The following is a 72,089-nucleotide window of genomic DNA, read 5'->3' as shown; positions in this document are numbered from 1 at the left end:
GAGATGGAATTTTGCATTCAACTGGAAAGATATATTCCAGCCCGTAAACTAACTGAAAATGTGTAAAACCTGTGGCAGTCTTTACCGAGGTTTGGTGTGCCCAAAGAGCCGATTACAACATAAGATACCAATTTGACCGATTTTTTCGATCCTCCTTTGCAGGATCATCTTAAGGGTTTTGTTCACAGCCTCGACCTATCCATTGGCCTGAGGATAATATGGAGATGAATGCTCTTGCAGGAAACCCAATTTAAGAGCAAATTCAAACATTAGTTGGTTCTGGAAATGACTGCCATGGTCAGTGACAATCTCCCTTGGGATACTGAATCTTGAGATAATCTGATTGAAAAGGAACAATGCCACTATTTCACTATCATTTTTATAAGTGGGCATGGCCTCAACCCACTTCGTGAAGTAATCTACAGCCATGATAATGTACTTGTGATTAGCTGCTGAAGGCGGATTACAAGTTGTAAAATCAATACCCCACTTAGTAAAAGAACCAACAATGACAAAGAGGAAAAGAGGAGCTGGATGTGCGTGCATCTTCCGAGTATAAACTTGACAAGGGTGATAGTGTTTGACTTCTTCAACACAATCTTTGAAGAGCGAAGGCTAAAAGTAGCCAGCACACAAGATACGTTGGGCTATAGCAAGCCCTAAAATATGATGACCACAAGCTCCACTATGGCAATCATTAAGCACAGAGTCCGCTTCCTCTAAGGTTAAACAACGCCTAAGGATCAAATCAACCCCTCTGCGATATAGCGTGTCACCAATGATGACATAGTTCTTAGCTAGGTGACGTAATTTTCAACATTCATCTTTAGAGAAACTAGAGGGAAACTTCAAAGTCTGGAGATAGACAATGATATCTCCATACGAGGGGTCGAGTGAAGAGATGAGGAATAGATGTTCGTCAGGAAAAATTTCCTCATAAACAGTATCCTCTGCACAAGGAAGCTCAAAAATTAACTCCGCAAAAACCATAGATTTCTTAGACTTCGCGAACAAGAACTCAATATCGAATTCTCGTAAATGACGATCCATCGATTATATTTGCCCCCAATAACTTGCCTACTGAGGACAAATTGGAACGGATTGACTGCCTTTAAGACGAAAGCTTTTCATAGCAAGATATAATGGTGGAGCTACTAGACAACATGGACAGCTACCAAAGCCAACTTCTCAATAGGAGAATAGCAAAGTTCAAGACCTACCAAGCCTCAGCTCAAGTAATAAATCACATGCTCCATGAGAGCATCGTCTTCCTGAACGAGAACCATGCCTATGGTTGATTTTGCAACGACGATATATAAAAGGAAATCCCTACCATAATCCGGTGGACTCAAAAGAGTGGAAGAGACTAATTCATTTTTCAAGGCATCAAACAACTGCTGCGCAAAGTCGTCCCATACGAATGGAACTCCTTTCCGTAGCAAACGCATAAACCCTTTAGTGATCTCGGCATAATTCACTATAAACCTTCTTAAGAAATTAGCCTTCCCCTAAAGACTTTGAAGTTTTCGAATAGAGGACGTGGGAGGCAACTGAATTGTTGCCCCTACCTTGAAGGGATCGACTCGAATCCCTTCAGTTGACACAATGAACCCTAATAACCGACCAGATGTAACCATGAAAACACACTTATTAGGATTCAACCGGATCTTGTAAAATCGACATCGCTCAAAAACCAATTAAAGGTGACTAGGATGATCAATTCCCTTTCGAGAACGAGCAGCGAAATTGTCCAAGTATGCTTCGATGATATGTTTGGTGTCATGGAAAGCGTATGACATGGCCTGCTTGAAGGTAGCTCCAGCATTTTTAAGACCAAAAGGCATATTTCTGTATGCAAAGGTACCCCAAGGACATATAAAAGCTATCTTATGCTAATCTTCAGGACGGATAGAGATCTGATTATAACCAGAAAAACTGTCCATGAAGGAGAAAATCTCATTACCCGCACACTCATTAATAATCTGATCAATAAATGGCATGAGGTAATTATCTTTGGAACAAGATTTGTTTAGGTATCTAAATTCGATGCATACTCGGATTGTTCCTTGCTTTTTATCTACAAGGACTGGATTAGAAACCCAATTCGTAAGAGGAACAAGGTATATAAAACCAGCCTTGAGCAGCATCTCTACTTCAGCTTTAATAACCACTACATTCCTAGGATTAATCGGCTGAAGCTTCTGACGAATTATCTTAGTGTTTTCATACATCTTGATCTCATTTTGAACTATGGATGGATCAATGTTAGGAATTTCTTCATAAGACCAAGAGAATACATCTCAAAACTCCTTAAAAAGGTCGGTGTAAATTTGAATTTCTTTAAGGGAACATTTGGCTCCGATGAAGAGATTCTCGATCACATTAGGGTTCCTAGAGATGTTTATAGATATCGTTTTGGAAATCACCGACATATTACCTTCGGCATAAAATTGTGCTGGAGCCAAAGGATTTGATACCGTACAAACATCACTAGTAAACAACTCAGAGAACCTAGATTCTACTTGTTGCAATGGAGGAAGAAAATATGAACAATGGTGTAAGTCTTCCTAGGGTTGATCTACACCCATCATTACTTCTAGGATTGCTTCCTCGGATGGTAAAACCATATCTAAGTAGTCCATAACAAAGGTAGGATCAAGGGTCCAAGCTGGGGCCACATCACCATCTAACTCCTCCTCATAGAAAGGAGTAGAATGGTTGTCTACAGAGTTGACGATAGACTGATATCTAAGCTTTGATGTAGACATAGGAAATGCCATTCCACCAACTTGTCCTTCATCTAATGTGGTCATAGGTGAAGGCAACGTCCAGGGGTCTGAAAAATAATGAGTTTGGAAGAACTCTTCCCATGAAGACTCCTTGGATGATGAAACGACATTGATTCTAGCAATATGAGAGGGAAAATCAAATGTACCCATCAATGAAGAATACATCCCAACTCCAAGATTCTTTGTAGGCGGATGAGGGTTATCCACTAAGGGAGAATTAGAATCCAAATTTGCTCGAGGATCAGCTATAGAATAATCCAATTGATCAACCTTAACAATTTTCCCTTCATGAGGAAAGCAAATGACACGAAACAGAGTCGAAACAGTAACATCCATTTCGTATACCCAGTTCCTTCTTAAGAGGAGATTGTAATCTAGGTTAGCATCAATGACTTCTACTTTGATATTAATGACCTTTCCCCCAACACATATGGGAAAGTCCAGGATAATCCCATGCAGATTATGAGAATGCCCGTCAAATGCTGTCAGGAGGGTATGTGAAGGAACAGCTGAAAGCGATCCAATGGCCTTCCAACATGACATCGAAATGATGCACATGGAAGCTCCTTCATTAATAATGGTTTGAAAAATGTTAATTTTCTGGTAGGTAGACTTTATTTGAAAAGCCATATGATGAGGGAGTTTATTTTTGACATTAAGCATGTCAAAAGTGAGCACTAAAGAATTATTTGGATCAACTGCCCCTATTGCCAAAAGCAAAGCACTTTGTTGAGCTGGACACAAATGGAGAACCTCTAAAGTAGACATAACGCATGGACTCTAAGCCAGATCCTCAACAATGGAGTAATTCTGGGTGGCCTTAGCATTAGGATTGATAGTCGCATGTTTACCGGAACCTTTCGGTATCCGCAGTATAGTCTCAACATAGGGTTGCTCAATATGAAGGTCAGTAATTTTGAGAGTAGATTTGTCCTCGGATGTTTCTGTTTCACTATAATCACATGACCGAGTGGCCACATGGACATTAGAACCCATCATGAAAACATTTGATGATTTATCCCCTTCCTGGTTGCCCCCTGTAGAGGTACCAGGATTTGAATTCGCACCAGCAAGCATCTGCTGACCTTGGGGAAAAGGGTTGGTTAACATAGCTTGAGAGCTAGAAGTCCCTTGCTGCCCTAACAAGCATTGAGCATCTTGAATTTTTGGGCAGAGATGAGTTAAATGGTCTCCACTGCATAGCTTGCATGGAAACTTGGCTTTCTTTCTAGACTCATTTCCACCCCAACAACATTATTGCTAGGTTTATTTGCGTCAGCTTTCCCATCTTGACTCTTTTTCTTACCTCGTCCTTTCTTCTTCCCATTGGAATTTTGATTTCCCTTGGGGTTGGAAGATTAAACAACATTAACAGAAGAGGGTTGAGAAGGCAAAGGGTTAGATGATGTGACCTGATTGGTAGGAGCAGTTTGTAAAGACAACTGCTGCAATTGGCTCAATAGGTTCACCACATTGGTGTCTATGGATCCAACAATACCATCTACATGGGGACTTGGCTTCAACTTGGCTATATCAACCTTAGTCCTAGGAGCATTAGTCAAGATTTTTTGAAGAATCCCAGACTGAGAGTAAATCAATTCCAATTGTTGGGCCTAAAAAATAGCTTGCTCTACAGAATAGACTCTGGATAGAGAGACATCCTTAGAGATATCAGTTTTTAAGGATTTCAAAAACCATTTGAGATAGTATTTAGGAGGAATTTTAGCTTTAATGAGCCTCTTTCTTCATCTCTATTCCTGAATATGATCAGAAATGTGAGTTGCCATATCTTGATGGAAATTGGCCAGAAGTTTTGTTCCGACATCATAACGGACAAGCAACTAGAAATGATTTAGGAAAATGTTAGCCAAATCAGTAAACAATGTAAAGCTGCCCCCTGGTAGCTCTATATACCACTTAGCCGCATTGCTAGTTAAGGTGCGTTGAAAATGTCTCAACCTGACCAAGTCATTCATGAGGGATTTTGATTTGCACCACAGATGGAATATGGTTATATGGTCGCCTGGGTCTTCACCGCCATTCCCCTCAAACTTTGGAATGTTCGATGGAAGTTTGGCTGGGACCAGAGGTCAAGCTAGATTGTATCTGATTGGATCATTTGTCAATTTCGTGAGATCTGGCAAATTCAACATTGCCAGAAAAGGAAGCCTAGGAGGACCTTGGAGATTCCACCCAGACTGGGCGGAGTTCCCAAAGTTCTGAAAATATTGGCCTGGATTTTGGAAGGCGCCAGACTGCTCGAAGTAACTAGTAGAACCAACTGAACCAAAAGGAAAACCTTGTGATCTGGTAAAACTCGGAGTTTGACCAACTCCGGCTGAAAAACCTCCATAACCAGCGAAGCTCCCTCCTAAAGCATTATAAGTAGTTGATAACCCTTGATAAGGATTCCAAGCAGAAGCTAAGGGAGGAATAATTCGAAATGAACTAACTATGGAGTATTGTTGTTGGGAAAAGTGTCTACTCAGAAGGCCCCTATCCCACTAAGGTGTGACAGTGCCTTAGCAACAAACAAGGAAAACTACTTTCGTATTCTTCTTTATGAACTGTAAACGAAGAGGAATAGGATGAACCAACCTGTATCTTGCGCTAGTCCTTTGATCCAATCTCTCTCCTCTTTGACAGCTTCCAGCTACCTTCTCCCTTACTTGCCCAACTTCACCAAGTTCCTGCAAGATCACAGAAGAGGAAAACTACACAAAGACATAGATTTACATTCATAAATAGCTTAGGATCAGATTTAAGCTAAACATGCTAATATAACAAAACATCATTGATGCACAAGCATGTAGGAGAAACTCAAATAGTTTTATTGATATAACAAGAAGGTCTAGGAGGAGTTACAACCGATGATTCCTGATCCAGCATCAACCCCCCAGCAAAGGAATCCCCTCTTCACCTCTAACAAAGCATAAATTACCCAATGCACTGATCTCTATCTCAAAACCAACAGCAATTCTCTACAAAGTACAAAATTCCAGCCTCTCGATCTCTAGGATGAGGGATCCATATATAGATGTATGCAAAGAAGATGAGTCAGCTTATGATTTGACTTGTGGCTTCTCTCTGTCGGTTCTTGCTTCCACTTGGAGACTGAGAGCCTCTTACTCATCCTTGGTCGAACTCAGTGAGGCAAGTGTCATTGAGGAAGATTTTGGAAGCTTCCCTTGTCTGTCCACCTCGCGGAATGACACTGCCATTTTTCATTTCCCGCTCAGCAAACCCTGGTAGTGCATTTAGGTGCGTTGCAACGCACCTAGCTAGTGTACTGGGGTGCTATGCCATGCAGCTAGCTAGTGGAGCAACTGAAATGATCCTGATTTGACTGGTCCAGAGTAGTTTCTGGTGGAGAACTTCTGGGAGAAGCTGTAATTGGTTGACCTTGTTCCTCTAGGGGTAGGAACAACACTTTTACGGACTTAGGATCCCTTGGATTATGGACATTTCATGCTTAGAGCTGTAAGTCACAAAAATGTCTATAACAATTTCCCCCTAAAGTATGAGGCCGTTTATCGAGTGAAATGCTTTATTAGGAGGATCCGAAGTTCTTTTAATGCTGGGAGGAGACCTGTAATAAGATACAATACAATACAATATCTTCATACTGTTTTCATGATCTAGCTGAGGCGGGCATTCCCATGCTCAGCTTTATAAATTCATTTTTATGTACACAGGACAGACAATCGTCTGATGGTAGACTGATGATTCTGATGAAGTCATCATCCTTTTGGTAGGATGATTATCTGTGCTGTAATGCTGTACATGTCAATGTTTTTATTTTTCCTGAATATATATCGCAGCCCGGATGGATGAAACTAGATCCGGGGTCTTCAATCTCGTTGGATCTTCACTCGAAGTACAAGTCGATCCATGTGAGAAATGTTTTGAAGTCCAACATGGAAAGACATCGCTTGATTACCAGTCAATGATGTAAACTGTTAACAAGCGTGAGAGGAATCACCGATAAGGATGATGACCCTCAAGGTACTGCAGTACAATTCACGTGGTGTGAATAAAGGACTTGGCGTCGAACACCACGCAAAATCTTTCGGTCGAAGTTCATTGATGTATACCTGTCGCCGGAAGTGAGAAACTTGCCATTGAGGCATGCAAGCTTCAAAGTACTGAATGGGGTGTTCCTTTATCAACTTCTTGGATAATGAGCTGATGTCGACAAGAAGCAATCCGTCAAAGGAGGGCCTTGATGAATCCCACATCAATGACACGGAACGGAGTAAATGATTTTGATGGAGGTGAAAACGATCTGATGATATATGGTTCAGGATGGCGGTCATGAAGGAATGAAGTATAATGTATGGTAGTGGATGGGACACGGGTGACTTCTCTGGATGACTTCTCTTGAACATGTCGGCGACACTTATGTGATGGATTGGTAGCATTTACCCCAAATGTGGATGGTATGGCGTGACCATGGTGATGTGACCGGTGAATGAAACAACCCAACCCGACTCAGGCACGGAGTGGAAGTGTCATGTTCAAGAGCGACTTGCTACCAATAAAGATTCTTTGAGTTTCTTCCCAATTTTTCCCCAGTCATTGCTGACCAGTACCTCTTTATTTTTGTCAAGCTTGAGGAGGATAACATATTCTTGTTCTATAATTTTCCCTTTAGGCAAACCCATCGCTATGTTTTAACGAGCCTAGCGATAGTGAAACTCGTTCTCATCTAAAGACAAGTTTGTCGCTATTAATCTTTTTAACGAGTTTAACGACAAAGATAACTCGGTCCTTTTCATTTTTAGAGAGTCTGAAAAGGTACGTAAAGGTAACTCCGAAATTCCTTTTTCGTCATCTAATCCATTAAGTCCGAAAAAGTATAAAACAATATAGAAAGGATGAATTTTCGATAGTTTTAACGAGCCGAACAAAACAAGCGCTCGATCTTTTTGTGCAATAATCCCTCAGGTCGAAAAAGATTAAAATCTAGAGGAGGGATAGCACTTCCGGTTGCTTTAATGAGCTGGAAGGCCAAAACTCGGCAATCTTTTCATATTTTACGAGTCAGTTGAAAAGAGCTTAAAGAAGACTCGTCTTTTGAGGAACGAGTGATAAAATGGGTAGCAGCTAATTCCAGGCAAGGGTTGGAATTTTCCAATCACGACAGTGTCACAAGGATGGCTAGTGAAATCACTCTTCACAGCTGTTCCTCAAAATGGGTAAACAATCAAATGGAGGTGAATGATCGGCCAATGAAAAGTGGAGGTGACGGTGCAAACACGACCAAGGCTTTAATGGCTGAAATGCTTCATTCACGATAGTTATTTACCGGGGAGTAGTTCATTTTTTAACGAGCTTAAACGTGGGTGGAAACACTTGCTCATGTCTTATGTTTATTTTTTAACGAGCTTGAACTATGTGCTAAAACTGCTCGATTAATCCAGTCATATGATAAGAATGTCTCATATAAAACGGAAACTTTTAGATTTTTGCCCCACATCCTTTCTCTATGCAAGTTAGGTGACGACTAATCCTATGAGTTTAAAGGGTTAGAGGTCCTAAAAATTTAAAAAATAAATAGCCGCCCCTCGCTTACACTCCAAAAGGTTTGCATGCCCCCAGGTATAAAACAGAGTTTCAAGGTCTCCCTCTATTCGAGTTGACAAAACATTCGTTTTATCAGGAAGGGTCACCCTTTATTCGAGCTGACAAAACATTCGTTTTATCAGGAAGGGTACTACCTCTTACAGGTTACCCAAAGATTGTTCTATTCTCACGGCAAACAAAACATTTCTTCGGTGATGTTTACCGAGATAAACAAAGGTGAGCGACGATGCCCGCCAACTCACATAACTTTGACAAAAGAATCTTATTCTAGAATAACCCCTCTTCCAATCACGGACGGGGTACAGACTAGTCATATTCTCCCACGGAAACCTACTCTATACCCAAAGTTTTCCTGCCGAGGCAGACCAGGATGCATGCCCCCTCGGTTTCAGTCATATCCCTCTGAATTAGTCGCGCTCATCGGGAGGACGGACTGGGGATTGAGACATTTCTTGCGTGAAGAGACCATTTAGGGATGGTATATGACTATTTGCCATGCGTGATCCGGGAAATGAAAGCTGGTCCACGACCTTGACCACTCTTCCTTCGTGCGAAAAACACATTACTCTAAAGAGTGAGGAGACAATGGCTCCCATGCAATAAATATAGTCTCGTCCAAGGAGTAGGTTATAATCCAAGGGTCCTTGAACAACCATTACGTTCATTTGAACTGTCTTCCTTCTCAATGTTATGGGCACATTGGGAAGGATCCCTAAAGATCGACTGGTTCCTTTATCAAAGCCTGTCAGATTTCTCATCTCAGGCAAAAGTGGTGGCGAACCAAGCGCTTTCCAAGCAATAGAGGAAAGGATACTCACAGAAGCCCCCTCATCTATGATGGTACCAGCCATGACCATTCTATATATTTGAACAATAATTCGGAATGGTATGCTTGCTGGTAAACGGGGTCTGCCTAGTTGATTCCAGTCGAAGGAGACAACTAGGTTGCTTGGAGGTGGGACCGATTAGACGGCCGGGTATGGCTCTGATGAACTTCCCTCCTGCAGTAAGGGAATGGGTAGATTGCCCCCATGTTCGTCGGAGTCTGTGTTGATGAAGAGAATTTGGACGGTGTCATCCTTGTTCTCTTCAGTGACTGTATCATCCGAAGATAAAACCTATGAAGGCAAGACCGGGTCAACTGCCGCCTCGACCCTTTGACTTTCGTCTGGTATGGATTCAGATGGTTTATCTTCGATGATAGGCGCTTCAGCCGACCACTTCAGCGGGCCAGCTAGATTCTCAACTAGCGACGGACTCGGCAAGAGTCTTTTATATCCAGGAGGAAGTCATAACGGTGAAACCAGACGATCATCCAAAACTCTTTTCGCTTCGTCTAAGAAGGGACAACAGTGGATGGCATGATTGCCTTCGCACAGTTTACAGGGAAATCTAGCTTTCCCTTTTTGTCCTGGGGCTTCACTTTCGCTAGTTGACGGTGTGCTTTCAACATGATCATCAGAGGTTGATGACACCAGATTGTGCAAACGAGGAGACCAGTCCCTTAGTATCCGAGGGATGCAAGGACAATCTCTGTGAAAGTGGTCTCCTCTGCAAATGACACATGGCGATTTAGGCCTGGTCGGTGCAGTGTGTGGATTTTCGTTAGACGACACTCGTTTTCCCCCATTCGCCTTTGCCTCCTTCTTCTTCTTCTCTTTCTTCTTCTTCTCCTTCTTCTCCTTAGGAACTTGGCTTTTGGCTTTGCCAGCCCCATCAAGCGAAGAGGAAGGGGGAGAGGAAGAATTAGAGGAAGTAGAAGGTTTGTGGGCAACTCTGGACTCGTCTGGTTGCTGATTCGATTGTTCAGGAATAGTGGTTTTCTGAACGACACTGGTTGAGAAAAGCCAGACCGACAAGCCAATTGTCAGTCCTGGAAGCGACAATGTGGCCATATGGGGTGCACCAACATCTCCCCAAGAGGAGAAGGGACTAGGATTTCCACCAAGGGGAATTCCTTGGTTGGTAGGCTCCATTTTCTCAACCTAAAGATCAACGCAGGAAAAGGGTATGAATATTCCGTTTAAAATAAATTTTAAGATGCTTTGATACAACTTGTTTTTTCAGTTTTAAAGAGTCGAGAAAAAACAAAAGATGACTCTAGTCTCCTTCGATTTTTAATGAGCCTGAAGTGACAAGTGCTCAGATGGACCTTTTCTGTTAAGGAGTCTGAAAAGGAATGAAAGGGACTGCTTTGGAGGTCTAGGTAGAGGGAGTACCAAACCAATCGCAAAACTGCAGAATACTTTTTAGGGTACGGCAGTCAATCTTCCCGAATGTTGTGTTCAGTGCATTGCGATCAGTAGGGCGGCCGACACGGCTTCCTATGGATAAAGGTTTTATGCCTACAGGGGTCTCCCAATATATACTCGACGGTGCGTGGGAGCACAAGTCCGTACTGGCACTTATCGTCTCAAAGTGGAGGAATCACCCAACCATCAGTGAGGACAACAGTTACCAGGCTTTACGACGTCGGAATACGTCTCTAGCCTAGACCTCTAAATGTTGTGCGTTAAGTTCCAAAGCGTTGTTAGATTCATTCAATTTATTTTAAGTTGATCTTTCTTAGAAGTTTTCCTTTTGGGATCACCACGAGATGTAGATGTAATTCCTAAAATGCAATCTAAAGATGATAAGCAAGCTTTTATCTCTTTTCAGCAATGAAAATCGTAGCTACAAGGGGAAAAGAAAGACGCAATCTTTTCTCAAAGAGCAAAGAGCACACTGTAAATGCACTTTTTCCTAAATCAAGCCAAACAGACTATCAATATGCAAATGCACATATGCATGTATTTGTTTTCACTTTCTTAATATTGATGCCTAAAAAAAAAGTTGATGTACAAATCTGAATTCGCTTTCAAGTGAAAAACACAAACAAGCTTCTTTTCGAAATCAAAAGTTAGAGAAGATTACGACACTTTATGATTTTGAAATAAACACTCGTTTCAACACTAGAAAGAGACAAATTCAAACCAAAAGCAAAAGTAAAAGCATAATCGACTGTCAACAGCAAATAAACTTTCTCCTAAGATCAAAATCGACACTTACGACAGATCTAAAACCAAGGATGACAGTATGACTATTCTACTCTTTCAATGGAAAACTGTAAATGATGTAACAAACACACAAAGAACATCTATAGTCTTTTTGTACAAAGGAGGTGGAATTAAGGCAAAGAAAAGGGGTTTTTAAACAGACACACACTGATCATAGGCTGCAAAATCAGAGACAAAACTGAAAAAATGAAGCAAAGAACCTCAGCTGCACAGGGCTAGGCTGATCAGCGCACCTGTTACACAGAGAAACTAAATTGCAGCGCAGGTAGCCCTCTCGGGAACTGCGTTGAAATGCAGAGTCTCTTCACAGTGCCTGCGCTGGGGCAGAAACGAGACTTCTATCCGGGTTCTGGGTCACGGTTTGCAGTTTAATCTATGGATTTTGGCCGAGTAAAAGCAATTAGTAATGCACAATCAGAGGGTGGATTTAAAAGAGGTCTAAGAGCTATCACAAAGGGTAATCAGATCATTTGTGAATCAGCTGTTCAAATCATAGACAGATCCAGTGAATGGACTAGAGTAGCAGATGTCTACTTTGCATTTGTAAATGGCAAATGTAGTTCGATTCGCTACTCCTAAGTTTATGAGATGAACAACAATAGAAACACAAACAAACTAACTAGACACGGTCCCCAGTGGAGTCGCCATTTTGTTGTTGGGAAAAGTGTCTACTCAGAATGCCCCTATCCCACTAAGGTGTGACAGTGCCTTAGCAACAAAAAAGGAAAACTACTTTCGTATTCTTCTTTATGAACTGTAAATGAAGAGGAATAGGATGAACCAACCTGTATCTTGCGCTAGTCCTTTGATCCAATCTCTCTCCTCTTTGACAGCTTCCAGCTACCTGCTCCCTTACTTGCCCAGCTTCACCAAGTTCCTGCAAGATCACAGAAGAGGAAAACTACACAAAGACATAGATTTACATTCATAAATAGCTTAGGATCAGATTTAAGCTAAACATGCCAATATAACAAAACATCATTGATACACAAGCATGTAGGAGAAACTCAAATAGTTTTATTGATATAACAAGAAGGTCCAGGAGGAGTTACAACCGATGATTCCTAATCCAGCATCAACCCCCCAGCAAAGGAATCCCCTCTTCGCCTCTAACAAAGCATAAATCACCCAATGCACTGATATCTATCTCAAAACCAACAACAATTCTCTGCAAAGTACAAAATTCCAGCCTCTGGATCTCTGGGATGAGGGATCCATATATAGATGTATGCAAAGAAGATGAGTCAGCTTATGATTTGACTTGTGGCTTCTCTCTATCAGTTCTTGCTTCCACTTGGAGACTGAGAGCCTCTTACTCATCCTTGGTCGAACTCAGTGAGGCAAGTGTCATTGAGGAAGATTTTGGAAGCTTCCCTTGTCTTTCCACCTCGCGGAATGACACTGCCATTTGTCATTTCCCACTCAGCGCACCCGGGTAGTGCATTTAGGTGCGTTGCAACGCACCTATCTAGTGTACTGGGGTGCTATGCAACGCAACTAGCTAGTGGAGCAGCTGAAATGATCCTGATTTGACTGGTTCTGAGCAGTTTCTGGTGGAGAACTTCTGGGAGAAGCTGTAATTGGTTGACCTTGTTCCTCTAGGGGTAGGAACAACACTTTTAGGGACTTAGGATCCCTTGGATTATGGACATTTCATTCTTAGAGTTGTAAGGCACAAAAATGTCTATAACAAGTATGGCCTATTCCCTTGTTGGCCACAAAATGGATTGCAAGTTCCTATGCCACTAACCATAGGATTAGTCCAACCTTGAAAGGGATTACTACCTTGACCTGTAGAGGAGAAAGGCATAGATCCTATTGTCGGGTTGGAATGTGGTATGTGACCACATCTAAAAGGAAAACCATGAAATGAAGCCGATCCACCCATCATGGATGTTGAGGCACTAAATGGAACTGATGGAATACCCTGTGAATGGGTGCCAAATGGGAAAAATCCAAAACCAAATGCATTGCCTTGAAAATTTCCACTCATAGAAGGAATGGAGGTAGACCCAACTAAGGATGTGCTAGAAAAAGACCCAAATAAAGATGCAGAGGAGATGGAAATAGTTCCTCCCCCTTGTACTGATGTTGGAGTCTGCATGGTTGTATCACTTGTGGTAGAAGCCATGCTTCTAGTGGTGCTCATCGAAGGTAAGTGCGTAATATGACATGGACTTGATGGTCTATGCGTTGGAGTCCCAACATATTGTAATACGTCTGGATGATTAGAAGGTAGAGGAAAATTCGAAGCCGTTAACGACTCTGGGAGTTCTTCTACCTCAATGTTATCTTCCGATTGAAAGAGAACTCGAGAAAGAGTTGGGGTGTTCCTCTCTAGTTCTACAGAAGAACCAGGCCTATCCTAAACACTAGTGCCCCCAGGAGGAGCATCAATCCCTGATGCGTCAGCTACCATGGGATGAAACCCACTTGGATTATTACCTCTGCGCCTTCTAGGAGAAGGCTCTAAACTTGGTGGTGAAAGACCACGAAGTCTACGAGACCATCTAGGTGATCGGTCAGCCACTTTGAATATTTTATTAAGATCTAATTAAAGACTCAAGAAAAAATGAAATCTAGGCCAACTTAAGAGCATAGAGCACACACTAAAAAGTCCCTAAAGATGTCAGCCAGTCAAGCAGCTTTCAAGTATTTCCACTCCGGCTGATGAGGACCGGACACCAAAATACAAGAAAGTGAAGTAAGGGGCATTTTGAAGATAGTCTGGAATAATGATGGCCCAATCCTACTAGCAAAGGTAATAGAGGAAGTTATGCTGACATCCTAATAACAGCCTATGTCGGTGTAAGCCCCTAAGCTTGACAAGGGTGCCCTCCAAAAGTACTATTGAGAGTGATATAACGTCGACCTCAGGTGCCACAGGATTCCCCTCTGCAGCCACCTGTGTAGATCCCTAGGAGAAGCAACTATGGTTACCAACTCGTGTCAGAAGCCAGGTGGAACAGTCTTGAGGTAAGATTCGACAAGTAGGAGAGGGGGTATATCTCTTCCTTATCTTCAAAAGCCCTCGTGCTTAACTCCCAGATCCAGAGCTTTCCTGGTTTCTCTAATGTTATTGGATTTGCAATCGTTATTCAGACTTCTATGTTTGACAATTTAAAGTGGCCTTGGAGAGTTTTCTCTCCACACACCTAATCCAAGGCCCTGAAATATCCTAAGACTTGTTGGTGTGTCTAAATTGACAATATAAAAAAGTTCTAGTCTATTTTAATTAACGCTTGTTTTTAAATGGGTTGTTCTTAAGTCAAGGGATAAGCAGAAATGAAACTTGTGGTGTTTTTCGATGCAAAAGAAATTAATAAAAACCAAACTATATGCAAATGCACTCATTTCGTTCTTCGATGAAAGAAATTTATACCAAGTTCTAAGGAACTTCTAAGAAAGTAAAAATTTAACTTTTCTTTTATTTTCTTTTAACAAGCTTCACACTCACAAAAAATAACAAAAAACTATGGATGCCCTAAAGATGCACAAACTATCCTAATGCAATGAGTATATGCTAATGCAAAAACTTAAGACTACTCTAAAGCAAAGAATGAAAGTAACTTTTTTATCGCTTCTAATTAGCCACTTAAGATGTTTAGATAGAGTATAAGTTGCTAATGCTCATTTTCGTCCAAACACTAAAATAAAATCTCAAGATAAACAAAAATGCACTTTCACTCGCAAAAAGAAACCAGATCAAAACAAGGCAAAAGAAAGCAAAGACCAAGTTTTCAAGAAGTTTTCTTCAAAAGCAAAGACAAAAACAACTTTTCAAAAGTGCTCCAAATACTATTGAAAACTTTGAGACCGAAAGATAGGCAACAAAAACACTTTGCAAGTTATCAACTCAGAAATGGGCGAAAACTCAACAAAATAGGTGTTTCAAGATTCTCTTAACAACCAAAAAGCAGCAAAAAGAGCTTGATGACAATGATCAAAAGATCAAGAAATACAACTTTCAAAATCGTCACTCAACAACTTTCAAAAAGCAAGAAAAGCAAATGGCCACAAGATGCAGTTTTGACACAAAGCAAGAAGATCACAAAGATAAAGTTTATCACAAATATTGAAACCAATCTTTCTGCCCTTGAAGACCAAAACAACCAATATTCTCAGAGAGAAACCTTGTGTGCTCAAAAAAAATGATGACACTTGCAACAAAACAAATCAAGACCAATTCTTTCCACAACCGAAGAGAATTTGAAACCAAAAACTTGCTATAAAAACACAGATTGACAACCAAACTTGATTGCTCAGGAAGCACTCAGACCAGCAAACAAATTTTCAGAAACAAAAAGATTTGACAAAATATTGGAAAATTAGGGTATACGTGGCTGTTTCAATGCACAGCTACATGTATACGTGATTCAGCTGAAAGAAACCTACGTATACGCGGGTTCATATGGGGAAACTTGCGTACATACACTTTTGTAACCTGACAAAATTGCGTATATAACAATTCACAAGAAAAATAAAAAAAGGGGTCTGAAGAAACTGCTTAGACTTAAAGTCTGAGTTCTTATAAGAACAGAAAACTCAGTTACAGCAAGAAAATCAAAGGCTGAGCCCTGATTGGCTTAAATTAACCCAAACTAGGAAAAACAATACTATTGTCCCCAGCGGAGTCACCAATTCTATTGAGGGAAAAAGTCCCCTAGGGTTTTGGGTCAACACCCTAGCAGAGCGGGGGTTATCTACAGTAAAAAACAAGCATTCCACACAGTCGTGATACTTAAATAAGCAAACTACGCAAAAAGAGGTGCACCTAGGGGTCCTTCGTTTAGGTAGATTTAGCCAGGGTCAAACCATCTTGGAGTTTCTTTCAATCCTTAAACCTACAAAACAATCAATTCAAAGAAGCATAGCAGTATATGGACCAAGTATCATATAGAAATCAACTTCATAACATATTGAAAGGTAGTTAGTTATACAATTGAAACAATTATTCATATGTAAACCATAACATTAACATCATATGCATGAATAAGATTGATTTCAGGAACACGACAAATGTTTATTTATTGCAGATAACTAAAACAAAGCAAGGAATGATATCACCTAAATCTTGATCTCGCTAGCTCCAAGCAGAACTGTCCTCTGGATTCGTCTAATCCCAAATGATCCTTCGATGACTCATACAAAGATATCTCAACTAGTGAAATAACATCAAAGCTCAAGGAAACAAGGGCTTCTAGTAATGGGGGGGTGTGTTGGAAGCACAAGGATCTTCAGACCTGATCAAGGATAATCTCAGTAGAGTAATTTTCTCTTTGTTCTCTCCTCCTTTAGGCCTTTTTATACTTCTCCCAAAGTAGTTTTTTAGTTGGGAATTCATTGGGAATAGTTGGGCCATAGGCACTAATAGGTAATCAACAGGTAAAAATCGTGATCTCTGCCCGAAATTAAGGAGATTTAATTTTTGAAGTGTTTTAAAACATATACGTGGGTTGGGTATACATAGACCCACATACACACACATTTAGCTCAGGGAAATGTCGCATATAGGGAGTAAAACACTGTTTTTTGAGTATTTGGATTAGGTTTGGAAGGAGGGTTTGCCCTGGGCCATAAGTGCAACATCACAAATATCAAGAGTGAGATTTGGAGCTATAACATTTACTAATCAAAACATGATGAGATCCACCACCAAAGTCTGTCATAAACCATGCTTATAACCATCATATAACTAACAAAATAAAAATGATAGAACAACCTTTAAAGCAATATAATAACAACTACATTTACACATAAAACACAAAAGGGAAAAAGCTCTTATCACTAGTACACAATGGCTAATTAGTTACTAAAAAAAGACCAAAATTTTCATATTAACAACTATTTTTCAGTCCGTGACAAATAGTAGCTAATTTACAGTATCTTATAACGTGACCAACTTTTAGTCATTTTTAGCTTAGTCATTAATTGGTTGTAGAAATTGTATCATCCAGTAGTATACTTAGTCATAAATTTAGTCATTGATTTAGTCATTAATTCTTGTAATTAATGACAAAATATATAACAAAATATATTACTATATTGTTATAGACATATTTGGGCATTGCAAACCCAATCTTATATGTTGATAAACCAAGGGCTCTTTAACCCCTAAAAGTGTTGTTCCATACCTGTTATAGACATTTTTGTGCCTTACAGATTTAAGCATGAAATGTCCATAATCCAAGGGATCCAAAGTCCCTAAAAGTGTTGTTCCTGCCCCTAAAGGAACAAGGTCAACCAATGACAGCTTCTCCCAGAATTTCTCCACCAAAAACCACTCAGAATCAGTCAATTCAGGATCAATTCAGATGCTCTACTAGCTGCCTGCGTTGCAATGCACCCCAGTACACTAGCTAGGTGCATTGCAACGCACCTAAATGCACTACCAGGGTGCACTGAGCAAGAAATGCCAAATGGCAGTGTCATTCCCCGAGGTGTACAGACACTAGAAGCTTCCAGAATCTTCTCCAATGACACTTGCCTCAATGAATTCGACCAGTGATGAGTAAGAGGTTCTCAGCCTCCAAGTGGAAGCAAGAACTGAAAAAGAGAAGCCACAAGTCAAAACATAAGCTGACTCATCCTCTCTGCTCACATCTATATATGGATCCCTCATCCCAGAGATCCAGGGGCTGGAATTTTTTACTTTGCAGAGAATTGTTGTTGGTTTGAGATTGAGATTAGTGCATTGGGTGATTTATGCTTTGTTGGAGGAGAGGAAGGGATTCCTTTGTTGGGAGGTAGATGCTGGATCGGGGCTCACTTGGTTGTATCTCCTCTTGGACTTTCTTATCATATCAATAAAATTATTTGAGCCTCTCCTACATGCTGTGTATCAATGATGTTTTGTTATATTTGCATGTTTAGCTTAATCTGATCCTGAGCTTTTTATGAATGTATATCTATATCTTTGTGTAGTTTCTCTCTCTTGTGATCTTGCAAGAATTCAGTGAAGCTGGGCCGGTAAGGGAGCAAGGAGCTGGGAGCTATTGAAGAGAGGAGCGATTGGATCAACAAACTAGCGAAAGACACAGGTTAGTTACATCCTTTCTCCTCATTTACATTTCATAAAGAAGAATACTCAAGTAGTTTTCCTTGTTTGTTGCTAAGGCACTATCACACCTTAGAGTGGGATAGGGGCGTTCTGAATAGATACTTTTCCCAACAAAAAATTGGCGACTACACTGGGGAGCATATCTAGTTAGTTTATTTGTGTTTCTATTGTTGTTCTTCTCATAAACTTAGGAGTGGCGAATCGAACTGCATTTGCCATTTACAAATGCAAAGTAGAGATCTGCTACTATAGTCCACTCACTGGGCCTGTTTATGATCTTAACAAGCTGATCCACAAATGCTCTAACAGCCCTTTGTGATAGCTCTTAGTCCTCCTTTAAATCATCCTTCTAATTGTACCTTATTGTTAGCTTTTATCCGGCCAAAAACCTTAGATCAAAACTGCAAACCGTGACCCAGAACCCGGAGACAATTCTCGTTTCTGCTTCAGCGCAGGCTTGTGAAGAGACTCTGCATTTCAACGCAGGTCCCGAGAGGGCTACCTGCGCTGCAATTCAGTTTCTCTGTGCAACAGGTGCGCTGATCAGCCTTTGCCCTGTGCAGCTGTGGTTCTTTGCTTCTTTTTGCTCAGTTTTATCTCTATTTTTTGCAGCCTGTTATCAGTGTGTGTACCTATCTGAAAACCCCTTTTCTCTGCCTTAGTTCTGCCTCAGTTGTATCAAAGAAACTGTATTTGTTTTTGTGTATTTGTTACATCATTTGCAGTTTCCCATTACAAAAGTAAACTAGTCATATTGTCGCCCTTAGATCTGGACCTGTCGTAAGTGTCGTTTTGATCTTAGGAGTAAGTTTGTTTGTTGTTGACAGTTGATTGCGCTTTTAATTTTGTCTTTTGGTTTGAATTTATGAATTTCTAGTGTCGAAACAAGTGTTTACTTCAAAAGTGTCATAATCGTCTTTTTGTTTTCAAAAAGAAACTTGTTTGTGTTTTCACTTGAAATCGAATTCAAATTTGTACAACTTTCTTTTTAGGCATCAATATTAAGAAAGTGAAAACAAATACATGCATTTGTGCATTTGCATATTGATAGTTTGTATGGCTTGATTTAGGAAAAGTGCATTTACAGTGTGCTCTTTGCTCTTTGAGAAAAGATTGTGTCTTTCTTTTCCCCTTGTAGCTAGGTTTTTCATTGTTGAAAAGAGATAAAAGCTTGCTTATCATCTTTAGACTGCATTTAGGAATTGTATCTACATCTTGTGGTGGTCCAAAAAGGCAAAATTCTAAGAAAGATCAACCTAAAATAAATTGAATGAACTTAACAATGCATTGGAACTTAACGCACAACATAGAGGTCGAGGCTAGAGACGTGTTCCGGTGTTGTAAAACCTGGTAACTGTTGCCTCACTGATGGTTGGGTGATTCCTCCTGAGAGACAACAAGTGCCAGTACGGATTGTGCTCCCACGTACCGTCGAGTATATATTGGGAGACCCCTATAGGCATAAAACCTTTATCCATAGGAAGCCGTGTCGGCCGCCCTACTGATCGCAATGCACTGAACACAGCATTCGGGAAGATTGACCGCCCGTACCTTAAAAAGTATTCTGCAGTTTTGCGAAAAGTTTGGCACACCCTCTACCTAGAACTCCAGAGCAGTCCCTTTTGTTCCTTTTCAGACTCCTTAATGGAAAAGGTCCATCTGAGCACTTGTCACTTCAGGCTCATTAAAAATCGAAGGAGACTAGAGTCATCTTTTGCTTTTTCTCGACTTTTTAAAATTGAAAAAGCAAGTTGTGTCCAAGCGTCGTTAAAATTTATTTTAAACGGAATATTCATACCCTTTTTCCTGCGTTGATCTTTAGGTTGAGAAAATGGAGCCTACCAACCAAGGAATTCCCCTTGGTGGAAATCTTAGTCCCTTCTCCTCTTGGGGAGATGTTGGTGCGCCCCATATGGCCACATTGCCGCTTCCAGGACTGACAATTGGCTTGCTGGTCTGGCTCTTCTCAACCAATGTCGTTCAGAACACCACTATTCCTGAACAGTCGAATCAGCAGTTAGACTAGTCCAGAGTTACCCACCAGCCTTCTACTTCCTCTAATTCTTCCTCTCCTCCTTCCTCTTCGCTTGATGGGGCTGGCAAAGCCAAAAGTCAAGTTCCTAAGGAGAAGAAGGAAAAGAAGAAGAAAGAGAAGAAGAAGAAGGAGCCAAAAGCAACTGGGGGCAGACGAGTGTCGTCTAACGAGAATCCACACACTACACTGACCAGGCCTAAATCGCCATGTGTCATTTGCAAGGGAGACCACCTTCACAGAGATTGTCCCTGCATCCCTCGGATACTAAGGGACTGGTCTCCCCGTTTGCACAATCCGGTGGCGTCAACCTCTGATATCCATGTTGAAAGCACACCGTCAACTAACGAAAGTGAAGTCCCAGGACAAAAAGGGAGAGCTAGATCTCCCTGTAGACTATGCAAAGGCAACCATGCCCTCCACCGTTGTCCCTTCTTAGACGAGGCTAAAAGAGTCTTGGAAGATCGTCCGGTTTCACCGTTATGGCTTCCTCCTGGATATAAAAAACTCTTGCCAAGTCCTTCGTTAGTTGAGAATCCAGCTGGCCCGCTCAAGTGGTCAGCTGAAGCGTCTATCATTGAAGATAAACCAACTGAATCCATACCAGACGAAAGTCAAAAGGTCGAGGCGGCAGTTGACCCGGTCTTGCCTTCAGAGGTTTTATCTTCGAATGATACAGTCACTGAAGAGGATAAAGATGACACCATCCAAATTCTCTTCATCAACACAGACTCCGACGAACACGGGGGCAATCCACCCATTCCTTTATCGCAGGAAGGAAGTTCGTCAGAGCGATACCCGACCGTCTACTCGGTCCCACCACCAAGCAACCTAGTTGTATCCTTCGACTGGAACCAACTAGGCAGACCCCGTTTGCCAGCAAGCATACCATTCAGAATTATCGTCCAAATATACATAATGGTCATGGCTGGCACCATCATTAATGAGGGGGCATCTGTGAGTATCCTTTCCTCTATTTCTTGGAAAGCACTTGGTTCGCCATCGCTTTTGCCTGAGATGAGAAATCTGACAGGCTTTGATAAAGGAACCAGTCGACCTTTAGGGATCCTCCCCAATGTGCCCATAACATTGAAAGGGAAGACCGTTCAAATGAATGTGATGGTCATTCAAGGACCCTTGGATTATAACCTACTCCTTGGACGAGACTATATTTATTGCATGGGAGCCATCATCTCCTCACTCTTTAGAGTAATGTGTTTTCCGTACGAAGGAAGAGTGGTCAAGCTCGTGGACCAGCTTTCATTTCCCGGATCACGCATCGCAAATAGTCATATACCATCCCTAAATGGTCTCTTCACGCAAAAAATGTCTCAACCCACGGTCCGTCCTCCCGATGAGCGCGAGTAATTCAGAGGGATATGACTGGAACCCAGGGCGCATGCATCCTGGTCTGCTTCGACAGGAAAACTTTGGGTATAGGGTAGGTTTCCGCGGGAGAATATGACTAGTCCGTACCCCATCCATGATTGGAAGAGGGGTTGTTCTAGAATAAGATTCTTTTGTCAAAGTTATGTGTTTGGCGCTTGTTGTCACTCACCTTTGTCTATCTCAGTAGAAATCGCCGAAGAAGTGTTTTGTTTGCTGCGCAAATGAGACAATCTTTGGTAGCCTGAAAGAGGTAGAACAAATGTTTTATCTGCAAATTGAGGGGTAACCTTGAAATCGTACTTTATACCTGGGGGCATGCAAACCTTTTGGAGTGCAAGTAAGGCGCGGCTATTTATTTTTTAAATTTTTAGGTCCTCCCTTTAAACCCGTAGGTCTAACCCTTTAAACTCGTAGGATTAGTCGTGTCCGAACTTGCATAACGAAAGGATGCGGGGCATAGCTTTGTAAGGCGCAAGCTCCATAAAAAATGGCATCTTACATGAGACATTCTTATCACATGACTAGATTATCGAGCAATTTTAGCACATAGTTCATGCTCGTTAAAAAATAAACATAAGATCGAGCAAGTGTTTCAACCCACGTTTAATCTCGTTAAAAAATGAACTATCCTCCGGTAAATAACCACCGTGAATGTAATATTATCAGCCATTAAAGCCTTGGTAGTGTTTGCACCATCACCTCCACTTTTCCATTGGCCGATCATTCACCTCCATTTGATTGTTTACCCATTTTGAGGAACAACTGCGAAGAGTGATTTCACTAGCCATCCTTGTGACACTGCCGTGATTTGAAAATTCCAACCCTTACCTGGAATCAGCTGCTACCCATTTTATCACTCGTTCCTCAAAAGACGAGTCTTCTTTAAGCTCTTTTCATCTGACTCGTAAAATATGAAAAGATTGTCGAGTTTTGGCCTTCCAGCTCGTTAAAGAGACCGAAAGTGCTATCTCTCCTCTAGATTTTAATCTTTTTGGACCTGAGGGATTATTTCACAGAAAGATTGAGCGCTTGCTTTGTTCAGCTCCTTAAAAATATCGAAAATTCATCCCTTCTGTATTGTTTTATACTTTTTCGGACTTAAGGGATTAGATGACGAAAAAGGACTTTTGGAGTTATCTTTACGTATCTTTTCAGACTCTCTAAAAATGAAAAGGACCGAGTTATCTTTGTCATTAGACTCGTTAAAAAGATTTGTTACACTAAAATTTGTCACCATGACTATTTGCAGTTAGTATGGCTCCATCAACTGTCATACTATCCTCCTTGGCAAGTCTCATACCTCTGCTCCTCATGTCAAACTCCAAGAAAGAGAGAAAGTCTTTAAAAATCTATATATCTCTGGGTACGCAGTTTCTCTTAGCCTTACCTGCGTGTACGCACCCCAAGTTCACAATACCTGCGTAATTGTACGCTCTGTCTGTAAAGGGGTGGGTGCGTACTCTTGTAAAGGTCAAAAGGCGCAAGTTTCACTCCAAAAAAGTTACTTGTGGTCATTTCTAGAGCATTCTAGAAGCTTGTTTGACATGTATGGAGCGCCTCCAGATGGTTCATGTATCCCAATCAAAGAGGAACTTATCCCATCAAGAGGGGAGCTATCCCATCCAAAGAGGGGCTTATCCCATTGATGGTGGACCTGAATAACTTCCTCTAGAGCACTATAAATACAGGCATTGGGCCAGAGGGAGGGGAGGTTGAAAGCTGAACATTCCTAAGGGTAGATGCTGTTGGAATTAGGACTCCCTTGTAAAGCTTGAGAGGAGAGATTCCCATCCTTTCCTAGCCTTATTTGAGAGTGGGTGAGCTGATCAAAGTAAAGGAAAACTCTTTCTGGACCCTAGGAGGGACTTGCACAACACCAAGGCTCAGGTTGTAATGGTTCCTTTTGTTTCCTCTTAATACAAATGAACTCATTTTTCTCAACAGATTGTTATTCATGATTTGTTTCATATACTCCTTGGTTTGTATGATGAATATGTATTGTTTTATGAGTTTATCAGGTGCTATTTAATCTTTTGGCTTGTTAGTGAATGCAGGTTTCGAAGAGAAGGAGGAGCTCATCCGGATCGGCGAGGCTGGACTACTACAAAGCGTTGGACTAAAGGTATGTTAAGATCCCCTGATTACTTGTATTCTCAATGCATGTTTAGAGAAAGGTAGTGTTTATTTGTCTTGTTTGTCACTAGAAAGATTTTGCTTCTAGGGAGGTCGGTTGTGTCCGCACCGTCGACTCTTTCCGCATGACAAAATGGCGACTCCACTGGGGAATCCATTGATGTGAATGTTTTTTCCTTTGTATGAAATTTTGATCTGAGAAAAATCATTTGTTTTCTGGTTTTTGGCTGTCTGACTATGTTTTTGGGTGGGCTAGCTTAGGGTTAAATTAGATTTTAGTTTTTCTTGGTTTTGCTAGAAGTACGCAGCCTCTGCGTTGAGCACAGTGCGTACCTGTACGCACTACAGCTTTGTGCACAGAGCGTACACGCACCTGTGCAAACAGGCTGCCTGCGTACCCCTGTCAAAAGCTGAGAAAATTTCAATTTTTCCTTTTTTGCCTCTTAGATTTTGTTTTTAATTTGTTTTTGCTGCCCAGATCCACTGTTCACCTGTCAGAAGCTTTCATCTTGGCTAATTTCATTGGCATTTCTACTTTAAGCTTTCATCAATTGGGTGTTTTGAGTCTCTTTTTGAGAAAATCTTGATTTGTTTTCCTTTGGTCATTACTTAGAGGTTTCTCTCAGTCCTTTCACAATTTTGCATCTTTTTGCTTTTGTTTTTGCAAAAAAATTTCCCCCTCATTCGCCGGGGGGGGGCTTAATTGTGTATGAGTGTTAATCGCCTTTGAGTGCTTTTATTCTTTGATCTTTGGAACTCTCACCCAATTTTCTCGACTTACACTTGATTGGTTCTTAGATTACATTAGAATCATCTTGTGTTTGAGAATTCTCTTGCATAGATCACATTTGCATAATTAGAATTCTCATTTTCAGAATATGAATGAAAAATGTGCATAGATTACATTTGCATACTTTTCAAGTGAATTGTGCATAGATGACAATTGCATAGTTTACATTCTGAAAAATCAATCGTAGATTTAGATAAGTTTTCTTTGATTTGAATTTGCACAAAAAAAAAAAAAAAAAAAAAAAAAAACTATTTTGGAATTGATTTGCATTAGTTTTTCTTGATGAAATTAGTGCATTAGAGAATTTGTTGTATTTTCTCTTAATGGTCGATTTTTTGCATTGTTGGAAGTGAATGGAAACTCTCTCCTTACTTTAGTTAGGATTCATCGAATTGAAAGGATTGCATTATCATTGCATTCAGTTGAGTCGGGTCATAACACCATTGGTTTCGTATCCATTTACCTATTTGAGTAATAACAGCCTTAATAACACAGTGCTTAATTAAAATTCATCTAGTAATTTTTACATTTCTAGGGCTCTGATACACCAACATAGCTTAGGCTAGTGTCTTGGAGTAGGAGAGTAATTAACTCTCCAAGACAGCAAAACCAAACAAGTAGCTCATCTTGTGGTAGGATAAATCCAACTGTTATATTTATGCTCTGGGAAAGCTCCTCTTAAAGGAGAAGCACGAGACCGTGTCCGAACCAGTGAGGGGATCAATCCTCCTTCATTGGTAAAGACGCCAGATACGCACGTACTACAAATGGTAAACCTCGGATTATTGTCGAGGAGCCTGGGGTCACTTGTCGGTAAACCTTGGATTATTGTCAAGGAGCCGGCAAGGGGATTGAGCTTGTTACTCTGCCCTTGCGTGCTATCAGGTCGTAAACTGTTACCCCAGGTGTATTTGTTGTTGTTGGTGGCCTTAGTGACCATTATCTTTAGGGTTCTACCCAAGGTGACAGTGGAGGGAAAATCCCACTGTACCTGGAACAGACGTCGGCTAGACTCACTTGGATTTTCTAGGGGGTTCACTTCACTCGAGACGGTTAAAGTGGAGGAACTTGGTCCAGTCTATTCATTAAGCAGGTTGCCAGGGTAACTGTTCCATCCGCCACTTCTGCACTGAATTCTGCGATGTTGGATTTCATCACCAACTAGTGTTTTCGGTCCGGAAGGCTACTGTTTGTGTGTGGTTTGACTCCTAGATTTGATAGCGCGTGTTAATTTGTTTGTTTTTACTTTTAGAGACCATAGGTGTGAATTGTGAATTTTAATTGTTAGGTGTGAATTGTGAATTGTTAATTTTAGTTTTAAAAATTGTTAATAAAATTCACTGAAGTTGAATATAATGGCAAATGTTCCGGAATTTACCAACCTAGGAACCCCTCCTAACGAGAATCCTAGTACTTTTCCTTACTTTGGAAATGTTGGTCCTCCTTATATGGCTACTTTGTCATTACCTGGATTTACAATAGGTTTACCGATATGGTTATTTTCAACTTCGTTGGCCCAAAATACTCCAATTGTTCCATCTCAACCGGATGCTTCACCTCAACAGAGTTCACCATCTCAACATCACCAACCTTCTGTTGAGCCTTTACCTTCTTCGCCTAATTTTTCTTCCTCCATTTCTTCCTCTTCGCCTGGTAAAAGCCTTGATGCTAGTAACCAGGAGGCTAAGAAGAAGAAGAAAGGGAAGAAGAAGAAGAAGAAGAAGAAGCAAGATAAGAAAGAAGTCAACCAACCAACCACAACTGTAAGTGTTAGTTGTGTTGAGGAAAACTCCGACATGCATCGTAAACCCAAATACCCTTGCAGGCTTTGTAAGGGTGACCACTTCCTTGTCAATTGTCCTGGTATTCCAAAGGTCTTGGAAGTATGGTCAGAAAAATCTCATCAACTTTCCATTGATCCATCAACTAATGATAGTCAGGTTCCTGGGAAAAAGGGTAAAGTTAGGTTTCCTTGTAAGTTATGCAAAGGGAGTCATCAAACTCACATTTGCCCTCACATGGATGAAGCCTCAACATTGTTGGAAAACCTTACTATTCCACAGCAAGAATTTCCAACTGGTTACCGTAAACTTTCTCCCAACCTACCGTCAACTGATGGAGTGATTGATCTAATTTCAAGTACAGTCGATCACACTCTTCCGTTGGAGAGTGAAACTCATGTCACTCAGGTTGATGATCCATTAGTTGATCAAGTGGTCGATTCAGTTTCACATTCAGTTGATCCCACTTTCCCTTTAGAGAGTGAACTTCATACCGCTCAGGTTCTTCTTGTTACATCAGATTCTTCTATGTCGGGGGGCATTCCACCTGTTTCTACAGAACCCCCTCCAAGCACTGAGGTCTTTTCCTTTGATTGGAATAGACTGACAGAACCTCGTCTTCCTTCCTCAATCCCTTTCCAAATCATTGTCAAGGCTGGTGGTAGGGGCATACATCGTACTCAGGTAGATGAAGGTGCTTCTGTTAGTATTTTATCCTCAACTGTTTGGAAAGCTTTGGGTTCCCCTCAGCTTGCGCCTATTACGCAGAATCTGAAAGCTTTTAATAGAACCATTAGTGAACCTTTAGGGATCCTTCCTAAGTTTTCTCTTACCTTGGAAGGTAAAACTGTCTGTATTGATCTTATGGTAGTTCGAGGTCCCTTGGATTTCAATTTACTCCTTGGGCGAGACTATGTTTATGCAATGAAAGCTGTTGTATCGACACTCTTTCGCATGATGTCTTTCCCTCACAATGGCAGTATTGTGACTGTAGACTAGCTTTCGTTCCCTAGTCTTGTCTCAACTACCAATAATATGAAATCCCTAAATGTTCCTGATTCTAAAGTGGTATCTACCCTGCCACGGGTTAATTATGTGGCAACTGGTCCCATGTTTTCAGTTACCGATGTAAGTGAGCCTCTCACTGTTTGCTCATCTTCCTTTGATTTAGATCCGGTAATTGACATGGAAAACTCTATGGGATTACTTGAACACGATGTTCTTATCCCTTTTGAGTCCCTTGACATTGTTCCGTCCAGAGAACTATTCTCCCTTCTGATGAAGACCTCTGGGAAGCCATGATCAAGGTGTGTCCATTGACATGTCTTTCTTCCAGTTGGAAGCCATGATCAGTGAGCACGAGGATAGTTTTTTCCTTGTATCAACCTCGTTAAAAAATGAAACAGGCTAGCATGAGGATAGTTCTTTTACTGAGTCAACCTCATTAAAAAATGAATCAGGTAGATTTTAGGATATGTAGGTAGATTGTAGAAAGTAGGGTTTTTGAGGATAGTTCTTTTCTTGTGTCAACCTCCTTAAAAATGAAACAACTCCCTTTTCAAGTTAAACATTGAAAGTAAACCTTCATTCCATCCATCTGGTTGAATGCAATGAGGCCTGGGGGGCATGTACCTCATTTTGCATCATTATACTGGGGCATGCGAACTTTTTAGAGAATAGTTCCTTGTCTTGTGTCAAGCTCGTTAAAAAATGAATCAAGGTTTTTAGAGCATAGTTCCTTGTCTTGTGTCAAGCTCGTTAAAAAATGAATCAAGGTTTTTAGAGTAGAGTTTTTTTGTTAGGTAGATTGTAGAGAGTAGTCATGAGCATAGTTCCTTATCTTGTGTCAAGCTCGTTTAAAAAATGAAACAAGGGTTTTTGAGGATAGTTCTTTTCCTGTGTCAACCTCACTAAAAAATGAAACAACTCCCATGAGTCTTTCCAAGATTTCGAAAGTAAACCTTCATTTCATCCACCTGGTTGAATGAAATGAAGCTTGGGGGGCATGTACCTTGATTTGCGTCATTATGCTGGGGGCATGTGAACTTATAACAAGCATAGTTTTTCGTTTCAAGCTTGCGTAAACATGAAACTGAATCCGAGCATAGTTCTTTTCCTGTGTCAAGCTCGTTAAAAAATGAAACAAATCCTCCTCTACTTGAGTCGAGAGTTTGACTAGATCTCATAGATGTTAAGTTGTATGTTTAGGTTAGTTATTTCAGTGTTTTGCATAATTTTCTTACAGTTTTAGGTCGAGTCTTTCAAATGATCTCGTACATGAACCTTCATTCCATCCAGCTTGTACTTAGTTGAATGAAATGAAGCTGGGGGGGCATGCGCTCTAGCAGTTACGTTTAGGGGGCATCAAGCACAGTTTTCTCTCTGTTTCAAGCTTGTGTAAAAATGAAACTACTTTGAAGCATAGTTTTTATCTGTTTCAAGCTTTTATAAAAATGAAACCTATCTCGAGTCAATTTCAGTTATTTTCAAGACTCGTTAAACTCATGAAAATCCCGAGATTATTTTGCTATCTTTCATTCTCGTAAAACAAATGAAAATGCCGAGTTCTTTCCGTCTTTTCCTGCTCGTAAATTAAATTGAAAGTCGGCCATATGAGTACATTTTTATCATTTTTTTCGAACTCATTAAAACTTACGAAAAAGTGAAAACCATGAGTACGTTTTTATCATTTTTTTGAACTCGTTAAAACTTACGAAAAAGTGAAACCTTAGAGTTCTCTTTTAAGCCCTTTTCAGACTCCTAAAATATGAAAAGATTGTTGAGCGTTTCTTTTACACTCGTTAAAACGGAATTAAAAGACGGTCCACTTACAGCTCTTTTCCGACCGTAAAAACATGAAAAGATTGCTGGATTTTTGTCGTTTCAAATTCGATATTGGAAATAAAACGACGTGTCCTTGATCGCTTTTTACTTTTCAGATCAGAAACACTAATCATGAAAGCACTCCTTGGTCGTAAAGATCAAGCGGTTCTCTCAAGTATTATTTTATGCTTTTTCGAGATTGGGAGACACAACTTTACGAAAAAGTTCAACCTGGAGTCTTCTTAAGTTTTTTCAGACTCTCTAAAAATGAAAAACGTTGAGTTTCTCCTATACTGGACTCGTTAAAATTTCACAGTAAAGGACCTGTTCGATTACAAACAGGAACAGACCACTCCTTCTTAGGGTTCGAATCAAAACTAAGTTGGACTCATCCGAAGGATGAGCTTATAATCAAGCATATGTTATCCTCCTCAAGCTTGTAAAAAATAAAGAGGTACTTGCCAGAAATGGTGGGGGAAAAGAGAGAAAAATGAGCCCATTTGTCATCCTTTGTCTCAGAAGAAGCCTTATTACCACTCTTGAACACGACACTTTTCATTCACCTGGGTTGGGAAATCCTTTGCCTCACAGTTGATCAAACCACATTGAAAGTCTTCAGCCGGGAATTAACTTTGGGTCAAATGTCACCAAGCCATCTGTTGTGTCGTTATGTGTTCAAGAGGTCACTGTAAATAACCATTCATCTGCAAAATACCCGTCATCCATCTTGACCATCCCTGAGTCAGTCCTTACAGCTACATTTCTTCAACTTGATCTATGATTTCGTGTTGTGGGCTTGCCTGCAACGGGTCGCTTTCTATCGACATCAGCACATTATCTAGAAAGATGACCTAGGAATCGTCAGTACCTTGAAATCTACATGCATCAATGGCAGGTTTCTCGCCTTTGACGACGGTTTACATCATTGACTTTCGATCGAAGGATTCCGTGAAATGTTCGACATCAACTCATTCATTCACATCTCTTGGATTGTACTGGGTACTTTGAGAACCATTGACATCACTGGTGGTTTCTCTCACGCTTGTTAACAGTTTACATCATTGACTGGTAATCAAGTGGTTTCTACCATGTTCGACATCAACTCATTTATTCGCATGGATAGAATCATACCTATTCGGGAAGTAGAAATGAAGACCCTGGATCTAGTTTCCACCATCCAGGCTGCGAGGAGTTTTGTATTCATTATACAGTAGACTAACTATAAACAGATGGTTGTGTCCATACTGTGTCTACACAAGTCTATGATTATGATGTACTGCGAAATCATTCCTGTATCAGAGCAGTAGTTAGTTTGTTAGTTAAAGTTTTTGATCTGAGTATGGGAATGCCTACCTCAGTGATGATATGATCTTATATATGTATTTTGTGTTGAATACTTGCAGGTTCCGACTGGGCTCTCCACAAGATAATCCTTGAAATGATAAAGTACTTCACCCTTCCTAGATGATATGAAACCCTAATCTACTACAGGCTTCGCACTTTAGGGGGCAATCTGTTACACTAAAATTTGTCACCATGACTATTTGCAGTTAGTATGGCTCCATCAACTGTCATACTATCCTCCTTGGCAAGTCTCATACCTCTGCTCCTCATGTCAAACTCCAAGAAAGAGAGAAAGTCTTTAAAAATCTATATATCTCTGGGTACGCAGTTTTTCTTAGCCTTACCTGCGTGTACGCACCCCAAGTTCACAATACCTGCGTACTTGTATGCTCTGTCTGTAAAGGGGTGGGTGCGTACTCCTGTAAAGGTCAAAAGGCGCAAGTTTCACTCCAAAAACGTTACTTGTGGTCATTTCTAGAGCATTCTAGAAGCTTGTTTAACGTGTATGGAGCGCCTCCAGATGGTTCATGTATCCCTATCAAAGAGGAACTTATCCCATCAAGAGGGGAGCTATCCCATCCAAAGAGGGGCTTATCCCATTGATGGTGGACCTGAATAAATTCCTCTAGAGCACTATAAATACAGGCATTGGGCCAGAGGGAGGGGAGGTTGAAAGCTGAACATTCCTAAGGGTAGATGCTGCTGGAATTAGGACTCCCTTGTAAAGCTTGAGAGGAGAGATTCCCATCCTTTCCTAGCCTTATTTGAGAGTGGGTGAGCTGATCAAAGTAAAGGAAAACTCTTGCTGGACCCTAGGAGGGACTTGCACAACACCAAGGCTCAGGTTGTAATGGTTCCTTTTGTTTCCTCTTAATACAAATGAACTCATTTTTCTCAACAGATTGTTATTCATGATTTGTTTCATAATTGGTCTGTATGATGAATATGTATTGTTTTATGAGTTTAGCAGGTGCTATTTAATCTTTTGGCTTGTTAGTGAATGCAAGTTTCGAAGAGAAGGAGGAGCTCATCCGAATCGGCAAGGCTGGACTACTACAAAGCGTTGGACTAAAGGTATGTTAAGATCCCCTGATTACTTGTATTCTCAATGCATGTTTAGAGAAAGGTAGTGTTTATTTGTCTTGTTTGTCACTAGAAAGCTTTTGCTTCTAGGGAGGTCGGTTGTGTCCGCACCGTCGACTCTTTCCACATGACAAGATTAATAGCGACAAACTTGTCTTTAGACGAGAACGAGTTTCACTATCGCTAGGCTCATTAAAACATAGCGATGGGTTTGCCCGAAGGGCAAATTATAGAACAAGCATATGTTATCCTCCTCAAGCTTGACAAAAATAAAGAGGTACTGGTCAGCAATGACTGGGGAAAAATTGGGAAGAAACTCAAAGAAATTTTATTGGTAGCAAGTCGCTCTTGAACATGACACTTCCGCTCCGTGCCTGAGTCGGGTTGGGTTGTTTCATTCACCGGCCACATCACCATGGTCTCGCCATACCATCCATCTTTGGGGTAAATGCTACCAATCCATCATATAAGTGTCACCGATATGTTCAAGAGAAGTCATCCAGAGAAGTCAACCGTGTCCCATCCACTACCATACATTATACTTCATTCTTTCATCACCGCCACCCTGAACCATATATCATCAGATCGTTTTCACCTCCATCAAAATCATTTGCTCCATTCCGTGTCACCGATGTGGGATAAATCAAGGCCCTCCTTTGACGGATCGCTTCTTGTCGACATCAGCTCATTATCCAAGAAGTTGATCTAGGAACACCCCCTTCAGTACTTTGAAGCTTGCATGCCTCAGTGGCAAGTTTCTCACTTCCGGCGACAGGTATACATCAATGACCTTCGACCGAAAGATTTTGTGTGGTGTTCGACGCCAAGTCCTTTATTCACCCCACGTGAATTGTACTGCAGTACCTTGAGGGTCATCATCATTATCGGTGATTCCTCTCGCGCTTGTTAACAATTTACATCATTGACTGGTAATCAAGCGATGTCTTTCCATGTTCGACTTCAAAACATTTCTCACATGGATCGACTTGTACTTAGAGTGAAGATCGGACGAGATTGAAGACCCCGGATCTAGTTTCATCCATCTAGGCTGCGATATATATTCAGGAAAAATAAAGACATTGATATGTACAACATTGCAGCACAGACAATCATCCTACCAAAGGGATGATGATTTCAGCAGGATCATCAGTCTACCATCAGACGATTGTCTGTCCTATGTACATAAAAATGAATTTATAAAGCTGAGCATGGGAATTCCCGCCTCAGCTAGATCATGAAAACAGTATGAAAAATAATGTATTGTATTGTATCTTATTACAGGTCTCCTCCCAGCATTGAATGAACTTCGGATCCTCCTAATAAAGCATTTCACCCGATAAACGGCCTCATACTTTAGGGGGCAACTGTTATAGACATTTTTGTGCCTTACAGCTTTAAGCATGAAATGTCCATAATCCAAGGGATCCAAAGTCCCTAAAAGTGTTGTTCCTGCCCCTAAAGGAACAAGGTCAACCAATGACAGCTTCTCCCAGAAGTTCTCCACCAAAAACCACTCAGAATCAGTCAATTCAGGATCAATTCAGATGCTCTACTAGCTGCCTGCGTTGCAATGCACCCCAGTACACTAGCTAGGTGCATTGCAACGCACCTAAATGCACTACCAGGGTGTGCTGATCGAGAAATGCCAAATGGCAGTGTCATTCCGCGAGGTGTACAGACACTGGAAGCTTCCAGAATCTTCTCCAATGACACTTGCCTCAATGAATTCGACCAGTGATGAGTAAGAGGCTCTTAGCCTCCAAGTAGAAGAAAGAACTGACAGAGAGAAGCCACAAGTCAAAACATAAGCTGACTCATCCTCTCTGCTCACATCTATATATGGATCCCTCATCCCAGAGATCCAGGGGCTGGAATTTTGTACTTTGCAGAGAATTGATGTTGGTTTGAGATTGAGATTAGTGCATTGGGTGATTTATGCTTTGTTGGAGGAGAGGAAGGGATTCCTTTGCTGGGAGGTAGATGTTGGATCGGGGCTCACTTGGTTGTATCTCCTCTTGGACTTTCTTATCATATCAATAAAATTATTTGGGTCTCTCCTACATGCTGTGTATCAATGATGTTTTGTTATATTTGCATGTTTAGCTTAATCTGATCTTGAGATTTTTATGAATGTTTATCTATATCTTCGTGCATTTTCTCTCTCTTGTGATCTTGCAGGAATTCAGTGAAGTTGGGCCGGTAAGGGAGCAGGGAGCTGGGAGCTATTGAAGATAGGAGCGATTGGATCAACAAACTAGCGAAAGACACAGGTTAGTTACATCCTTTCTCCTCATTTACATTTCATAAAGAAGAATACTCAAGTAGTTTTCCTTGTTTGTTGCTAAGGCACTATCACAACTTAGAGTGGGATAGGGGCGTTCTGAATAGATACTTTTCCCAACAACAATACCCTACAAGGATCATGGTCAACTGATTACATCATTCCCCAAAAGTTCCACCTAAAAAACAACTCAGAACGCGCCAAAACTGGACCATAATGACTGCTCCACTATCAAGGTACGATGCATACTGACTTCTACACTAGCCAGGTGTGATGCATACTGAATAGGTCTTCTGTGGGGTGCAATGAGCGAGGATGGACAAATGTCCGAGACAGTTTGCGAAGTGGATGCCCATGGAATATTCCAGAAACTTCTCCTATGACACTTGCCTCTCTGAATTCGCCCAGGGATGATTGAGAGATCCAAGAAATCTCCAAGTGGAACCAAGACCAACAAGTTGAATGACACTAATCAAAAACCCAAAGATGACTCACACCGTTATAGACATCTATAAATGGATCCCTCATCTGAGAGATCTAGAAGCTGGAATTTGGGAATTGGCAAGGAAGTGCTGATAGTTTGTCTTTGAAAAAAGGCATTGTATTGTTGGGTGATCATGTTTTTCATGAGGTGAAGAGGGCTTTGATGCTGGGAGGATGATGCTGGATCAGACAACTGGGTTGTAATTCTCCCTTCTATTATTAATAAAGTTCTTTGAGTTTTCCTCCATACAATCGTGTATTTGTGAATGTTGTTATTTGTGAATGCCATTGTATGATCAATGTATTTCTGATTTTGCATTGTTTATGATATAATAGATCGAGATGATTTGATGGTGTTTTGTTACTTTATCTCTACAGGTATTCATTGAGCAGGATAAGTAGGAGAAGAGGTGCAAGCTCTATCAAGGGAGAGAGAAATCGAGCAAGGAATCAAGCGGAAGATCCAGGTTGGTCCCTTTGCTCCTCTCTTATCTATCATACATAAAGGAAATCACAAATTGCTTTGATTGTTTGTTTCTAGGATAACTACCAATCCTAGTGGGACTAGTAGATCGAAAAGACACTAGTTTTCCTAGAAACATATATGATTACCCGAGAAAGACAATTAATAACCAAAGAAATATGACCGAAATTTTCATCATGTTATAAGATACTGTAAATTAGTTACTAATAGTCATATGTATGATAATTTTAGTCATCATTTGAAACCAATTAATGACCAAAGAAATATGACTAAATTTTAGTCGTGTTATAAGATACTGTAAATTAGAGCTCTACTAATAGTCATATATATGCAAAATTTAGTCATCATTTGTAATCACAAATTTATCATTCACAGTAGTCATTTATCTTTTTTTGGTAGTTTCTCTTCATTTCATTTAATTTCATTCATAATCATTATAAATGACTAATTTAGTTGTATATTCATTTTATTTTTGTTCATCATTAATTAATATAAACTACTAATTTAGTAGTTTTAGATCGCTTTTGTGTGTTCATTATTAATCAACATAACTAATTAGTATGATTTTGCGACTAAAGAAAAAAAAATCATACAATGTGCATGTTCGTCCAATATGTTAACTACAAGACTAAATAATATCAAGTGCAAATAAAAATAATTTCAACCACATAAATTTTACTATATAAAATGTAAATTATTACAATATGAGTTTCCAACTTAATATTGCTTGGACTACAATTTACACATGAAATATTATTTCATCATTTCAAAACATTATCTCTGTGTTGCTAAGGCATTGCAAGTGAATTCACCAACTCTAAAGACTTGACCACTAGTCTCCATGTGTGTCTCTTATGCAAGATAGTGGCTCTAAGGGTATCACTAGACCAATTCTCTTCTCTCTCTCATTTATCATTTGTCGCCCCAGTGTTATTTTTCTCCTCTTTCTTCAATTACAATTTCTTACCATCAATATTGAGTTCCTCTCTTGAAAATGAAAAAATATACAATGCAGAGTATAAGACATGAAAGACAATTAATACTTGAATATAAACTAAAGTAGACTATAAAATATTTATACGACATATACCTCAACATCAGCAATGCCAATGTCATTTCCCCCCATAAAAGAAAGAAACTAGAAGAATTTTTCTTCAGTTGGGAATAGTGGCTATTATGTGGCCATATGACCAGTATATACAAAGCAAATAAAACATCACCATAGAAAATAACACCTTAGTAACTTAGTTATATTCAACCTTCAGAGAAATCTTAGGCACAATCATGCCAACTAAGTTACATGTTAAAAAATTGAGTTTGTAGATGAGGTGTGATGTTTAACCCTTGGCATTTTATTTGCAACAACATTTCATTCTCTAGCACGTGAACTTGGTCAAGTATATAGAGAACATGTGCTCAAATAAAACATGAAAGTAAACTTTTTTAATAGTCATGAAAATATTTTAACACAAAACAAGTAAAAGGATTTCAATTAATATCGTGTAATACTAAACTTGTCTTCAAGCTTTGGATGTGTTTTAAATAGACATGATACCCATTATTTTCAATTTCATAGTTAAAAGAAAAAAAAATCAAAAGAAACATTCAAAATACAATTAAGAATTAAAGAGATATTGTCATGGAATGAGCATTGTAATTATAAGAAAATTTTTTATCTATCCACCAGTGCCTTGTCTAGCATTCCTAAAACATTTTCTTGCCCAAAATAAACATGAGGTGAAAGAATCACAACATTAAAAACCATAGGAATCCCTACTAGAAACATTTCTAAAGTCGATGGCTCAAGTGCCTAAAGTATCTCCAACAAGAAATGAATCATATCCAAGACATGCTCTCCATTGTCTCCCCATCCTTTTTCCAATCCCATTTCCTTTAACCTGCCCACACTAGAGTCAAGTAAAAATCAAATGAAGGCATTTAAAGACTTCCTATCATGAGAAGGTATCAATCAAGTAGGACATCTGAAAAATCGACCTTAATGAGGTCCTCAAACAATTCCTACAATATCAATAATTTCTTGATGTGATATCTTGGTTAGAAAAAATAAGATATCTACAAAAGAAAAATCCATATATTGCTTGTGTTCAAACTTTGTATATGGTGTATTCATAGGAAACCTTTTAAGATGTTCTTCTGCCTTTACCAAAGTAGACTATATCTTGGTTAAACTCTACATACTTTCATTCAACATCAATTTATGCATGATAAATGTCACACATTATTCTTTTCCATTTCTCAACATGCTACAAATGATAAATTGGCATTCACATAAAACCAAGAGAAAATCCTTTTTCTAACCAAAACAAACAAACAAATATTGCCTCTAATAAAGCTTCACACCTCAGAAATTACTCTGCCACATGTGTGGGATAAAGTTGAGATTATTTGAACCATGTTTAATTCACATTGAATGGGATATTCGTATGTTTACTGTGATGTCAATTTGGTGTTGAAAAGAAATATATAAATCTAGGTTATTATCAGTGAAATTCAAGTATAATTAAAAAAATAACGTCATTCAAAGGTAGTGGAGACAGAAACATCTTCATAATTAGGCTTCTCTATTTTAGTTTATTTGAATTGAGTTTGTATTTGAATATTATAATTTTCTCTAAAGAAGTGAAATAGAAAGATGAGAATCAAAATAGCCCAGACGAATCCAAAACCTTCCTTTCCTGGTTATCCATACCTATCTCTTAGCCTTGTTAAATAACGTGCTTTAAATTATTCAAAGAGTAGAATGAATTTTGTATATAAAAAAATTGTGGTCATCATGATATTAATTATAAGCTCCACAAAAAAAGTTTTCAATTGCATTTATGATGGGTGGTTGTAAGGAATGATCGTTATCTTTCCCACCTAGTTTCAATTTCCACAAGTGTCATGTTGAGCTCACAACAAGTGTATTATAAAATGATAGCATGCTTCGAATGAAATTGACCTTTCCAAAAGGCACAAGCTCTAAGGAGAATTAGCTCCTATCACATTTAAGGCATGTAATCTGATTGTAATTAATAAGACCAAAAGGAAAATTGATGATATCAAGGTTCATAAATGAACTAAAAAAATCATTCCTTCTATATCCGTTTCTTTAAAAAAAAATCTTACCAATTTCATCCATATGAAAGGCATCAGAAAGCTTGTCACATTTAGTTTCCAATCGTGCTTTAATCTCAAGAACCAGTGACATCTGATAGACATTACTATCCTAAAAAAGAACAATTAACATTCACAGAAGTAAATAATGATCCTATAAGACGCAAGTGCTTCAATAATTTTGCAGTATATTTTATTCAAATAAATTATATAGAAGCTCTCTGTTGTTTATCAATCTTTCCTAATGTAGAAAACATGATTCCAACTAATCATAAATCATAGATTCCACCTTGACCCCTACTTTCTAGGAAAATCTAGTTCCCCATAACTTCATTAAAGTTTGAGATTAAGAGATTAAATTCCTTTGAGGAGGCTATCATTGGAAGTATAGACTAGAATATTTAATTCATGCCACTCGTTATGGATGAATAAACACTATGATGAATATGAAAATGTAGGAGACATTTTAGAAGAAATGAAACCAAGGAAATTTGTCCATTTCTAAGCTATTTAAGGTGAATTTTTCAATCATCATAATGCATTTACCCTTGGAAATATGAGGCCCACTTGGCATTGCAACATAAAGTAAGTCATTTCAAAAAAGGACTTTAATCTTAACCTGCACTTTCCATAGTTCCTTCTTAGACTCTTGATAAATATTCAAGAATTTTTTAAATATGTTTTTGAATAAAAATGAATAATAACCCAGTGCACTGCTCCAATGGTTGAATGCTTTGAGCTTCATGTAAGAAATCTTGGGATCAATTCACTAGGATGCTTACCTTTGTTGTGTGCCTTAATATTCCTACTAGATCAAGCACCCTAATTAGAACCAATAGGTTTATTTTGGATACCATTTATGAAATGCAAGGAAGTACCCGGTGGTTTTCTTGTGAGATATTACTTGGAAAAAGAAAGAATGTGAACCAATAAACTAAAAATATTTAGATGGAAAGAGGGCAAGGTACCACCTGTGGCTATGATTTCCACCCCAGCGATCAAGTGCCAAACTAAGATTTTTTTGTCACCACCATGGTATCTCCAATAAATTCAAGCTTTGAACGTGAAATCATTGGTGATCCTAGCCCTAATAGCGAGCTCTCATCACATGGAGCTCATCCTAGATATAATAATTCTTTTCTTTGTGAGGAAACTTTTAGAAGTCTCAAAAGTTAAAATCTTCAATCCATCCCTAAGGAAACCCTAATGCAAAAGTACTCTCTCTTTACAAATAAAAATATGATAAGGAAATTTATAGCACAATTGCCAAGTTATGGAGTTATTGAGCTCTCAATAAGAGTCTTGACTTACAAAAATTATGGGTCAATAAATTTCTCCCCCTATGGACAAAATTACATAGCCTCATCATTAAAGGAAGATAGATATTTGAACTCTCATAACAACCATGCTGAAAATTATTTGAGGGACACTACCTGGAGACAATACTATACCCTTTTCCACTAATCCTAGTCAAAGATACCATAGCTTTCAACTCTGCCCAATTATTATAACCTCTCTGAAGGCCTAGTTTAAAAGAAACATTATATGAACCTAAATGAAATAGGTCAGCTCTACCATACACCTCCAAAGATATCCATTAGCTAGCACCATAAAAGAAACCTAATTATCTCTAATGACCTAATTTTTCTCATAGGTTTGGGCTTTGGAGATGACTTAACATCATCAACATATTTAATTTTATGACAAATTTCTAGTGGTGAGAAAGACTTCCCTTCAAAGATATTGACATTCTTAATGATTCACACACTAAAATAAGTATAGATTATTCTTTCCATTTCTTATTATGTCCAAATAAGCTAATAATTATTTTCCCATACTTCTTTAATGATGGAAAAATCCATCAAAATGTTCCATGCAGATTCAACGGTGGCTTCCACCACCAACAGGCTTCTTTTTGTTGTTCTAAAAAACTTGTTGAATATATATGTTGGTTGTGTAGTCTTCCTTAGTAGGACTTTTGGACCATATAAGTGTATATTTTTCATACTCAACCTAATAAAACTAATCTAAAATTATTGAATGAATATGTTACATTGTTGAGTTTTATGTCCATCTAAAACTAGAAATATATGTACCTCTTCCATTGTCCTTTATTTACTGGTATGAAACTATGAGTTCACTCATTGTTCACTTAGATAGTAGTATATTTGGGGGATACTTCCTATCAATCTATTTGTCTAACACACATCACTCATCCCCACTTTCTTTCCAGGCATAAACTCTAGGAATGCATGAGTTCCAAACTGCAATACAATATCAACCTTAAAGATGTTATCTGAAAATGAATAATAAGAAACAAATCCATGGTGTGGAATTGTTGATTTTTCATATATGAAAGTTTGTTTCACTCCAATGAAAATATTTCCAAATTATTTTCCATATATAAGAAATTTCTCTACATCAGAATAAGGTTCCTTGGAGGCTTACCCCAATTTTCTTCCACAACCTTAGCATAAGGTGTGAGCTGTTGGTTCTCTCTCACATTCATTTTTTAAGAAACATTAAGATTTCAGTTGTTGAACTTAGCTTCTTTTTCATGAATTATGTCTTCAATTAGTGATTCATAATATTTGGTAAACCTTCTACATTATAGCCATATTTCTTTAGTCCCTGTGATACACTGAAAATTTGAAGAGAATACATTGAGGTAAGCTACAGTGCCAACATTTCCTTTGTCAGGTGGGAAGCTAAATACAATTATGGCTATTTACTTGTCCTCCTATAGAAAGTAATAATATATTTCATCAGTGAAGATTGTCTTTGTAACTAACTTCAATTATCTCAATTAGGTTGTAACATGCAAAACAAATTGAAATGGAATTTTGACATGATCACCTTTGTTATTCCCTTTAGCTAAGCCCACTTGACAGCCCTTGTACAAAGTTATTCAACACATTAATGAAGTGCATGGGACTTTCCTATACATCAATATCAAGAAGTTAGAAATAAAATTTTATAGCCACATCAAAAGAACCCTATAATGGCTCGAGAGAAACTTTGATCATACATATTTGTATGATACCATTGCCCTGTTTTGGTATTCTGACATTGATGTAATGATAATAAGAGTTTCGTAACAAGGTTAATGATTTTATAAAAACATGAAACTCAAGCAATTTTTCTTCAGTTTTGCGATAATTTTCTTTAATAGTTTGCTTTATGGCATTACAAAAGTCGTACAACTACCACTTTGGCACTTTGAATTATTTCCACTATTGGGATTACTTGTGAATCCAATGCATGGATGCTTTTCCCAGTGGGAAGTAGTTTGGGATTTATAATTGGATCACCTCTAGGTCTAGGTAATACATAAAAACCCTCTAAAGCTTGCTTCAATCCCCCAAGTTCATTATCAACCACAACTAGCTTGAAAAGTCATAAAGAAATCCAAAGAGAGTGTGGAGATTCTCTTGATTAGCTGAGCGAAACCTTGTCTTTTCTTGATACCCAATCTAAGGCTCCTTTCTTGAAAATCTAAGAAATGAGCCAATTTTCTCTGAAACATTGACCACTTGACCTGTCATCTTTGGGTTCCTGTCAAAAAATGTAGAGATGGCCCCCGAAAATGCTTTTGTTATCTGCTTTAACAACTCGACATATTTTAGGATTCCATTGTACTTATTTCTATAAATATTTTCTATATTTTGGTATACTTTTTCTAAAAGAATCCCTCTAAAAGAATAGATTTCATCCTCAAGTCTATCTAGGACATTTATGTTAACTAGAGCTGCTACAAGCTCCATTGCAAAAGGTGGTTGTCCAATAACTTGTAGGTCATAGGGTAACAATCGAGATTCTATCTCCATGATCTTACTATATAATTTACCTACTACATAATCACTCTCTTCAGCTAAAATTTCTCTACCTTCCTCAAGAAGGGAAACATATCTGTCATGGTTGCATTGTTTAGCAGTACTAATGATATTGTTGACTATTTTTGTGCCTCTTCCACCATCCTTCAATGACTGGTATGAAGCTATGATTTCACTTAGCTAGTAGTATATATTAGGGATATTTCTTATCGAACTATCTGGGCAACACATATGACTCATCCCCACTTGCTTTCCAGGAATAAAATCTAGGGATCCATGAGTTCCAAAATCCAATACAACATCGACTTTAAAGATTTTATCCAAAAATGAGTAATAAGAAGAAAATCCATGGTATGTACTTGTTGATTTTGCAAAAATATGCTTCATTGGATCACCTTCATATCTGAAAGTTGGTTTCACTCCAAGGAAAACATTTCCAAACTGTTTTCCATTTACAAATAAGTTCCCTGCATCAGAATAAGGTTCCTTGGAGGCTTGCCCCAGTTTTCTTCCAAAGCCTTAGCATAAGGTGTGAGTTGTTGGTACTCTCTCACATACATTTTGTAAGAAACATTAAGATTTGGTTAGTTGGACTTAACTTCTTTGTCATGAGTTATGTCTTCAATCAGTACTTCAGAACTATCTGGTAAACCTTCTACATTATAGCCATCTTTCTTTAGTTCTTTTAAAATACTAAACAATTGAAGAGAATACATTGAGGGAAGTTGTAGTGCCAACATTGTTTTTGTCAGGTGGGAAGCTAAATACAATTATAGCTATTTACTTGTCCTTTTGCAAAAAGTAATAATATATTGCATCAGTGAAGACTGTCATTATAACTAAGGTAAATTATCTCAATTAGGTTGTAACATGCCAAAAAAAATGAAATTTCATTTTGACATGATCACCTTTGCTATTCACTTTAACTGAGCCCACTTGATATCCCTGGTAAAAAGTTGTTTGACAAGCTAATGATGTGCATGGGACTTTCCTATACATCAATATAAAGAAGTTAGAAGTAAATTTATACAGCCACTTTAAAAGAACCCTATAATGGCTCGAGAGAAACTTTGATCCTACATATTTATATGGTACCATGGCCCTATTTTAGTATTCTGACATCAATGTAATGATAATAAGTGTTTCAAAACGAGGTTAAAAATTTTAGAAAGCCAAGAAAAGAAAGAAAATCAAACAATTATTCTTCAATTGGTCAATAATTTTCTCTAATTGTTTGCTTTATGGCATTCTAGAAGCCGTACAACTACCACTTTGGCACTCTGCATTGTTGCCACCGTTGGGATTACTTGTGGATCCAGTGCATGGATGTTTTTCTGAGTGGGAAGCACCTTGGGATTTCTAATTAGATCACCTCTAGGTCTAGGTAATGCATAACATCCCTCTAAAGCTTGCTTCAATCCCCCAAGTTCATTATTAGCCAAAAATAGCTTCAAAGAATCATAAATAAATCCAAAGAGAGTGTGGAGCTTCTCTTGATCAACTAAGTGAAACCTTGTATTTTCTAGATACTCAATCCAAGGCTCCTTTCTTCCAAATCCAAGAAATGAACCAATTGTCTCTACAACATTCACCATTTGACCTCTATTCTTTGGGTGCTTATCAACAAATGTAGAGATGGCCCCCCAGGATGCTTTCGTTATCTTCTTTTTAGGATTCCACTGTAATTATTTCTGTAAATATTTTCTATATTCTAGTATATTGCTTCTGTCACACGGAATGAGTCGATCTTGCGGACAAGATTGACCTCCCTATTATCTAACGATATCCAGTGACAAGCAAGCCAATCAAAAACTATCTTTCTCTAAATATGCAATTTATAAACTGTTGTGGTCACCAACAACCCCCCTTTCTTCATTTGACATTAGCAATAACGTCAAACGAAGAGGGGACCCTGAACGAAAATCCCAAAAAAATACATTTTCTAAATTTTTTGTATTTCTCTCCCTAAGGCTCAAATCGCATCGCAAAGAAAGGCCGAAGCATAACTCGAGCGCAAAAAACAAACACTGCGAAATTGCGATGCGAAGTTCATCGCATCGCATACTTCACACGCGCCCCTTAAAAGAAAAATCTTCGAGCAATGCGATCGCTGATATACGATATCGCAAATCGCAAGCATTATGCTATACGACGTAACCATTAAACGAGAACTTACGATATTTGCGATTTGCGATTTGCGATCTGCGATGGCGGCGATCTGCGATCTGCGACCTGCAATCTGAAAAGACTTACCACACGATAGACCGATGCATTAAGCGCGCGCCTTTAAAGAATTTAATGACCGCATGCTTAAGTATCTAGGAATGATTGCATTACATTTATCAAAGAGTCAAGTGATGATGGATGTTAGAATTATGCGTTCATTAGAGATTAATGCTTTCACGTCAAGTCTTCTCATTTCACTTCTCCTTTGCGTAAACTGCAAGACACGCAACTGATATAAGTTTATATGCAGGAAACATCTGAAGGAAAGAGGAAAGCGCCAATCAGCAAAGAGAGAATGCTTTCGCAAAATGGATGCCGCATGCATCAGAACCGCGGATTCCAGGCTATCAGCCAACCGGCACTGATGAAATTAGACTATCCAGGACTCAGAGTCAAAGGCGCACAAAAGAAGCGTATTCAGAAAAGATCCTGAAGCTAAGACTTAGTGAAGCAGAGAAAGAAGTGCATGAGAAGGAGAACGCTTCAGGGAAACCTGGAACAAAGAACGGAAGAAATTCTCGACACAGGGAGTTGCCCATGCAGCACGACTCTTAACCCACTCAGTGATTCGCACGACCGGAAACCAAAAACGGCAACAGCAAAATCAGTTCGAGAAGAAATTGGGACACGCTAAGTATACACGTGGCGAATACACCCAGCTAGAGAAAGGTTTTCGAAAATATCTTCTGGTCTGCCGGAAGGAAGTGCCAGCTCCTGCTATTTCCACTTTTATCTCCCGAGTGAAACAAGAAGGCGGCTAGCCGACTCTTCCCAGGAAAGCATTACACTGTTGATAGCACTAAAGAGAATATACAGAAACGGTCAGAAATTAGATTTTAAGTTTAGAAATAAAGTTGCTTTTAGTAAAAGGGCGGTCATTTGAGGCCGATTCCCTAATTTCATGTAATTAAGATTGATTAGTTAGTAGTATTTAACCCTTCTCATGGTTTTTGGAGAAGGGTCCAGAAATCTGTCAAAAAACTTATCCTCAGAACATGCACTTCTGCACCCTCAGAGGAGGTTTTTGATGAATGGATGGATCGAGATTTATTTATGTTTGCATTTTAATATCTGTTACTGATGTTGCACTTCTGTACTCTTAGCAGATGTTAGAACAAGTAGAAATAAATCATTGTTACTTGAAGTTTATTAGTGAACTTAGTCATAAATGGTACTTTTATCTCTTGGCTAGATTCTGCTAGTATTCCTAAAGTGATATGTGGCTGAGTTCTTTGTATGTTATTGCATGAATGTCTGTATTACCATTTGGCGCTTCTGTATGGTGGGGTCATTTATTTATGTTTAACATATAGAAAACTGATTATGCGATATGCTGTTCACAACTACTCTGCCTAACTTCTTATGCAGAATGGTTTATCTTTATTGATTTATATTCTGATATCAGTTGAATGATCTTTATTACCGGCTGCTGTTAGAAATCTTTCTAGATCGCATAACAAAAGAAAAACACCCCAGGTTAGCGTAGATTAGATGTATTTTTCTTCATTAGATTACATTAGCATAGAGTTAATTTAGCAGTTAGAATTAAAACTAGATTAGAAGAATTCCCCCCCCCCCTTCCTTAGATTAATACCATCAGACTCTACGAACACACACACACACCCATCACATTGGGAAACTGGTCCCATTACCCCCAGTCGGACCCGCTACTCCAAACGGGAAAGGAGCCGCCAACCAGGTTCCGGACCGGGTGGGTATCCCCCTTGTTGTTGACCCGACCTCGGGGCCCTCAACATTTCTGGCGCTAGAAGGAGGGCCACAGCTATGAATGGCACATAATTCAAAACCCAAATACCATTCTAAGAGCAAATCACCCTCACCAACTTCCCCGACTTCCCCAATACGACTAAACTCGGAACTGGAAGTCGTTCGGACATCCACCGCTACTATACATCCCGATACATCAGAACAACTTATTGTCGATCCCCCTGAAGTTCAAACCTTGATCCGTAAACTCCATGGATTCTCTATTTTTAACCAGAAATCTGATAAATCTAAAAGCAGCTTGACTTCGCAATACAACCCTGCTCATCCCCTGACCCGATTGAAGAGTGAAAAGTTTGGCATTAAGCCAACTGAAACCCCTCTCCCCACTAGGAAAAGAGCAAGGAAAGCATTTCAAGAGTCTGACAGAGAGACTCTTTCATCCACCTCATCCATTTCAACTCCCTCTCCGCGAAGTCGACCACCCACATCTCCACCTCAGATCACTCATCCATCTTCCGCAACCCTTCCTCCACAATCGTCAAAGATCATAACATCTCTATCTTCTCAACCTCAAAGATCATCTTCTACACTTTTACTAACCAGCAACTCAGCGATGGCACAATCTCCATGGAACAACCCTGGGGCGGTTTTAATGCCTCCACCCCTGAGTCCAATACCTGCCCATCCCGAGAAGTGGTTACCAAAGTTCAATCCAGAAACTGGAATGCTAGCTGAAGAACATATCAATAATTTCATGCTTTCTGTTAATCTCAACGGAGTTACCAACGAAGACGCCGTGGTCCGACTCTTCCCCTACACGATGCAAGGGACGGCCGGGTCATGGTACTTCTCGCTACCCTCCGGATCTATCACCAGCTGGGATATTTTTCAAAATCAATTTCTCACTAAATTCGGCGATGATAGATCGACAGCGACACTGATCAACGATCTATCCAATCTTAAAGCTGAGGCTCGGGAACCCATTAAAGATTTTAACTTACGGTTCAACAAGATCCTCAACAAAATCCCCGCTGCTTCCCAACCCAGCGAGGAAGTAAGATGCGAATGGTACATCACGGCCTTACCTTCAAACTTGGCCATCTTCGTAGATAGGGCAAGCAAGACAACCTTAGTCGAAAATTTGGCTGAGGCATTAGCAGTCGAAAGATGCGTAGTAGCCTTAGAAAAGAGATCTACAATCGAAGAGCGTAAATCTAAGAAAATCTCCTTCAAAGAAGAAACCAAGAAGAAGCAAACGAAGGATCCTTTCGACATGGAAGGATTACAAAAGGTATTAAAGGCCATGTCAAATGAGATGATTGATATCAGGAAACAAGTAGCAGAATCGTCCCCAAGAAAGCCTTTTAGGAGTTTTAAGAGAAATCCTCCTATGGAGACGAAGCCACCTAGCGTGGTCTCTAACGTGGAATCTGAAGAAGAAGAAGAAGAGAACACCACTGAAACGCATACCGACGATGAAGAAGTGGTGGAACTGCAAGGAATGTGGGATTTCATCCTCCCACAAGAGGAAGATCAAGAAGCACTTCCGGTTAGCACGAGAAGCAGAAATCAACTTGATCCTCCCCAGACTACCCCAAAACAGAAGGGAGCAAGCCCTCTAGCAAAAGAAAGGGTCGCAACAAAGAAGACAACCCCTAAAGCGACCTCATTTAGCCCAGTCCAATCAGAGCAATCGCCTCCATCAAAGACACTAATAGTGTCGGATGAAATGGAGTATAACATCATCGACAACATGAAGAAGACTAGGGCTAATATCACCCTGTACGAGCTGAGCAAATTGAAACACCAACAAAAGATCATGATGAAAGAGTTACACGCCGTACCTACTGCCCCTCTACCTACAGCTATAGCTTCCCATAATATAGGAAGACCCCCAATCAACGCGATCAATAAAATCGATCCAAATGACATCGCCTTGATTGGAGGGAGGTTTAGATCTCACACTCCCCCTTTCCTCCTCACTTACGAGATCTTTAACAGAAACGTGAATAACTGCTTGGTTGATTCTGGTGCTTCAACCAATATTCTACCCAAGTCAATATGTGCCAAACTTAATGTTCAACCGCAAAAATCCGCAGTGCGCATAGTTCAACTTGATCGATCACAAGTCGAAGTGATAGGCGAACTAAATCAAGTGAACATAAGACTATCGTCCAACCCCAAGGTGTGCCAGGTCATCGATATTCTAGTTGCTGACATCCCTGAATTTTATGGTCTAATTCTTAGCAGGGATTGGTCCGAGAAGCTCCACGGATATTTTTCGACTGACTGGTCGCACATGTGGTTACCCTTCAACGGGAAGCCAAATCAAATAAAGGTTGAACGAGAACTGCACCAAAAGTACATAGTGACGAACCTAGAGGGAGAGAACGAAGCCATAGCATACAACAGCAGCATCATAGGCAACTATTCGGTAGACTCTTTCCTTGGAAATTTCAATGCTCACATATCACCAGATTTAGAAAATTCAGTCGTGTCCCAAGTAGAAAACTTTTCCCAGACTGATGATTCAAAATGTGTTAGTTTCTTAGATAACCCTGTAAATACTTCTTTATTTTGGAAATTATATTTTGATGGCTCTAAGTCCAACGAGGGAGCGGGAGAAGGATGCGTCTTGATTAGCCCAGACGGAAATAAGACCATGCTCACATGCAGACTGGAGTTCGATTGCACGAACAACACAGCGGAATACGAAGCCTTGGTGCAAGGCCTATACAAAGCAATCGGCTCTAACGTCAAATATCTTCAAGTCTTTGGAGATTCCGAGATCATCGTCAAACAGGTACGTAACACCATACACTGCCTGTCTAGTCATTTAAAGCACTACCAATCTTTAGTGCAAGATCTCACTGCGCATTTTACAGCATTCAATATTTCATCAATCCCAAGACTTCACAATGCAAGCGCAGACCTGCTAGCAAACGTAGCCTCCAGACTCATTCCCTCCGAAGACTTTAGTCCAGATAGGTTTTCGATAGAATTAATTTTTAAACCGTCTATTCCTGACAACATCACCAACTGGAGAGTATTCAATGACGACCCAGACATCGTAAGTTTCCTTACGTCCGAAGGATCCTACTCAAACCAGATAATCAACGAGGACTGTCATGACCACCAAATACAACAAAGTGGCACTGATAACGCTATACCCAAATCAGTGGTCAAATTAGAAGATTTGTATGACTTAAAAAGTCGGTTCAAAAGGTCAGCTAACGCCAAACTTTACAGTTCAACTCTGAACTACGAATCAGTGAACTTAGGAACCGACGAGAAACCCCAAAACGTCAATCTAGGCCAAGGCCTAGCTCCTGAAGAAAAATCAGCATACATCCGTCTTCTACGACAGTAAAAAAACATCTTTGCCTGGAACTACGATGAGCTGAAAACTTATAACACTTCTATCATTCAGCACACTATGCCTATGATCGATAATGAGAAACCCGTCCAACAGAAGCTCAGAAAAATTCACCCCAACCTGGAAAATCAGATAAAAACTGAGCTGAATAAGTTGTTGAGAGCCAGAATAATTTTCCCGGTCAGACATTCCAAATGGGTATCCAATATGGTACCTGTTAGGAAGAAAAACGGAGATATTAGAATCTGCATCGACTTCCGGAATCTCAACAAAGCCTGTCAGAAGGACAATTTTCCCCTCCCACCTATGGAGCAAATATTACAGGCTGTAGCAGGCTCAGAATTGATGTCTTTCTTGGATGGATTTTCAGGATATAATCAAGTGCTGGTACACCCAGACGATCAGCTAAAAACCACCTTCCGAACTAAATGGGGTACCTACGCGTATCGAAAGATGCCGTTCGGTCTGATCAACGCCGGCGCTACTTTTCAAAGAGCTATGGATATTGCGTTCAAAGGGTTAATCAATAAATTAGTAGTGATTTACTTGGATGATATAACTGTGTACTCCAAAAAACGAAGCGACCATCTCAAAGATTTGAAGCAAATCTTTCAAAGATGTTTAAGGTATGGAATCTCGCTTAACCTGAAGAAATCTTTTTTCGCGTTGAGTGAAGGAAAATTGCTAGGATTCATAGTGTCCAAATCGGGCATTCACATCGAATCTACCAGAATCAAAGAAATTTCCGAGATATCCATGCCCCATAACAAAAAGACCATGCAATCTTTCCTAGGACAGATCAATTTTGTGAAAAGATTTGTCCCAGATTTTTCACGTATTATTTCTCCTTTACAAAAAATGATAAAAAAGAATTCAAACTTTAAATGGGGTCTAGACGAGCACGAAGCGTTTAACTTAATCAAACAAGCCATCATCGACGCTCCATCCCTAGCAACCCCAAATTTTTCAGAACCATTTGTCTTATACACGTTTGCCTCAGAGCATTCTTATGCTGCAATCTTGACCCAGGCAAACAAAGAAAAGGACGAAGCCCCAATCACATTCTTTAGCTCAAACTTACAAGGTGCTGAGCTGAAATATTCGGACGTAGAAAAACAGGCATATGCCGTCTTTAAAGCAGTCAAATATTTCAGACCCTTCTTGCTAAAGGCTCATACCAAGGTCATAGTACCATTCCCGGCGGTAAGAAACCTCCTGATTCAGAAAGACGTGGGCGAAAAGAGAGCGAATTGGATCACCGCCTTGCAAGAATACGACCTAGAAATCAAGCCGGCACACATCGTAAGAGGCCAAGGCTTCTGCAAGATGTTAGCTGGAGCATTGCAAATCCTTGAAGAGTCACCTGAAGAGGTGCACGCGTATGAGGTAAGCCTAAACGACGCAGAATCATTTTATGCCGACATCATTTATTTCCTAAAGAATAGATATGCTCCATTTCACCTGGATCACATAAAAAAGAGAGCCCTAAGGTTAAAAGCTAAACAATACCAGCTCGTAAATGATGTCTTATTTAAAAGAAACTATGATTCTGTGCTTCTTAGATGTCTTGAGAAAACTGAAGCCGAAAAGGTTTTGCAGGAACTCCACGATGGACCAGCAGGTGGACACTATTCTAGAGAAGCCACTGCACACAAGATCTTACGTGCAGGATACTACTAGCCCACGCTGTTCAAAGACTCGTACAATCACGTGAGAAAATGCCAAGTCTGCCAAACTGCTGCAGGAAAACAAAAGAAGTCATCCATGCCACTGCAGCCGGTTAACATCGAACAGCCATTCAGCCAATGGGGCCTAGACATAATAGGTGAGATCGTTCCTCACTCCTCTAAACAACATAGGTATATCCTCACTGCAACCGACTATTTTACTAAATGGGTAGAGGCAATTCCGCTCAAGACAGCTAATTCTGAAAACATTGTTCAATTCATAGATCAGTTTATCATTACTAGGTTTGGATTGCCAATGGCCTTAATATTTGATAACGCTTCATATTTTTCTGGAAATACCATGACTGAGTTCGCACTCAAAAGAGGGTTCAAACTGAAGTATTCTGCCAACTACTATCCGCAAGGTAATGGGTTGGCTGAATCAACGAACAAGAACCTAATCAGGATTATCAAAAAGACAGTTGACCAAAACCAAAAGAATTGGCACAAAGTGCTGGTAAACGCCTTATGGGCAGACAGAATTACCAAGAAAGCCTCTATCGGGACTTCTCCCTTTAATTTGTTTTACGGGAGAGAAGCAGTTCTTCCTACTCACTTACTCATTCCCTCTTTGTCCTTAGTACAATACATTGATGAAGTACCTACTTCTCCCTTACAACTAAGGCAAATGGAGGTAATCAAGTTAGAAGAACGACGAGAACAGGCCAAGAAAACCCATGCTCACCACCAAGCGGTGATAAAATCCTCTTTTGACTCGAACATAAAGACCAGAAAAAACTTCCAGATGGGTGATCTAGTTTTGAAGTGGGATAAGGCTCACGAAGAAAAGGGCAAACATACGAAATTCCAGAAGCTATGGCTTGGTCCTTTTCAAATCGTAGAAGTCATAGGCCCGTCGACTTTTGTGTTGCAGGACTTGATAGGCAGAAGAGATTCTCTGCCTGTAAACGGACAAATCCTCAAAATGTATTTCCCATAGAAGGTCATCCTTCTGTTTTTGTAGGATAGTTTTAAATTTTCATGTTAGTTTTCATTTTTTTCATAGATAGGGCTGGTTGTGAATGATCATAAATAGTATTCATGAAGAAACGTACCATTTCTGTATCAAATTTTGATTTCACTTGTATAAATAGCAAAACTTTTCGAAAAATCTGACTTTTATTATTGACAAATAGAGTTGACTTTAACCTGAATATGATGTTAGTTTCAAACTTCACAAAGAAACCTGGGATGAGAGTAACTTTTGGCAAAAATTGTTTTATGCCAATGCTATGAAAGGTATCATCGATAGCAAAATAGGTATTCTCTGCAAAACTGCTGTTCTTAAAACTCTATTATTGTCGTCCAGAGCTTTCTTAAGGAAAAACAATGACTTCCTCCCTGCTAAGGAAAATCGCAGCATCCAGAGAGACAATCCAAGAAAACACTATATCTCAAAGAATAAGAGGTCTCATCAAGAGCTGGCTTATCATGATCACAGATATTATAACTTGCTGACTTTGCCACTACTGTCTACCGAAACAGGGCAACGACTCAAGATTGTGCAATCGAAAGACAAGGGGTCTCATCACGAGCCAGCTTGTTCAGCAAAAAGTATAAATCAAGTGAATGACTGTATCATAATTTGGCCACCAAACCAAGACATTGTTCTTTAGAGAATAAAAAAAAAAAAAAAAAAAGTGTCAAAAGGATTTTTCTCTGGAATGTTGTAAACAACCTCAAGCAGGAAAAAGGATCATTGCTGGATAACATGGTAACCCTGTCGAGGCTATGGATGCTTGCGGGCAGCAGAGGCTCTACCTGCGACAAATGAGCATACTTTACAAAGCCAGTACGCAGAGAAGACCTTATTTTGTCTTTGAGGAGAAAGAGTAATGACTAGGTATGAATACAAAAAATAACCCAGGGGAAACAAACAATCAGAATCAAATAAGAAGTTGTGACGAAGCATCATTGATAGGATAAAAGGTAATACTCTATCTATCCATAACAAAATTTAGGCATAAGAAAACTTTTCTGTTTTGGAAGTGAAAATGCAATAGAACAACAAGCAGAGATAACTGGTTCTTCACAGTGAATCGCCATTGTTGTGGTCACCAACAACCCCCCTTTCTTCATTTGACATTAGCAATAACGTCAAACGAAGAGGGGACCCTGAACGAAAATCCCAAAAAAATACTTTTTCTAAAGTTTTTGTATTTCTCTCCCTAAGGCTCAAATCGCATCGCAAAGAAAGGCCGAAGCATAACTTGAGCACAAAAAACAAACACTGCGAAATTGCGATGCGAAGTTCATCGCATCGCATACTTCACACACGCCCCTTAAAAGAAAAATCTTCGAGCAATGCGATCGCCGATATGCGATATCGCAAATCGCAAGCATTACGCTATACGACATAACCATTAAACGAGAACTTGCGATATTTGCGATTTGCGATTTGCGATCTGCGATGGCGGCAATCTGCGATCTGCAACCTGCGATCTGAAAAGACTTACCACACGATAGACCCATGCATTAAGCGCGCGCCTTGAAAGAATTTAATGACCGCATGCTTAAGTATCTAGGAATGATTGCGTTACATTTATCAAAGAGTCAAGTGATGATGGATGTCAGAATTATGCGTTCATTAGAGATTAATGCTTTCACGTCAAGTCTTCTCATTTCACTTCTCCTTTGCGTAAACTGCAAGACACACAACTGATATAAGTTTATATGCAGGAAACATCTGAAGGAAAGAGGAAAGCGCCAATCAGCAAAGAGAGAATGCTTTCGCAAAAAGGATGCCGCATGCAGCCGAACCGCGGATTCCAGGCTATCAGCCAACCAGCACTGATGAAATTAGACTATCCAGGACTCAGAGTCAAAGGCGCACAAAAGTAGCGTATTCAGAAAAGATCCTGAAGCTAAGACTTAGTGAAGCAGAGAAAGAAGCGCATGAGAAGGAGAACGCTTCAGGGAAACCTGGAACAAAGAACAGAAGAAATTCTCGACACAGGGAGTTGCCCATGCAGCACGACTCTTAACCCACTCAGTCATTCGCACGACCGGAAACCGAAAACGGCAACAGCAAAATCAGTTCGAGAAGAAACTGGGACACGCTAAGTATACACGCGGCGAATACACCTAGCTAGAGAAAGGTTTTCGAAAATATCTTCTGGTCTGCCAGAAGGAAGTGCCAGCTCCTGCTATTTCCACTTTTATCTCCCGAGCGAAACAAGAAGGCGGCTAGCCAACTCTTCCCAGGAAAGCATTACACTGTTGACAGCACTAAAGAGAATATACAGAAACGGTCAGAAATTAGATTTTAAGTTTAGAAATAAAGTTGCTTTTAGTAAAAGGGCGGTCATTTGAGGCCGATTCCCTAATTTCATGTAATTAAGATTGATTAGTTAGTAGTATTTAACCCTTCTCATGGTTTTTGGAGAAGGGTCCGTAAATCTGTCAAAAAACTTATCCTCCGAACATGCACTTCTGCACCCTCAGAGGAGGTTTTTGATGAATGGATGGATCGAGATTTATTTATGTTTGCATTTTAATATCTGTTACTGATGTTGCACTTCTGTACTCTTAGCAGATGTTAGAACAAGTAGAAATAAATCATTGTTACTTGAAGTTTATTAGTGAACTTAGTCATAAATGGTACTTTTATCTCTTGGCTAGATTCTGCTAGTATTCCTAAAGTGATATGTGGCTGAGTTCTTTGTATGTTATTGCATGAATGTCTGTATTACCATTTGGCACTTCTGTACGGTGGGGTCATTTATTTATGTTTAACATATAGAAAACTGATTATGCGATATGCTGTTCACAACTACTCTGCCTAACTTCTTATGCAGAATGGTTTATCTTTATTGATTTATATTCTGATATCAGTTGAATGATCTTTATTACCGGCTGCTGTTAGAAATCTTTCTAGATCGCATAACAAAAGAAAAACACCCCGGGTTAGCGTAGATTAGATGTATTTTTCTTCATTAGATTACATTAGCATAGAGTTAATTTAGCAGTTAGAATTAAAACTAGATTAGAAGAATCCCCCCCCCCCCCCTTCCTTAGATTAATACCATCAGACTCTACGCACACACACACACACCCATCACATTGGGAAACTGGTCCCATTACCCCCAGTCGGACCCGCTACTCCAAATGGGCAAGGAGCCGCCAACCAGGTTCCGGACCAGGTGGGTATCCCCCTTGTTGTTGACCCGACCTCGGGGCCCTCAACATAAACAAAGGCAAAAAATTGTTTTAGGCCTACCTTGGGTCCAATGCAAGTTTGTGGAAGCCTCGCTCCTTTGATCCAAATGAGCTCCCTTGTAGCGAATCTGCAAACACAAATAAGCAAACAAATTAAATAGCACCTAAAAAGCCAATATCATAAAGCATACTTATCATGATGATCAAGGAATTCATGAAACAAATGACATAAGACAATTTGTTGAGAAAAATGAATCCGATTGTATTAATTCAAATCAAAGAAGAACTTTACAACCTGTGCCTTGATGCTGTACAAGCTCTTCCCAGGGTCCAGCAAGAAGTCTCCTCTACTTTGACAAGTTTCACTCTCTTCCCAATGAATCCAAAAAGGTATGTGATCTCTCCTCTCAAGCTTAACTAGCAAGTCTCAATTCCACCAGCATTTACCCTAAAAAATGTTCAGCTTCTAACCTCCTTAGCAACCAACCCATTGCCTTAATTTATAGTGTAATGGAGGGCAGTTACTCGGCCCTCCTTCAAAGGGATAAAGCCCTCCTTCAAAGGGATAGCTCCTCTCATCAAGGGATTAGCTCCTTCTCTTTTGGGATGCATGAACCACCTAAGAGTGAACAATCCACGTCAAAATTCCTTCTAGAATCATCTAGAATTAACCCAAAGTGAATTTTTTAGAATAAACTTGCGCCTTTTTGACTTTCACATGGGTCCGCACCCACTCCTTTAGAGACAGAGCACGCAAGTCCGTAGGTAATGTGAACAGGGGGTGCAGGACCGCAGGAAACAGTGAGAGAAAGTGCGAAACCAGAGCTTTGTTGATTTTTAATGTCTTTCTCTCATTTTCAAAGCTTGACATGAAGAGCTAAGGTCTGAGACTTGCTTAGGAGGACAATATAAGTGATGATAGACCCATACTGACTGCAAATAGTCATGGTGACAATATTTTTGTGTAACAGATTACCCCCTAAAGTGCGAAGTTTGTAGTAGATGAGGATTTCATTTATCATCTAGGAAGAGTAAAGTAATTTATCATTTCAAGGATCATCTTGTGGAGAGCTCGGTTGGAACCTGTAAAAATATTCAATGCAAAATATATATATGAGATCATATCATCGCTGAGGTAGGCATTCCCATGCTCAGATCAAAACTGACTAGAAAACTAACTACTACTCTGATATAGGAATGATCTTGTAATACATCACAAGTATAGACACATATAGACACAGTATGGACGCAGCCATCTGTCTATGAATAGTCCACAGTATAATGAATACAAAATTCCTCGCAGGCTGGATGGTGGAAACTAGATCCAGGGTCTTCATTTCTACTTCCCGAAACAGTACGATTCTATCCATGCGAATGAATGTGTTGAAGTCAAACATGGTAGAAACCACTTGATTACCAGTCAATGATGTAAATTGTTAACAAGCATGAGAGAAACCACCAGTAATGTCAATGGCCCTCAAAGTACTCAGTACAATCCATGAGATGTGAATAGATGTGTTGATGTTGAACTTGCCACGGAATCCTTTAATCGAAGGTCAATGATACAACCTATCATCGAAGGCGAGAAACTTGCCATTGAGGCATGCAGATCCCAAGGTACTGATGATTTCTAGATCATCTTTCTAGATAATGAGCTGAAGTCGATAGAAAGCGGTCCATCGTAGGCAAGCCCACAACACGAAATCATAGATCAAGTTTGAATAAATTTAGTTGCAAGGACTGACTCAGGGATGGTCAAGATGGATGACAAATATTTTGCAGATGAATGGCTTATTTGCACTGACCTCTTGAACACATAACGACACAGCAGATGGTTTGGTGACAATTGACCCAAAGTTAATACCTAGAAACCGATTGAAGACTTTCAATGTGGTTTGATCAACTGTTAGGAAAAGGATTTCCCAACCGAGGTGAATATAAGTTTTGTGTTCAAGAGTGGTTACAAAGTAATATAAACGGGCTCATTTTTCTCTCTTTTCCCCCACCATTTCTAGCAAGTACCTCTTTATTTTTGACAAGCTTGAGGAGGATAACATTTGCTTGATTATAAGCTCATCCTTCGGATGAGTCCAATTTAGTTTAAATTCGAACCCTAAGAAGGAGTGGTCCGTTCCTATTTGTAATTGAACAGGTCCTTTACTGTTAAATTTTAACAAGTCCAGTATAGGAGAAACTCAGCGTTTTTCAATTTTAGAGAGTCTGAAAAAACTTAAGAAGACTCCATGGTTGAAATTTTTCCTAAATCTGTGTCTCCCAAGCCCGAAAAAGTATAAAATAATACCTGAGAGAATAGCTTGATCATTACGACCAACAAGTACTTTTCGTAATTAGCGCCTCTGATCCAAAAAAGTAAAAAAGCGATCAATGACACGTCGTTTTATAACCAATATTGAATTTGAAACGACAAAAATCCGGCAATCTTTTCATGTTTTTACAGTCAGAAAAAGATTTGTAAGTGGACCTTCTTTTTAGTTCCATTTTAACGAGTTTAAAAAGAAAAAATTGGTGATCTTTTCATGTTTTAGGAGTCAGAAAAGAGCTTAAAGGTGACTCTAACGTTTTTTCGTCGAAAATGGCCGATTTCGCTTGAAAAATCCGTTATCCTGAACAAAAACTCAAACATTACTCATACCTGTTTAAAATGGATAAAAATGCTACAAAAGTTATCTTTCTAAAGTGAAACATAAACAAATTAACAACTCATTTATTCAAAAAACTTATAAAAAGGGTTTCTGTCAATTCATTTTTACTGTTTGAGTTTTGGGTGAGAAAATAGGGCTTTTGGTCAGAAACTTCCCATGAAGATTGCAGAAAATCCGTCCGTTGGAATCGAGCGTCGTCTCCTCTAGGTAATCCACATCATCCTACTCTTCAAATTCATCCATTTCAAATTTGTTTTTAGGTTTTAATTTCATTTTTTAGAGGATTTTTAGGCTAGAAGGCTACGCGCGGGGGCCCGCAGGCATAACACAGGTAGCCTGTCGACCCCGACTTTTTCGCAATGGGGAAAAAGTCAGGGGTCCGCACCTACCGTGAAGGCAAGGTACGGACCCACGCACTGTCTCTAATAGAGAGGGTGTGGTCCCCGCAGCAAGGGTTTTTAACCCTAAATTTCTCAAAATTCACCCAAAAATTTCCATTTTTATATTCTAATTCGCCTTTTTGTTGGATGTAGAGTATACATCATTCTTGATTGGCGAGAACGGGAGCATGAGGACATAGATATTGCCACGATAAATCATCAACCTTCGATTGATGCATTGAAGGCATGCAGCTTGTACAAATTCTGGGCCATACCTGGCATGAGGGCCCAGGTGGACTTCTTGCAGTGGCTGGTAGATAGGTGGAGCATACAGGACCAATGCTTCTTCATTGGTGGTCACCAGCTCGAAATGGAGCTGGCAGACATATACTTTTTGACTGGTTTGCCTAAGAGAGGTGAACACTTGACTCTATTCGGGACTAGGCCAGGTGGCCAGTCTGTCGATAACCTCCAGCTAGAGTTCTGTAACAACTAGACTAGAGACAAAGGGATAGACATAAAAACCATATCCCTTCCTAAACGCATGGTAATCGTGTTTACTATTACCAGGCTTTGCGGGAGTGCAGCACTACATATAGCCACTGGATCCCAAATGCGGATGGTAGTTGACTGCTTTCATGGCACCATCTTCAACTGGTGTGATGCTGTGTTGGCTAATGTAAAAGGCCAACTGACTAGAGCCAAGAACGAACAACTGAAGACCTTTGGATATGGTTCTTTAGTCATGAGCTTTAGTCTGGATAGGGTCCCAATGTTGGTCCCACAGCACCTCACTGTTGGAGCTGGACTTCCTCGAGAGCCCAAACTGATGCGATGGGTTGCAGTTATGGCCCGTCATCTTGAGGAGGGGATAGAGGTCGTTCGATTCACACCTGAGTATTTCCATTGGTTGGAAAACCAGGTTTTTTCTATTCAGGACTTTCCTTACGCCGGGGTAGATTTTTGCGGTGACCCAGACATGGCTCTTCCACCAGGAGAGCAATGGGATGACTCAGGTAAAATCATTTTCAACATTTTCCTAATTTATTTATTTTTTTGTTTTTATCTCGTCCCAAAATTGATAGTAAAATTTTCAAATGCAGCTGTGGGTCCACAACGACCAGCCAATCTCCAACCTTACAAGAGGAAACAACCAGCTGCAGCGGCACCAGCCCCATAGGACAAATCAGCAAAGACCTTGGCCGAATTGGAGAGCCATCTAGAGCGTTTGACAGGAGACATTTTGGAGACCAACATAGATGACATTCCTCGTCGACTATAACGCTATGTGATTGGGGTCCCAGGACCTTTCAGGAGGTTCCTTTGTAAGGTGGCCCGTATAGTGGTTTCTTATCGAGATCATCACCAGTGATAGGATGATCGCCTATTGTAGACACATATGACATTTTTGCTTTTTGTACTATCATTTTTGCCGATCATAAGGTGTTTTTCAACCTATGATCGAGGACGATGTATATTTTGACACACTCCTATATTATACTATATCACTATTACCGGCTTATCTTGTAAAACATGTTATGGAATGTTTTTAAATTTATTTGTATGATTATTGCAAATGTCTACTTAACATTTGAGAAGCAATTGCATCTGCTAATGTATTTAAATATCTTGGAATATGCTGATATTCAATATAATCAAATTCACGTTCCAAGAGATGCACTCTGAAAAATAATCTCAATAACACTGGATTTCTAATGGCATATACTCTATTAAGTTGTAATACAACAAGTTTAGAATCTAACCTCACTACCAAACTCTGAATCCCAAATGAAATAGATTCAGATAATAACTCAATCACTGCAGTATACTCTGCAATGTTGTTGGTTGTTTGACCGAGGCTTACCCCATGCATAGATACCAACTCGTCAGAGGGCGAATAGATAACCCAAGTTGCGGAAGAAATGTTCCGTGTATTACGACAAGCACCATCAGCAAAACCAATGTATGTGTGGAGAGGTGTCGACATCTGCAATATCAAGAGTAAAACCAAGATAAGCAAGAATAATGACAAAAAACACTCTCTAAGCTAAGCACACTTTTAAAACTAAAACACACCAGCTAGAAAGAAAACTATCCTAACTAAAAAAATTTTAAGCATAATATCTCTTTAGGTAAAGACCATTTCTGGGTTTACCTAAAGAGACCCCGTCAAAGTCTACCAATTCATAGGCCCCTTTTGCTAGCTTTTGCTTGACAACATAGGGACCATGCCACATAGGTATGAATTTTCCAGCGCCTAATTTATCATTTTCTTGATCATACAATAAGACTAGGTCTCCTTCCGAAAAATTTCGAGGGGTAACATTTTGATCATACTGAGCTTTAATACATTTTGCATGAGTTTCAATCGCCAATGCAGCATCACGTCGATTCTCATCTAGCTGAGCCAAGTATAACAAACATTTTTCCTCTTCGGAAGTGGGTGGAAGTAACTCGATGGCCATTTGCAATGATGGGATTTCGCATTCAATGGGTAACACAACTTCCAGACCATAAACTAGTTGGAAAGAAGTGAACCCTGTTGATGTTTTTACTGAGGTTCGATACGCCAAAAGCGCTGAAAAATATCATGTTATGCCAATTCGACTTGTGAATCCCAATGATTCGTCGTATCATGATGACTAGAACTTTGTTGATGGCTTCAACCAGACCATTAGCTTGTGGATAATATGGAGTTGAACTATCGTGACGCAAGCCAAGCTGGCCTGTAAGTTCAGTCATCATAACATTTCGAAAATGATGCCCATGATCAGTGATAATCGCTTGTGGAACACCAAACCTAGCAAATATATGATTGAACATGAAAATCGCAGTTGTTTTGCCGTCTGCCTCAAATGTAGGCATCGTCTCGGCCCACTTGGTAAAATAATCTACCACAAGGATGATATATGCATGCCCCCCGGCCGAGTGAGGGTTACATGTAATAAAATCAATACCCCATTTCACAAACGGACCGATGGAAATTATAGGGTGGAGAGGAGCAGGTGGAGCGCACATCTTTCAATCAAAAATTTGGCAGTTGTGGCATTTTCGGACCGCGTTAATACAATCTTTAAACAAAGACGGCCAAAAGTAGCCAACATGCAATATCTTTTGGGCTGTGGCATACCCAGACATATGACCGCAAGTGACACTCATTTAGAACCCTTTCAACTTCCTCATGAGTTAAACAACATCGAAAGATAGAGTCCGCCCCACGATGATAAAGAGTATCTCCAATAATTCTGAATTGTTGGGACTGGAATCGTATTTTTCGACATTCTGACCTTCAAATTTCTAGCCGAAAGGATTGAGTCTGGAGATAAACGATGATATCCCCATAACATGGATCTAAAGTGCTGAATAGAAACAAGGATTCATCTGCAATGGGCTCCCCCGCCACAGTTTCCGTGTCAGCACGCGAGAAGTCACACATTAACTCCACAAAAACTAAAGATTTCTTCGACTTAGACTTTTCAAATTCCAAGTCGAACTTCTGTAGGATGAAAATCCATTTGGAGTACTTTCCCCCTAGCAATTGCTTGGTCAAAATATAGATCATAGGGTTGCAATAAGAAATTATTGTAGTTTTACGTAGTAAAATGTAATGACGAAAGCGTTGGACAGCTTGAACAACTGCCAATGCCAATTTCTCCACATGTGAGTATTTTAGCTCAGTTGGATTTAAAGTTCGACTAAGGTAATATATCACATGTTCAGTACCGAATTCATCTTCTTGAACTAACACCATTCCAATGGTGGAATGGGAGGCGGCGAGATACAAGAAGTAGTCCTGGTTGTAGTTGGGAGGATGCAATAACGGTGCATGGGTCAACGCGTGTTTTAGTGCATCAAAAGATTTCTCAGCTATCTCATCCCAAAAGAATGGAGTATTCTGTTTCAACAACCGGGTAAAACCCTTTGTAATGTCGGCGTAGGTAGGAATGAATCAACGTAAAAAGTTTGCTTTCCCTTGCAAACTTTGGAGTTGGCGAAGACTCGAAGGAGGAGGTAATTTGACAATATCTTCAACCTTCGAGGGATCGACACGAATGCCAGCTTTCGAAACAACAAACCCTAGTAACTAACCCGTTTCTATATAGAAAACACACTTGTGTGGATTCAACCTAATCCGATAATGCCTACACCTCATAAAGATTTCTCGTAAATGGATGAGATGATCAGCTCTATGTAATGAATGAGTAGGCAAATCATCGAGATAGGGTTTCACAATGTGCTTGATATCATGAAACGTGTAATACATGGCCCTTTGAAAAGTTGCCCCGGCGTTCTTGAGCCGAAAAGTTAATTTGCAATAAGCAAATGTCCCCCATGGACAAATGAAAGTCGTTTTTGGTTGATCAGCAGGTTATCCGGAAAAACCATCCATGAAGGAAAATATTTCGCTGCCAACACAATCATCAATGATTTGATCGATATAGGGAGTTGGGTAATTTTCTTTTGGACAGGCTCGATTAATATCCCTATAATCGATACATATCCTTATTGTCCCTTGCTTTTTGTTAACCGTTAACAGAATCGGATAAATGAAACCTACTTTGAGTAATTTTTCAACTTCTTCTTTAATAGCAGCAACTTTTTCGGGTGGATCTGACACAAACATTGTCGGACGGGTTTAGCATCCGGGTAAGTTTTGATTTCATGAACAAAAATTGCAGGGTCAATTCCTGGCATTTCCTCATATGACCAGGCAAACACGTCGCAAAATTCTTGAAATAGGGCCTTATATGTTTGAATTTCATCTTCTGTACACAAGGCACCTATATGAATGTTTTCAACAATTCCAGGCTTAACCGAAATATCAATAGGAATAGTTCAAGAAATGTTTCCCAAACTTAACTCTTAATCAGGATTTTTCATTGGATTCTGAGGTTCCTTAACATATTCAGTCATAAAAATTGATGAAAAATCATTTTCAAAACGATCACTCTCGGGTGAAAACGAAGATCTATGATGAAGATCTTCCCATGGTAAATCATCGACACATAGGATTTCACAAATTTTCTCATCAGTGTGAACAAGTTCAGAAAACGTTGTTGAATCTGAGTTTGAAGTTGAAAGTGACTCCTCATGGACCACATTCATTAAGTCAATTTTGGTTGAAGATGGGTTGGTAAACGACTGCACGGCCTGATACGCAATTTCATATGGACTCAAAGGCATCACATCACCAAATGAGTCTTTCTCAGATTCAGAAGGTACGGTCCAAGGATCATCATAAATAATGGTGTCTGACGAAATCATATGAATGGTTGCAGTAGAAGACGATGCGTTGATAGGAGGAAAGGGAAAAGTTCCCAGTAAACCAAAATCTTTAACTAGTCCTACTCCAACATCCTTATACGGGATCGTTGTTTTGCCGACATGCTGAATACTTTCATAAGAGGTTTGGTCGGATGAAAAGTAAGTCATCTGGTCTATAGTTATGATCTTTCCATTATGAGGGAACTTTATAAGCCAAAAGACCGATGAAACGACAGCTGTCATAGCGTAAGACCAACTACGACCCAAGAGAGGGTTGTAATCTAGAGGGGCATCAACCACCTCCACATCTAGATTAACAGTTTTTCCTTCTACCCCTATAGTTAAATCCTATAGATGCCAAAAGGATGAAACCCACGGCCATCAAAGGCCTTTAGAATCGTCGGGGATTGATTTAGCAAAGGAGAACCAAGCGATCTCCAACACTGTATCGACATAATACACGTTGAGGCTCCCTCATCAATCACAGTCCTATAAATAGGTATGTTTTTGACTAACACTGGGATCTGGAAAGCCATTTGATGAGGTAAGCACGGTGTACTATTTTCTAGATCGAAAATTATAAGGTTCGAGTTCTGAACGTCAACAGCTCTTATAGCCGACAATAGTAATTTACGCTGTGCTGGACATGATTGCAGCACTTCTAAAGTCGACATTTCTGAAGGTGAAACAGCCAAATGTTCAACAATGTTATAGTTCTGAGCCGCTCTCGCATGTGGATTGAAAGCTGACTTTTGAAGTATACCCTTGGCGGGTGGTTTGATTACTAAGTCTGGATTAGGTTTCTCAATCTGTAGCGGATCGGAACCGGGAGCTGAGGTTGATGGGTTAGAATGAGAAGATTCTGCTTCTTTACCATCAACAGGAATTTTACTTCCATAATCATGCGATTGAGTCGCAATCCTAACATGGGACATCATCAGTATGGGTTCTTCGTTGGCATTTGAGGAAGAACCTATCATCTTACTGTCTTGACTTGGAAAAGGATTTTTTCAAAACAGTAGATGTTTGGGAACCTTTGACAATTTTCGCAACCTCTGCTCGATGAGGGCAATCTCTTGTAAAATGATCTTCGTCACAAATGAGACAAGGATAACAAGGTTTGCGTTTCTCATCATTTGATTCCTCTTTATATGGTCTCTCTTTCGAATTTTTATCTGTTTTATTTTTCTTCTTCCCTTTCTTCTTACCATCGGATTTTGATTTGGCTGTAGATGACTCTACAACATGAATATCGACGGAAATTTCCATGGAAGAATCTCCTGTCGAGGAATCTGGCAAGGTTATGATAGGGGAAGAATTCTTGGAAGACTTCTTCTTACTTTTGGTGTTAACCGTACCAATCATACCATCAGCGGCATGAGACCCTGAAGGAGCTACAGTTATTTGATTTTGCTTAGGAAGATCGGGGATTTTCTCGTGTAACGTACCTGACTGCGTAAAAACTAAGTCAAGGTACTGTGCTTACGACTCCAGCCTTAGCTACATCCTCAGTGATCTTCGGCAGTAAAGATTTTACAAACCATTCAGCTAAGATCTGATCCGAAATAAAAACCTTCACTAAACACCATCGACGTCTCCATTCATGAATGTGATCTGAAATGTAAGTGGACGTAGACTGCTTTAACGAAGTCAATAATTCTGTGCCATTGTCATATCTGACTGGCAACTGAAAATGAGTTAAAAACGAAGTAGCTAACTGACTAAAATTATAAAAAGTGGCTCATGGTAACTCAATGTACCACTTGGCCGCAAGACCAATTAGAGTGCGTTGGAAAAGCCTTAAACGGATTGAATCATCTGAAATGGAATTAGATGCACACTAGAGGTGATAAGTCACCACATGGTTCGACGGGTCCTCTCCTGATTTGCCGTCAAACTTAGGAATATCACTAGTCAGCTTATTCGGCATTGGTGGCCAAAACAGAAGATAGTTAATGGGATCGTTCGTAAGGCGCAACAAGTCAGGCAAGTCCAAAGTTGCGATAAACGGTAACTGACGATTAGGGTCCCTAAAACTCTGGGTCATGAGACCAGCCCCAGGAGGAGGATATCTAAGATAACTAGGAATTGGAATTGCATTTGGGATATTGTATCCTCCCAGAAAACCAGGATTAACCGAACTGTACTGGGGTTGTTGATGTTGTTGATATGTATACCCAGGGTACAGTTGATACTGATAGACTGGCTGCTGCACAGCAGAACCGAATTGGTACTGTCCCTGGTATGTTTGATAAGTAAATTGAGCTTGACTTGTGACAACCGTACTTGAACCAGGTTGTCCTACAAGAATTTGAACCGAAGTTTGAATTGTGGATCCAGACTGAGGTAAAGATGTCTGAGGAGTTGATACAGGAACAGTAGAAACCGGAGCTGTCGATACTCCAGAAGTAGGTGGGGTAGATTGAACAGATGTTGCAACAGTTGCAACAGCCGTTTGAGGCGGAGTACGAGGCGTACTAGGCCCAGGCTGAGAAACTACAGAAGGTGCAGAAGTTTGAATGGTAGACTGGACAGGTTGCTGGGGTGAACCAGAAACCAAGGGTTGTCCAGTTTGAGATGACAACTATACATTCGGTTGCAAGACCTGTTTAGTTTGAGATGGATCCCACACTAAGTTCATTCCGGGGTACGAACCCATAACAGGTTGAGAATATTGAGGACCATAACTAGGTTGAGGGTAGGGTTGATAATTCAAAGGTACATTTCCAGTTCCTTGGACATATGATTGACTAGAAGGTGGTTGGAAACCTTGGTTAGAGTATTGACCTTGAGGTTGATAACCTTGAGGCACGTACTGATACTGGGGTTGACATTGAGGTACATATTGATACTGGGGTTGACCTTGAGGTACATATTGAGTCTGGGGTTGACCTTGAGGAACGTACTATCCCGTAGGTATGTACTGTCCTTGAGGTTGCCCCCCAGGCGCAAATTGGGTACCTTGAGGTTGCCCCCCAGGCGATAATTGAGGACTTTGAGGCTACCCCCCAGGCGGTAACTGGCCACCTTGAGGTTGAGGATTAGGAATAGTACCTGACATCATGAGAATATCTTCTACACTCAATGGCTTAGTTCCATTATTTCCAGTTAATAACCCTTGTTCAATGGGTTGAGGAGATGCTCCCGAAAAAGTACCAGTAAGTGACTGATACCCAGAGGGAACAGAAGGACCTCCGTACAAAAAGGTTTCTGGAGATTGAGAAAACATGGACAACTGTCTTCACATATTTAACGGAGGATAGTAACCCCTAGGTGTTGGGTGAAAAGGAATACGAGGTGATGAAAAACTTAGTCCTGGGTTTTCCAAAAAGTTAGTCAAAGAAAGATACCAAGAACTGCTTCTAGGTGGACTATAAAAGATTGATTCACGCTCCCTAAGTTCTATAACAGGTTGATTATCAGGGATAGGGATGCCTTCTTCTTCTTCTGGAGTAGCAAGTTCTTCAATAGCTATAAGTCCAGAAGGAATATTTTGGGTAATTATTCCTTCTACCCTGGGTGAACCAGGACCACTAGAAGTTGGAGAGGTAAATCCCAATGTTGGAGTAGCAACAAATTCAGTTTCAGGTTCGGATATTTTAGGTTCCTCACCTAAATCACTAGTAGATGAAAAAATATTAGTAACTTCGGAAACAGACACAGATTGTGGATTATAATCTGCTACTAGAGCTTGAAAATCAGGATGTACCACCAAAGAAGACTCTCCTTCTTCAGGTGACCCAACTCTACTGTCTCTAGGAGTTACGAGGGCTCTTAACCCTTCAGGCTGGCTCAGTGAAAACTCAGGAGGTTGGCCCCGAAGTCTACGGGACTTCCTCGGTAATTCAGCCATGATTAAATATTTTAACTACTTCACATGCAAACAAAGTAAAATCTCAATGAAAACCACCTAAAGCCTCTAAAGAACCAAACAAATTTTGAATCACACGCCTAAAGAATCTAGGAGATCAAACCACACACAAACAGTAACTTTTCGTACTGAAAACACTAGTTGATGATGAAATCCAACATCGCAGAGTTTAATACAAAAATGGTGGTTGGAACAATTACCCCAACAAGCTGCTTAATGAATAGACTGGCACAAGTTTCTCCACTAAACCGTCTCGAGTGAAGAGAACCCCCCAAAAAATCCAAGTGAGTCTAGCCGACGTCTGCTCCAGGTACAGTGGGATCTTCCCTCCACCGTCACCTTGGGAAGAATCCTATAGAATATGGTCACTATGGTTACCAACGGAAACAAATATACTTGGGGGAACAGTCTACGATCTGATACACATGCAAGGGCAGAGTAACAAGCTCAATCCCCTTGAAGGCTCCTTGACATAATCCAAGGTTTACCAATAAGTGACCCCAGGCTCCTCGACAATGGTTAATCTGAGGTTTACCATTTTTAATACGTGAATATTTGGCATCGTTCCCAATGAGGAAGGATTGATTCCCACACTGGTTCGAACACGGTCTCGTGCTTCTCCTTTAAGAGGAGCTTTCCCAGAGCATAGATGTAACAATTGGATTTTTCTCCTACCGCAAGATACAGCCACTTGTTTGTTTTACGGTCTTGGAGAGTTAATTACTCCCTACTCCAAGGCACTAGCCTAAGGTATGTTGGTGTAATAGAGCCCTAGAAATAAAAATATTACTAGATAGATTTTACTTTAAGCATTATCTTTATTGGTTTTTATTTAAGTCAAGAGGTGCAGAGATGAAACTTGTGGTGTGAAGACTCGACTCGAAATCACTAAAAGTGCACTTAAGATGATTAAGCAATCTTTTCCCTTCAATGAATTTCTAGCTAGGAAAGAGTTTGAGAATGCAAATACTTGTAAACACAAATCTTTTCCTTAACAAACAAATCAAAAGAAGAGTTTTTTGTCTTTTCCAATGCACTCAAAACGAGACAACTAGTTATTTTCACAAAAATTTCCTTTTTCTTTCAAACACTCAAATACTACAAAAACAAACTTTTTCCAAAAGATATTTTTTATTTTTTATAAAACACTCAAAACTATGGAAAATTCTAATCTTGAGATCTATAAACTATAAAAAACTATTTGAAGTAAAAGCTTACAAGATTTCTTTTCAAGGATGTTTTACTTAGCTATAAGCAAACTAAGGACTAATTTGTCCAGAATCACAAATAAGTCAAAAAACAACCAATTTTTGTTTTCTTTTCTAAAAATGAAGTCCAAACTTTTAACACAAGCCTTTTCGAAGTTTTGCCAAGAGAAAACACAAGATGGATTCCTCAACAAAGGTAGATTTTGCAAATGGTGAGACTCATAAGAAGGCCAGTAAAAACCAAGGTGATTTGAGGCTTCTACAACTTCTAAGCTTCGAGCTACTACAAGACCAAAATGAAAATCAAGCCCGGTAACCAAAACTTCTAGGAATTTCACCTAAAACCCTAACACCAATGGAATTAACCTAAGAAACATTCTTGACAAGTCACATACAGGTTTGGGCAGGGGATAATAACATATAAACAAAAACTAAGCTGACTAAAAGAGAAAATCTTAAGTTTTCCAAAATTTTTACAGGGTCTGCAGGCCCACAATTCACACAGGTGCAGCACCACTCTGTGTGAAAAGCAAAAGTGCGGATAGGTCCGCACTGTGTTTCAAACCGAGGGTGCGGTCCTCTCCCAAAGTTATGAAAAACAAAAAATAATCCAAGATCTATTAAATCTACCCAATTCCACACACAACAAGCCAAAAACAGAAACAAAAACACAGTTTCTCAAGTCAAAGTAAAGCAAATAAAGAAATCAAGTCCCCAATGGAGTCGCCATTTTGTCACACGGAATGAGTCGTTATTGCAGACAAGATTGACCTCCCTAGTATCTAACGATATCTAGTGACAAGCAAGCCAATCAAAAACTATCTTTCTCTAAATATGCAATTTATAAACAAAGGCAAACAAGTGTTTTAGGCCTACCTTGGGTCCAATGCAAGTTTTTGGAAGCCTCGCTCCTTTGATCGAAATGAGATCCCTTGTTGCGAATCTGCAAACACAAACAAGCAAACAAATTAAATAGCACCTGAAAAGCCAATATCATAAAACATACTTATCATGATGATCAAGGAATTCATGAAACAAATGACATAAGACAATTTGTTGAGAAAAGTGAATCCGATTGTATTAATTCAAATCAAAGAAGAACTTTACAACCTGTGCCTTGATGTTGTACAAGCTCCTCCCAGGGTCCAACAAGAAGTCTCCTCTACTTTGACAAGTTTCACTCTGTTCCCAATGAAGCCAAAAAGGTATGTGATCTCTCCTCTCAAGCTTAACTAGGAAGTCTCAATTCCACCAGCATTTACCCTAAAAAATGTTCAGCTTCTAACCTCCTTAGCAACCAGCCCAATGCCTTAATTTATAGTGCAATGGAGGGAAGTTACTAGGTGCTCCTTCAAAGGGATAGCTCCTCTGATTGAGGGATTAGCTCCTTCTCTTTTGGGTTGCATGAACCACCTAAGAGCGAACAATCCACATCAAACTTCCTTCTAGAATCATCTAGAATTAACCCAAAGTGAGTTTTTTTAGAATAAACTTGTGCCTTTTTGACTTTCACAGGGGTCTGCACCCACTCCTTTAGAGACAGAGCGGGTAGGTATGTAGGTAATGTGAAGAGGGGGTGCGGGACCGCAGGCAATAGTGAGAGAAAGTGCGGAACCAGAGATTTGTTGATTTTTAATGTCTTTCTCTCATTTTCAAAGCTTGACATGAAGAGCTGAGGTCCGAGACTTGCTTAGGAGGACAGTATAAGTGATGATAGACCCATACTGACTGCAAATAGTCATGGTGACGATATTTTTGTGTAACAGCTTCTGCAAGAATCCCTGCAAAAGAATAGATTCCATCCTCAAGTCTATCTAGGATAGATGTGTTAACTAGAGCAACTACAAATTCCATTATAGAAGGTGGATGCACAATAACACGCAAGCCATAGGGTAACAATCGAGATTCTATCTCCATGGTATTACTATATACTCTACCTACTACAAAATTGCCCACTTAAGCTAAAAATTCTCTACCTTCCTCAGGAATGGCAACATCTTTGTCAAGGTTGCATTTTTTAATAGTACTAATGATATTGTTGACTATATTTGTGCCTTTTCCACTATCCTTTAGTGACTGGTATGAAGCTATGAGTTCACTTAGCTAGTAACATATGTTTGGGATATTTCCTATGACACTGTCTGGGTAATACACATCACTCATCTCCACTATCTTTCCAGGCATAAAATCTAGGGATCCATGAGTTACAAAATGCAATATAACATCAGCCTTAAATATTTTATCCAAAAATGAGTAATAAGAAACAAATCCATGGTGTAGACTTCTTGAATTTGTGAAAAGAAGCCTCATTGGATCACCATCATATCTGAAAGTTGGTTGCACTCTAATGAAAACATTTCCAAACTGTTTTCCATATACAAGTAGGTTCTCTGCATCAAAATAAGGTTCCTTGGGGTCTTCTCCTAGTTTTCTTCCAAATCCTTAGTAGCAGGTGTGAGTTGTTGGTACTCTTTCACATTCATTTTGTAAGCAACATTCCGATTTGGGTTGTTAAACTTAGCTTCTTTGTCATGAATTATGTCTTCAATCATTGCTTCAGAACTACCTAGTAAACTTTCTAAATACTTGAGGACTTTGGGTAGGGTCCTATCTAGCTTAAGTATGCTTTCCTCAAATTCGTTGACTTCTTCTTTCTTTTAAACATTTGAAATAACTGGATTTTGGATTGGCCCAACTAAGACATACTAAAAGAACCATGTTTATTTAGTCTCATTACCTTTGGAATTGAAGGGAAAACCAAGAAAAAATCTAGTCTTTCTCTTTTAGTCTCCATTGCAGCCTTTACCTTTAGTTATGTCTACCCTTCACATCAACCAAATTAGCATTTGAAACAATTAAATTTCCAACAAAGTCTCTTGCATTGTTAGAACTTGGGTTACTGCCTTTTGGCTCAACCAGTGACGATTTCTCAACTTCATTTCCACTGTCAGAATAACCCATCATTAAGAACATGGTCATGATCCTTTTTTGTAGTCCCTTTAGATTTATCTGTAGTCACACTACCATCAACTAGGCCCAGATCTTGATTGTCCACATTATGAGTTTTGACTGTTGGTTTAAAATCCTTGGAGTCACAACAAGGTCCTTTGCATGGCATTCTTTTTTTTGAGTTCACTCATTTTTACATCATCCTTTATGAAATAGTAGCTTCCTTCAGCATTGGTCTTCCAAAAATAATGAAAGCTAACCTATTTGTTCAACTTAACATAATTAGACGCCAGATGTTCTTTGCATGAAGATGATTTTGACATTCGATTTTTATAAAGGGATATGGATTTTTCCATGGTTATTAATGAAATATTGTGATTCCTATAAGAAAGAGTAACTAACTCTTCCTCTTTGACATCTATCATCCCCTTCATACATGTAGAAAAATTTGAAGATCCATCCACGGTTCCAAAT

At 39.6% G+C, this 72,089-nt stretch overlaps 2 pseudogenes; both read right to left on the bottom strand.

Annotated features, from left to right (window-relative positions):
* Window positions 1–41,417: 41,417 nt before the first annotated feature.
* On the bottom strand, window positions 41,418–43,162 carry LOC149160683 (magnesium-chelatase subunit ChlH, chloroplastic-like; annotated as a pseudogene).
* Window positions 43,163–43,290: 128 nt separating this feature from the next.
* LOC149160682 (magnesium-chelatase subunit ChlH, chloroplastic-like) lies at window positions 43,291–71,218 on the bottom strand (annotated as a pseudogene).
* Between the last annotated feature and the right edge of the window lie 871 nt (window positions 71,219–72,089).

Source organism: Pinus tabuliformis, chromosome 5_2, assembly GCF_031772625.1.
Source record: "Pinus tabuliformis cultivar Carrire ecotype Pingquan chromosome 5_2, CPIR1, whole genome shotgun sequence".
Classification (NCBI taxonomy): Eukaryota; Viridiplantae; Streptophyta; class Pinopsida; order Pinales; family Pinaceae; genus Pinus; species Pinus tabuliformis.
This window is presented reverse-complemented; position numbering and strand designations above follow the sequence as displayed.